Source organism: Eptesicus fuscus, chromosome 22 (genome assembly GCF_027574615.1).
Source record: "Eptesicus fuscus isolate TK198812 chromosome 22, DD_ASM_mEF_20220401, whole genome shotgun sequence".
Lineage (NCBI taxonomy): Eukaryota > Metazoa > Chordata > Mammalia > Chiroptera > Vespertilionidae > Eptesicus > Eptesicus fuscus.
In genome coordinates, this window is record NC_072494.1 from 41,784,503 (window position 1) to 41,854,747 (window position 70,245).

Below are 70,245 nucleotides of genomic sequence, written 5' to 3' on the forward strand. Positions count from 1 at the left end.
AGCAGAGTCCAGCAAGGAAAGACCAAGAAGAGATTTGCTTTTCCCAGGAATTACGACGAGGAGGCCTCCAAGGTGGGCGCTGCAGTCCATGGAGGGAAGAGAGTGGGACGTGCAGTCACCAGCAGGACCGGGAGGAGAGGAAGACCGACACGGGAGGGTGTCCGCCTGGAGGTGGAGAGATTTCTAGAGAACGGAACAACTGGACGGAACTCTTGCTGAAGCGATCAGAAGACAGCGCCGGAGGCTCAGTAGTGACAAGAATACCCACGAAGGGGCAAAATCGGGGTCCCCAGGTAACCGAGGGCAGCGGCCGCCCGCTCAGACGTCAGGTGGGAAACAGCGCCCAGTTCAGCACATCCTCACCACAGCCAGAGGGAGACCTGTCACAGTTGCTGGTTTAAATTATATTGTTAAAGCTCGAGCATGCTTTGCTTCTTCAAAATGGAACGTCTGAGTAACTTTTCCTTTTTAAAAGGACTCACTGCAGGCATAATTTGAACAGAAACCTCTCACCTTTGAAATAAAAACAAAATATTTCTCTTGGCAAAGCTCGATGAGTATCATTAAATCTCAACAGGAACGCAAGTGGTGAGTGTCAGGTGGTTACCTTAAAAACAAGTTTCTCAGGAAAGACGATTTTAGTATTTTCGCTGGCACATGATGGTAATAAAAGAGCAGACCAAGTTTCAGTTGGTTTTATCATTTAAAGCAGTTTAACTAATATGTGCCAATGATAATTGAAAATAAAATTTAAAAACCAACTTAAAGAATTCTCTACAGAAAATGCGCCCACTTACCACCTGCAGTGGGGCGTCCCATTCCCACGGTCCTGTCCCTGGTCTGCCCGGAGGGGCCCGAAGCCGACAAACAGCAGCATCGCAATGTGGCCTGAACTGCCTCAGTTTCCCCACTGTGACTGCCACAGGCCAGGATGGAGAGGCACAGATGGGGGCAAGCCTGTTTCTGCGTAGATGGCACGACCACGTGGGACTATTTGACCAGCAGAGAGATCTAAGAACTTGCCCGAGTACTGAGTGACTGAGTTGCTGCGTGGGACGGACCGCTGGGACTCACTAATGTCTGTCTTCTCTCCGTCCGCGGCCCACGGGTGGGCCACGTTCCCAGGCTCCTTGCAGCTCGGTGGGCAGGGACGGGTTCTGGCTAATGGAACGAGGGGAGAAATGATGGTTGCCACGTCCAGCCCTGGCCCTAAGCCCCAGCAGATGCTCCATGCCCCTCTCCCCCGTCTCCTGGTTGGATGCAGAGGCCCCTGGAGGGCTTGGAGGAGACGCTGGATGGTAAGAGCCTGGGCCCGGTGTCGCCATAGATACATACAAACTCGATCAAGAGCAAGCGCACCTGCTGGAGGACGGCCGCCACGGGAACAGACACGCCGTCCCACTGGGCCACTGTGGAACAGCCAGGCCAGCCAGCCCTGCAGGTGAGCACAGGCGGATGAGCCCCAAATCTGTAAGGTGTAGATGGGCTGTGACCTGGGAGAGAGGTACCCTCTGTGTACAGTGGGAAGCCACCGAGACTGGGGTGCTCTTATAGCACTTGCTCCTCACGGGCACAGTGTCAAGGTGGAAACCGAGGTCAGCTCGACCCCAAAGCCTGCGCTCCCAGAGGACACAGCGCACGATGGGTGAGAGATCCCAGCTCCTGGCCCAGGCAACCCAATGACACGGGCCAGACAGACAACTGTCCCTAGAACCAGCACACATGATCTCTCCAACGTAATAGACTCGAGAAGAACCCTCGAGGAAATAGCTGCGTCAGTTAGCTTTTGCTGCAAAAAATGCAAACCATTCAGCATCAAGTGGCTTATAGCAACAACAGCGAGAGCGAGAGAGAGAGAGAGCGAGAGAGAGCGAGAGAGAGAGAGAGAGAGAGAGAGAGAGAGAGAGAGAGAGAGAGAGAGAGATGATTTTAGCTCACAAGTTTGAGTCTGCCATCTGGGGCTCCCGCAGCCTGGGCCAGACAGGCACACACAGGCCTGGGGTCAGCAGAGCCGGCTGGCAGCTGGCTCGTGGAAGAGGGCTCAGCTGGGCGGCTGGTCCCTGCTCCACGTGGTGTCTCCTCCTCCAGCAGGCTCGCCCGAGCTGGATCACTTGGTGACAGCGGCAGAGGTTTCAAGAACAAGCCTGATGGACCAACACCTCCAGCTGCTCCCTTTGGCCAAATCAAGACACGTGGCTGTGCTGAGAGTCAGCACGGGGGGCTGGGGGGAAGTGGGGGGGGCTGCCCACTGTTTGGACACAGAAGGTAGGACCTCCTGTAGCCATTACTACAATCTCCCCCAGTGTCCAGGGGTCACTGTGTGGGCATCACAGCACAGAGCAAGGGGTCCCGGCCTTGAAGGCTCCTGAAGTCATTCCTTCCAGCCTCTGACCACGCCTCCAGCCATCTGATCTAAGGGCAACGGCAGAGCTGGCTTGTGGGAGTTTATTGGAAACCACGCTTGGGAGGAAATGGCCGAGCCGTTCCCGTGGCTGGCGAGGCAGAGCTGTGGAGGCAGAGAGCTGTCTCCATCTGACAGAGGGTGGCTCTGCTGGGTGTGAGAAATCTTCCCGCACGAGGTGAGTCATGGTAGGAACAGAGCGCCAGGCCTCCCTCTGCTCCTCAGGGTGGCGCGTGTGACCCAGTGCCCGGCAAGGCACTCCCCTCCCTGAGGGGCAGGCACCAATGAGGCAGGAAGAAGCCGCCCCTGGGGATGCTGCCCAGCCGCTCTCTGCTCCGTCCCCTCGGTCTTGATCTCTATGTCCCAGGTGGGCTCTCTGTGACTTGCTCTTGTTTCTATAAAAACGCCTCCCCCTTGGCAACATCTCAGCCAAGAAAAGCAAAACAGCTCGTGAGAAAAAGCACGGCGTGTCTGCCCTGCCGGTGACGGAAGGCCAGGGCAATAGTGAGTTGTTACGAGTGGAATCGTGTGCCCTCAAAATTCTGATGTTGAAGTTCTAGCCCGAGGACCTCGGAATGTGAGCTTATTGGGGAATATGGGGTCTTTGCAGCTGTAGTTAGTTAAGATGGGGTCATACTGGACACGCACACAGAAAGAGGGCCTTAGGATGGTCAAGGCAGAGACGGGCCGTGCTGCAGGAGCCGGGGAGCATCAAGGACTGCATCAAAGCGCCAGAGCCGGGAGGGAGGCAGGAGCCAGCCCGGCACCTGAGCCTGGCCTCCTGGCCTCCGGAGCCGCGAGACAGTGCTTTGCGGTTGTTTAAGCCACTCTGACTGTGGTCCTTGTTGTTACAGCAGCCACAGGAAGCTAGTACCTATGTCACGGGCCATCTCACACTCCTTTGCTTTTTCACTCCTGGCCCCTAAGACTGTTGGCCCCCGTTCCAGGTGAGAAGACTGAGGCTGAGCCAGCCTGGACCCAAAGCAGATGGAAGCCAGGCCGCTGCCCCACCCATGCATTTTCCTTTACACAGTGCTCCTGGCAGGGCGGTGCCAAGGTCACGGCAAGGCTGGAGCAGCAGTTCAATAAGTAGCTGCACCCTCACTGTGCAATAGATCGGCTTCTGTGAGAATTAGTTCTTCATCGATTCCTTATCGACCCGATGATGTTTTAGCTGCTGCCAGTGAGTTTCCTATTTAAAGGAGCCTCCTGGGAGACCCTGGGTGTAGCAGAGGGTCTTGTGGACTGTGAAAGATCTCCCTCAAAATTCATCTGCTTTGCAAGTTTAATTTGTTTTCGCATGAGCGGTTTCTGCAAGAGCAGCTGCCTGCCGTCCCGCCCGGGTGGAGCTCAGTTCCCGCTGTGGTTAATGACAGCAGTGAAGGGCGCCCACCGGCAGCACTGCCGTTAAATACACGTGGTGTCTGGGACGGCTTCCCCCATTTCAAGCCATTGAACATCTTAACTTAAAACCATTGCTTGGCCCTAGGTGGTTTGGCTCAGTGGATAGAGCGTCGGCCTGTGGACTGAAGGGTCCCAGGTTCGATTCCCAGTCAGGGCACATGCCTGAGTTGCAGGCTTGCTCCTCAGTGGGGGGCATGCAGGAGGCAGCCGATCAATGATTCTCTCTCATCATTGATGTTTCTATCCCTCCCTCCCTCTCCCTTCCTCTCTGAAATCAATAAAAAGTATATTAAAAAACAACACTATTGCTTGGATAGAAAAAAGAAAAACACATTTTGTTAAACGCCAATATTTAGCTATGATTACTCCCTCACTCTCAGTGGGCTTTGTGTTAATTAGCGCTCCAGGCACTTGGTGTGCGTGAATTAGCAGCTGCTTCATTTGCTGTTGAAGGGCTGCCTTTAGGCTGCCCCTTGGGCCATGCAGATGGCCCCCTCAGAGGGCGGGCTGTGGCCGCAGTGGCTGCAATCTTACTACTTTAACAGCAGCCTCTATTTGGGAATGCAAGCTGCCAATGTTTTAGGTTAGCTTCAAAGTTTTCTCCCGCATTGCTTTTGTTATTATTTAACTAGTTAATTTCACAAGCATCAACGGAGCATCTACTCAGCACACACACACACACACTCACACACACACACACACACACACACACACACACACACGGGCACTGTCCTTGGTCCTGAAATGCCGAGCTGAAGAGGATTTTGGCCCTACCCCGCATTCCGGGGTCTGGTGGGGAGGTACACGTGGGAGTCAGTAACAATACTGTGATAAGTGCTGTGTTAGAAGGACAGACAAAGGAACTTGGGAAGCGCAGAATAAGAAGTGTGACAATTTGCTGGAAGTGGCAGAAACCATTTCCCGAAGTTGGTGGCATTCTCACTAAATCTTGAAGGATGAGTAGGAGTGTGCCAAATGCATAATGTGACAAAGGACCTTTCGAGAAGAGAGAGAAGTGCACACTGAAGACACAGCGATGAGAGCCTGGTGTTTGGAGACTCGTGGGTGGCTAGACACAGGCGATGAGGGAATCGCAGGAAGTGAGCTTCAGACAGATTTCTGGGGCTAGATCAAGGCAGCTTGGGCATTCTGTACAAGCACTAGGAAGCACTGAGGGCTTACCCTGGAGGAAGGGGCCGATTGAACCTGGTGGCATGGGCAATGGAGGAAGGTTTAAGTGAGGGACGCAGCAGTGCGGTTGGAGAGCGGGCAATGACATGAGTAACAATAACAAGGTCCAATTCTAAACGTGTAGCACTGGGAGTTGAGAGAGAGGACAGGCCTAGGACGACTGCACACCCCTGGCTTATGCATCCAGGTAAACTAACCAAATCTGGTGATGCCGGCAGAAGAGCATTCGTTTAGAGAGCAGACATTGCAAGGAAGCTCCCAGAAGTGAGAAGAGTGCTCATTCCTTCAAGGGTGGTCTGGGGCCTGCTCACCATCCGGGTCCAGGAAGTCGACCTCAGTCACAGACCAATGATTTTCCTTTGCAGCCACACGGAGGGGAAGTGTGTGCCCTTCGCCGCTACCATGGCCAGGTTTTTCATCAGGTTTCAGTTACACACGGCAGAACTACCTCTGTCCACATTAAGCAGAAAAAGAATTTATTACAAAATATTGGATAACTCAGAAAACCTCCAGCGAGGCCAAAAGAACAGGCGAGAAGGCAACATGACCAGGGACAAACCTGGACCACACGGTGGGTGGCCTCTGCGGAGACCCCACTGCATGGAGTGACAGCACACAGCTCACACCCCTGGAGGCCCCAAACTCCACCCTCGCTGCCCCCAGTAGCCAAGTGCCCTGTAGCCTCCCTCATCGGAAAGAGGGGTATGGCCCCTGCTTCTGAGGCTGCCGGTTTCCTAATGGAAGTCTCCCCGCAGCATCTCCGATAGACCAGATCTGTGGGTACACCCACCTGCTAGGAAGGCTAGGAATGGGGGTACCTGGCCCTCCCCTTGGGGAGGGGAAGCTTGTAGTGAAGAAAATGCCTCAAACATGGGAAGGTTTTAGAACACGTGATGAGAAAACAGACATTAGCTTCGGAGGGTTGCTGATGAAGGAAGAAGCTAGAGCTACGTGACCGCCTCCTTCTGGGGCTGGTGAATCGCTGTTTTGTAGACATTACAGTATTTTACTTTGCGCGATGGCTCTTTCCCCAGACTGGAGAATGCCTGTGGCAGGTGAGGGGCCGTGTCCAGTTTTGTGCCATATAGTTGGTGCCATGGTCCTGGGAGAAGCTCGGTGAATGTGTCTGTCTCTAAGCCCACAGCAGCACAGCCCTCTCTCTCTGTCTATTCGCTCAGTGAGCACTTACTGTGTGCCTGCTGGGCGTCCCGACCTGAGCTGGGCATTGCAGCTGATTCAGGAGATGTGCTGGGCACACATGTGCTCACACCCTGCAGTCAGCAGGGCCTCCTATGCCAAGTGCCCAGAGATGATGCCTGGTGTTTGTCATCGCTGTGATCATCCACCGTCCCTGTAGGAGGATCACGCTTTGCCCTGATCTCAATCTACCCAGGGAGGCGAGAGCTTCCCTTGGCCAGGCCCCCTGGCTGACCTCTGTGGTGGTGGTATCTATAGGGTCTGCCTCAATAAAGAGAAACCAGGAGGGAAACGGTGGAGATTAGGAAGGGATCTTGTAGGCCGTTTCTGCAGACTCTTTGAAGTGAAGATTCTAGGCCTGAGGGGGAGGCTTAACCTCTCTTCCCATCTGTCTTTCCCCAGAGGGCGGTCATCCGGGATGCTGCCATTGAGGCCACTCGTTCCCCTGCAGCTCAGGGAGCTGCCGGCTCGTTCCTCCTCCCAGCAGAGATCCGGCTACTGCAGGAGAGAAAGTCATTTATCAGCACTGAGCCAAGGCACTCGTCTGATCCCAGAGGGCAGGAGTGAGGCCCTGGGTGATGCCTTCAGTTCTCAGGCTGAGTTCCTGTGTTGAAAGGTTAGGAGGCCCCAGGGGCTCAGGCCTGTTTCCCTGGAAACACAGGCAGAAATCATCTTCAAGGAAGCCAGGCAAATCCACTGTGACCAGGGGCCAGCCCAACCCTGCTGCTGACATCAGCACCTCTCAGTGGACGGGGCTGTAGCTTCCAAAAGGAAGGGTGAGGTCACTGCCCAGCACCCAGGGCCCGTGGGCCCATGACTTGCTCTGGCAGAGCTTCCGGGAAGGTCTGGGGTGGACAGACGTCTGCTCGGAGGCAGGGTGGAGCGGATGACACAGATTTGGGGCTCGTTGGGTTTAGTCTCTTGTTCCTACCCTGTCCAGGTGTCCTTCCTCGAGGGGTCGGGGCCATGGACCACACCATTCTTTTGGATTTGAAGTCTCTTCAAAAGCCAGGTCTTTAAGCAATCTCATCTTACGTCCTTTTGTGTCTGTATCTTCCAACCAGGATGGGGCAACAGTGGCTGAAGTTTCTCAAAACAGCTGAACCATTGAACAGTGTGTGGGACTGCAGGCTCAGACATTGGACAGCAGACAGTAAGGGAAGAGACAAACGTCATGGGTTACCTTACAGGACAACAGGGACTTTACAGATGTGATTAAACTCAGGATCTGAGGTGCAGAGATCATCTGGCAAGAGTCCTTCTCAGTGGGAGAGGGAGGCAGGAGCGTGGGAATGAGAGAGATTGGGGGAACCACACTGCTGGCTGAACGTGGAAGGAGGGGCCGTGAGCCAAGGAGTGCAGGCGGCTTCCAGCAGCCGGAAAAGGTAGGAAGTCAGCCTTGCTGACACCTGGATGTTCGCTCCGTAAGATTCACTTTGGACCTTTGACCTTCCGAACTGTAAGATCATAAATGTGTGCTATTTTAAGCCACTACATTGGTGTTCGTTTTTCAGCAGCAATAGGAAAGTAATACAGAGAGGAAACACGTCCAACTCATTCTGTGAAGCCCACGCTATCTTGATACCAAAAGCAGACCATGAATATAAACCCTACCTAGAAGATAAAAATCTACAAAGAGGCTAATTCATCATGACAAACAGGGCTTCACCGGAATATTACTGTGGTCTAACACGCCATGATTTTCCAGCCTGCCCCAGATTACTTTAATGGACCTGGGCTCCAGCCGCCAATTTTGTGTCATCTTCCATCGTCCTGTTCTACCTGTACCTCAGGACTTATCTGCACCAGCCTCCTCTCCACTCCCTGCACCAGCCTCCTCTCCTCTCCCTGCACCAGCCTTCTCTCCACTCCCTGCACCAGCCTTCTCTCCACTCCCTGCACCAGCCTTCTCTCCACTCCCTGCACCAGCCTTCTCTCCTCTCCCTGCACCAGCCTTCTCTCCTCTCCCTGCACCAGCCTTCTCTCCTCTCCCTGCATCAGCCTTCTCTCCACTCCCTGCACCAGCCTTCTCTCCTCTCCCTGCATCAGCCTTCTCTCCACTCCCTGCACCAGCCTTCTCTCCACTCCCTGCACCAGCCTTCTCTCCTCTCCCTGCACCAGCCTTCTCTCCTCTCCCTGCACCAGCCTTCTCTCCTCTCCCTGCATCAGCCTTCTCTCCTCTCCCTGCACCGGCCTTCTCTCCTCTCCCTGCACCGGCCTTCTCTCCTCTCCCTGCACCGGCCTTTTCTCTCCTCTCCCTGCACCGGCCTTCTCTCCTCTCCCTGCACCGGCCTTCTCTCCTCTCCCTGCACCGGCCTTCTCTCCTCTCCCTGCACCAGCCTTCTCTCCTCTCCCTGCACCAGCCTTCTCTCCTCTCCCTGCACCAGCCTTCTCTCCTCTCCCTGCACCAGCCTTCTCTCCTCTCCCTGCACCAGCCTTCTCTCCTCTCCCTGCACCAGCCTTCTGTCCACTCCCTGCTTGCATGAAGGGCCTCACATGCTCATGCGATTCCTCTGGGAGTCCTGTCCTCACGTGCCCCCTCGCTGGGATCACTCATTCATTCTTCACGTCTCATCTTCTGCCCCAAGCAGTTTATCAAGGTATTTCCCAAAACTAACCAGGAAGAAATACGGAGATAGCCAGGAAGGTAATCTTGTCAAATTACAAGCACAGACAAGGAAACTGAGGCTCAAAGGCTTGTGTGACCTGCCCACACTAGGGAGTTGGTATCAGTTCCCTTCCTGTTAACTAAAAGACAGGAAGTCTTTAAGACATAACTTTCCAGTAAAGCCCCCGAGGGCAGGTGTGGGCCTATTTTAAGATATAATCAATTGTGCTTCGAGCATTTTGGAGACGCAGACTGGCCTCCCCCACCCAGCTCCTGGCCTCCCCCACCCAGCTCCGTGGTGGCTTGTGAAATGAAACTGAGATGTGTGGCCTGCCGGATGCTGTCTCCTGTGGATGCAGGACTGTGGGTGCTGCCTCCTTGCCTCAGGAAGTGTAAACACTAATGCTTCCACTGTGTGCGAGGCTTACTGAGCAATACAGATAAAATTAGCTTCTCTTCCAGTAAACACAGCAGCCCATCTAAAGAGACGCCGGTTTTCTCCTTCCCTCTAGCATGGGTTTCTTCCGATACCGCTCACTCCTGTTATGACAATGAGATTTGGGCTTTCGTTCTATTCATAAATAATAGCGTCCAGTAGTAATAGAAATCAGTACTTATTCCCATGGTCAGTGCTCACGAAGACTTCTGCCCTCATGTGGTGTTTGCTCAGCCTGGACTGAGGCCCAGGTGGGATTTGGTGCGTGAACACAGCACACATAAAGTCCCTGGGACCCCCACAGCTCCTCACACCTCCAGTTGCACCTCCAGGCACAGTGTGGATGGCAGTCCAGGAAGGTGGGAGCCGGAGCTCACGTGCAGATCCCAGTGCTGGTGCTGAGAGATGCGTCTAGTCTAAGGTGACCAGATGTCCCGCTTTTGGCGGGACAGTCCCGATTTTTAACAATTTGTCCCGCGTCCCGTGGCGTTTTAAAAAAGTTCCGATTTTTGGAAAGAATGCATGACAAGCTAGGGAATGGCGGGAGAATGGGAAGGGAATATATGGTTTTCAGCGGCCATGTGGCTATTTAGCCAGGATATGAGTTTTATATTACTTTTGTTAATTTTATAATATTAAACTTTAATAATAACAAATAATTGTTGAGAACTGATTATCGAGAACTGCTTATCAAAGTTCGCATTGTTGATCAGTTGTTAGAATTCGACCACCATTGTTTGGACTTAATGAACAATGGCATTTTTTGGGATTGGCAACGACGAAAACATTTTGTAACTGTCTCTCAGACGACACACATCGTACTGCGTGCTAGTAAGCTAGTTAAACAAGTGATGTCATTACAAATCAGCAATTCAGATAATTTAGGTAGGTAATTTATTTATTTATTTCATAAATACATAAATTTTCTTGAATTTAGCAGACAGTACTCGTATTATTTATATTTTATAGTGGCGGCAAAAAGTCTAGCGCCAGCCTTGAAAGTGACACTTAACGACTTACGTTATGGCAAATTCAGAGGAAAAATAATACAAGTTAGTATTGTTATTATTTAGAAAGAAATATAGGATTAAAATAATTTTTAAAATATAGTTACTTTATAACAATCAAATTAATTTAATTTATAAACTAACAATAAAATATGTTCATGTAATTATGTACCTATTTACTGTGTTTTTAAGCAATATGTATATAATAATTTATAATATAATTTTAAATTATTTTTTTTAGATTTTTAACATAATGAGTAAGAAAAGAGGATGCAAATTCAACGATGATCTAAGAAGTGAATTTCCTTTTATTAAAAAAACCAAAAGCGATTACAATATAGACCAAATTTTTAATCAAGAACCACTCCCCCACCCCGGGCCGAAACCGGTTTGGCTCAGTGGATAGAGCGTCGGCCTGCGGACTCAAGGGTCCCAGGTTCGATTCCGGTCAAGGGCATGTACCTTGGTTTCGGGCACATCCCCAGTAGGGGGTGTGCAAGAGGCAGCTGATCGATGTTTCTCTCTCATCGATGTTTCTAACTCTCTATCCCTCTCTGTAAAAAATCAATAAAATACATTAAAAAAAAAAAAAAGAACTCCCCCCGCCCCCCAGGTCAATGGTGTCCCGCTTTACCAATGTTAAAATCTGGTCACCTTAGTCTGGTTCCATGGGCACAGCACCGTGTGGGGAAGGGAAGGCCTGGCCTGGGCGTCAGAGCCTCCGGTGGTGACGATGTGACCTGGCAGGGGGCAGAGCGGGCGGGCCCAGGAGCCGGGAAGGCAGGCAGCATCAGGGAAGCCTGTGCGCAGGCAGCAGGGACAGCCACCGCTGCGTGCGGGGCTCTCTCGCCCACCCAGGGTGCGATAGGGCCTCAGCTCTACAAGGACCGAGACCCTGGACAGGTTACCAAGCCGAGGTCCCCAACTCATCCCACGAGTATTTTGTGAATGACCGCTGTGAGCGAGGCATTATTTGATGGCTGGAGAAACAGCAATGAAAAAGACAAACCCAGCTCCTACCCCCACGGAGCTTATAATCCAGCAAGGAAGAGAGAGCATGATGAACTAATCACAGAAATGAAATGACTAATTCGTTACTAACACGGTGGGTGCTGTGGGGAGGAGGCACCAGGGGCTCCAAGAGTGCCCCTAGCGAGCCCCGCTGGGTCTGGGAGCCACAAGCATTGCTGACCGCACTGGCTGAGTTGGCTTATGGAAGACATCGGTGCTTCAGTGGCTGACGAGGTGATCACGTGCCTAGGCTGTTCCCGGGACTGTGCTGAGCATCCGGGACACACGAATGGACAAAAAGACAAGACCCTGCCCTGCGGAGCTTACGGGTTTGTCGACATGAACGTGAAGAGCACACGCGGTAACAGCCGGGCAATGCTAAGCTCCTCTCCCACACGTGAGGGCGAGGCCGGGGCGCGAGGCACAGGGAGGCAGGGGCTAGAGCACACGTCTTTTCCCCACACGGAGCACGAGACGACAGGAGCCCGTTTTCCTGGATTCGGGAAAGGCAAGGGCAGCATTACCTCCTCTGTCTCCACATGGCAGCTGCTCTGCCTGTGAATGAATGAACGAGTGAATGAATGAGTGGGTGTTGACCCGCCTGTGAACAATAAATGTGTTTGAGGAAGTTGATTCTCAGTTTGTTTATAAGGAAGAATTGGGACAAGGAGAAGGAATCGCAGCATCTAGCTCAGTGGTGGCCATGTAGGTTTGCGTGTTCATTTATTTACAGATTAGATACGTCGGTCCCACAATGCTGATCTGTCCATTAATAAAACATTCATACAGAGAGGCATTTTAACAGGAAGAGCTGAAAGTGGAAATTCCACTATTTCCTTCCTCTGCCCCAGTGAAGACCATTTTGGAAAGCAGTGCTCTGCCTCAACGTGTTGGATGGGAGTGCAAAGATGGAGGAGCCTTCGGCCAAAGGCAGGTGGCCAGGGGGGACCTGGCCTGCGGGCAGGAGGTGTCCACTCACTGAGATGGAGTGGATGACAGATATCCAGATGGAAACATCTAGTGGGCATGTGGACTGCGGGCCTGGAGTTGAGGGCAAATGTTGGGGCTAAAGGGACAAACTTAGAAGCCAGGACAGGAAATAATTGTTAACACCTATAACCCAGGGAAATGGCCTGAGGGAGGCCAGGTAGGAAGGAGAGGCCCCTGGGAACACTACCGTGGGGAGAGGGGGAGTGAGAGGGGCCCGGCAGCTGGGAGAACCGGGATTTACAGAATCGTAGGTGCAAACCCTACACCTAAGGACTGAGAAAAGGATTCAGTGTGTCAGACTGCCCAGGTGACCATCAGCAGGACAGGTGAGGGACCAGAGTGTGCTTCTTCAGGCTGCAGCCCAATGCGACGCGAGGCTGGAGGGAAAAGCTCGACAAAGACTGGCTGCTCGAAGCTGCCGTGTCTTGGGCCGAGATGCCTTTGGCAAAGCAGAAGTTGCCGGGGTGCACCCACACTGCCTTTCCTGGCCTGGCCTGGAAGAGAAAGGGTAACTCTGACTTGCAGTGGTGGTAGGAAAAGCTCACAACCAGAAAAAGAGTCATTTCCTTAGCCCTGAGCTCTTGGGCCAGAAAAGCTCATTTCACCTCCTGCCTGCCTTCAGACCATCTGAGCTGGATGGAACTCTGTCTCCATTCTTAACAGCTCTGCAGGCGACTCCTCAACAGCCTTTGTCATCTGCCCTGCAGTTTCCGAAAACCCTTGCCAAGGTCAACTGGAAAACAGGCCCTTGTGACCCAGAGTTTCTGAAAAGCTCACTTGATGAGTAATGAGCCAATCAACAGGAGAAATGAAGTCGGAGGTGGCCTGCTTCTGGAAAGACCAAGCGTGGGGTCGTGGGAGGCCGAACGAGTGGCCTGTGTGGGGCGAGCCTAGCCTCCGGGGTGCGCTCCGGGCGCTGGCTCGGGAACTGAGGGGCTCTGTCCTGCACGGAGACATCAAACGCATGAAGCACAAAGGAGCGCTTGTGCTGTGCCCCGAGAATAAACTCAGGCGAAGTTCCTCACAAGGAAGGATTGTCATCAAGATCTTGTCATTGAAGCGTTTCCATTTCTCGGTGCCCAGAACCGATAACCCTGGAGAGGGCGCAGCGGACTCCAAGACAAAGGGCATCACTTAACCGCAGGAGGCGCGTTAGGGAGAGGGAGGGGACGAGGAGGTACTGTGCCGAAAGCACTGGGGTCAAAACACAGGCTTGCTGTAGGTAACGAGACGGAGCTCAGAGTTAAGTTGTGGGTAATATTATTTTCTCATATTTTCAAAAAGTAATCAGAGTCATTCAAACATTTATTTATTTATTTATTTATTTATTTAATTCTCACCCAAGGATATTTTCCCATTGATTTTTAGAGAAAGCCAAAGCGAGGAGGAGAGACAGAGAGAAATACTGATGAGAGAGAAACACATTGATTGGTTGCCTCCTGCATGTGCCCCAACCAAGGTCCAGGCCGGGGAAGAGCCTGCCACCAAGGTACGTGTCCTTGACCGGAATCGAACCCAGGACCCTTCAGTCCTCAGGCCGACACTCTATCCCACTGAGCCAAACTGGCTAGGGCCAAACATTTATTGATTCACTCCTAGGCACCAGGCCCTAGGCTGGACAATAGGACCTCACGACACATATCCTTGGAGAGTGAACTGCCTACTGAGGGGGTCAAGTGTGACCCCACCACTGTGGACAGCACGGAAGGTGCTATAGAGGCAGGTCCAGGACGCTACGAGGGGGTGGGGAGACGTCCAGCCAAGAGAGGAAGACAAGCTACAGGAGCGGCGCCGAGACATGGCTGCACCTGGGAGTCCTCTCTGAGCTCTAGGCGGAGGCCCGCTGGCATTCGCAGAGCGAATATTCGTGAGTGAAAACAGCCCCCATGGAGTAACCCGAAAGGTCTCTGCCTTGGTTTAATGTGCTAAGACACAACTCTGAATGGCCTGCCAGGAGGCCAGAGTGCACGGCCAGCCACTGAGCTAGTGACGCCCACCGCCTGGCAGCCCTGTCCCAGCACAGCGCAGCTCCTCTCAGCGACGTCCGTGGAGTAATTCTCAGGCTGGTTTGACTTTTTCTTTGCAGAGTCAGGGAGCTACGGAGTTAATAAGGTACAGATGTCATAAAGTAAGGAGTTTATTTTAACAGCAACATTTATTTAAGTGGCTTTAGAAATTACCTTGGCCCCATAGGTTATAAAACCATTAAAGAGCCCCTTACATTTTTTTCAGTTACACTCTACTGCTTTTTATAGTGGAAATTATATGTCATGGTGACTTTCATGGTTTTGGAGACTTGTGAAGGTCAGGGGTGAAGCCTTTGAGAATGTCAAGGGTTCAAGTGCATGAATAATGAGTTACATTTTATTGGCACTCTACTGTTAGAGCATGGTCTCGATTTAAGTTTGAAAAAAAAAAGATTTCTTTTCCTTTATATGATTTTCCTGTAATTTGGGGAAGGAGGCCGTGGCTGCACCCTGTGTATGAAGGCTTAGCCTGTGCTACCAGACGACAAAGGTAACACTTATGCACAAAGTTGCACACTGACAAGTAACTCACATCAACAAAGATAACTAAATCCCCCCAATTGAATGCTTTTCTCTTGGTCTATTTCCTGGAATCTAATAACCACAGAAATGCAAACTCTGGCCCCGGCACAAAACACCCTCCAAGTTCCTCAAACTTAACACAATAGCACACCTCCTCGCCGGCTTCCCTCCCGTCTCCTGGTCTTGACCATCAGGATCGCATGAGTTTATCTGCTGAAGCTGGACAATTCAGAGTTGGCCAGACTCTTCCCCCAACATCTCCCATCAGTTACCAAATAAATAGATTTTACCTCTTAAATGCAGCCGGGCCTCTCCAGCCCAGGGCGCTGCCCTCGCTCAGGGCCAGGTCACCTGTCGTCACAACATCCCGACACACTGCCTGTAGCTCCCGTGGGTCTAGTCTCCACATTGACAAAGTACATTTTCTCAAAACGCAAACCTTGCATCCATTGGCTCCCACCGGTGATCAAGATGTGGGATCTGATGCCCGTGGCCTACACATCACACCGTGGCTGTGACCGTTTCTCTTCACACCTCCAGCATTTTGCATCTGCCCAACTCTTGCCCCCACCGTCCTCTCACCCTTCCCTTCTTTGTGAGCCTCTGTCAGTATCTTGAGGATCCGCTCTGAGTGTCACTACTTCAAGACAGCCTCGTGTGACTCCGTGGCTCCCCGGTCCGGGTCCCACAGGGTTGGGTACACACCACTATTAAAGCGCGTGTCACAATGCACAGGGACAGCTTGTTAACCGGGGTGTCTCCGGCGATCCCTGGGCTGTGGTCGCCTCTGAGCCTGGTGCTTTGCACATGCACGGCTCCCAGGCAGGCAGTGTTTGCTGGACTAACGGACCGCGACGGAGATCTAGGCTACCTCGTAAAGCGAGAGAAGCATGTTATCAAAGGGCCAAACTACTTTTTTTTGTTAATTATAAAGTGAATCAAGGTGCCAGCAAAGTTAAAACAAGGATGAAGAGTGCTTAGATCTCAACCAATTTTTAAATTACTCACCACAACGGTTCTAGCTACAGACGAACTTTAGGCAGCCTCCTGCGGCCTGTTAGAGTATTTCACACGTGGGCACCGGCGAATGCCCCATAATTATAGGAAATACAGAAAAGCTACTAGTTTTGAAAATATAAATGTAAAAAGATGCCCAGGAACAGCATTTGCTAAATATTTTTTTTTCTGCACATTTGACCGCAATATCAGACACAAGATGTGGTCATACTGAATGCAATGTCCAGTGGCGGGGAGGGGGCGGGGGCGGGGTACAGGGAGGCCCTTCTAGCTTCTCATTCATTCACACACACAACGGTGGCCACCATGTGCAGACAAGGCAGGGTCCCTGAGATTCCAGGCTTCCGAGGGGGAGATGGATACAAACCACACAGGGAATCCTGGGCAGTTACTGCTTAAATCCAGCCCTGTTCCAACATGTGCTGGCTCTCCTTGTCCTCAGCGGGTCACAGGTTACCTGGGGTGACCTCAGTCCAGCTAGGTGGTCGCGCGGGGCACAGCCGTCGCTAGGACGCAGCTAGGACGCAGCTAGGACGCCTCCACCTGCGGCGTTTGGGTCTGCGCGCTGCGGTTGCTGAAAGAGCAGGTTCTCAGAAGGAAAAGATTTGCGTGAAGGCAGGCAGGAAGTAGACGCTGAGCTCCGGCTCCAACCGAAACTGCTGGGATCTTGGTGACTGGGCGTCAGGTACCCTCCCTCCAGGCCCAGGTGGGAAGAAAACTCCCAGGGCAAATGCAGGGGAGACCCTCGGCGCGCTGCCCTTAGCACCTCTGCCGGAGCCTCGACCTCAGCGTCTGCAAGGAGGGGTACGGGGGCGCTCCATTACAAGAAAGAACCCCTCTCAGCTACAGCTGCTCTCCTAACCCGTCTCGGCCTCCAACGTGCACTGAGGGTTCCCACCCTGAATCCTGACAGCGCTGCGCCCCTCTCCGCCCCCACCCCCACCCAACCAATCCCGCCGGCCTGTTCCCCACGCCCCCTCCCACTTTGCCTGGGCCGGGTCCCCACCTCCACGACCACCACCGCCCAACCCCCACCCGGCCAAGTCGTCTAGCCGTCCCCAACCCCCCGCGCTCACCCAGCCCCCATCCAGCCGGGTCCCCAAACCCCCATTCAGCCGGGTCCCCACGCCCCGCCCACCCCGGGCACCGCCCACTGCAGCCCCGCCCTGCCAGGCCCGGCCCACGTGTCGGGCCTCGCCGGGCGCCCTAGGCCCTTTAAACACCCCACCCTACACAGCACCCCCCCACACCCGGACGGCAGCCGGAGAGGGACAAAACTCGTGGCGCACAGCCAGTTTCCTCCGCGATCACGTCCCGGCTGCCCGGCCCACCGGCCCTCCGCCCGGGTCACCGCCCCCTGGCGTCCCCAGCCCTGCGGGAGAGCTGACGCGGCCGCTGCGGGCGGGGCCGGGAGGAGCGCAAGTCCTCCGCCTCCTCCGCCGCCGCCGGCCGCCCGCCCGCCGCTGGGTGCGCTGCTCGCGGGGGGCGGCCGCGGTGCAGAGGTTCATGCAGCGGTGGCGGCGGCGGTGGCGGCAGAAGAACCGGGCTCCATGCGGCCGCCGCCGCCTCTCCGGCGAGGGGCGGCGGGCTCCGGCCCAAGGTGGGCGCCCCTCCTCGCAGCACCGCTCCCTTCCCTGCCCTCCGCGCGGGCGCTGGAGCCGGTGGGGGCGCCCATCCCCGCCTAGGAGCGCACGCTCCGCGCGCCCTGCCGGAGAGAGGGGCGGGCGTGGCGGGGGCGGGGGCGGGCCGCCGGGACCCCGCGCGGCGGCAGGAGGAGGGGGCTTCCCCGGAGGATGGCCGGCGGCGGCGCCCTGCTCCTAGGCGCGAGCTGAGCCGCCCTGGGCGCGGGAGGCGCGTTGCCAAGCCGGCGTAACGGGCGCCCCCGGCTGCCCGCGCGGCCCCCGTGCCCCGCGCCGCGCCGCGCAGGCCGGGCGGCAGGATGGGCTGCATCCAGAGCATCACCTGCAAGGCGCGGATCAGGCGCGAGAACATCGTGGTGTACGATGTGTGCGCCACCATCGACCAGTGCCCCACGCGCATCGAGGAGACCTCGCCCATCGTCCTGCGCTACAAGACCCCCTACTTCAAAGCCTCGGCCCGCGTGGTCATGCCCCCCATCCCCCGCCACGAGACCTGGGTGGTGGGCTGGATCCAGGCGTGCAACCAGATGGAGTTCTTCAACACCTACAGCGACCTGGGCATGTAAGCGACCGGCTGTGCGGGACGGGAGCGGGTCTCCCTCCGGCCCCGTCTCTGCTCCCACCCCGACCTCCTCCCAGCTCCTTCTCTCTGCTCTCCCCATCCTCTGTCTAAACCTTCCTCCCGCCTCCTCTCCCACCTCCCCCCTCCCTGCGCTTTTGTTTCAGTGACTGGGCGGGCGTAGGGAGGCTCCTCGCGAAGCAGTTTCTCGTGGTTTGCGTCTGACTCCCCGCGAGCGCGAGGAGACGGTGCGGGGCGGAGAGAACGCGGCAAGGAGTGTTCGAGAGATAGGTGGGGGTGGCTGGCCAGTGCCCTGGGAGTTTCGGGGCGTCGTCTGTGGTTTGGGGGCTTTCCAGGAAGAGTTTAGGGGGACCTGTGGAGAGAGAAGAGGAGTGGAGTGCGGGGGCGCATGGGCTGTGCCGCGCGTCCTTTGGCGAAGCAGGTCCCGGGCGTCCGAGCGGGAATGGGTGATTCTGCCCATGCTCCTTTGACTGTTGAAATCTAGCCCTTGTCCCCTGGGCCAGGAAGCCTGGAGGCATTTCCATCTGGAATCGCAAACCCGGCAGAACCGCCCGTCTGGCCGGGCGCCCTCCGGATGAGTTCTGGGCGGCGGGAGCAGAGGCACCGGGTGCGTCAGGCCGAGCAGGGCTGGTGGCCTGTGCGAGCGGCTCTGGCAGGTTCGCCCGCTGTGCGTTTTGTGCTCCATGGTCTTAACTTACTCCAGAACTTTCCTAATTGCGGCGCTGGGAGGGCTCCTAACGCCGAATCTGGGAGCTCTCCAACTCCTTTCAGCAGCGCCGCTCGGCGTGTGCCGGGTGCGGCGGCCAGGTGGAGACCCAGCCTCCCTGGCCACCAGGGGCGGAACCGCAGGCTGGTGCGGTGGCGTCTAGGGCTCTCTTATTTACTAAATTTTCATAATTCCCCGCCAGCCTCCTTTCAGAAGCAGACTCTGAGCGGATGGCAGCTACAGTGGCTGAAAGGGTTGGGCCTGCGTTTTTCCTGCTGTTCCAGGGCAGGTCCAGGGCACCCTAATTAGCTTGCAGCCTATAGGGAACCCCTTTTCTGGAAGTCAGCCTCATTTCGTTTATTAATCCAAAACTCTAGAATCCCCAGGTTCATCCAGTGAGTGTGGATATGGGTCAAGGCGCCTTCTGCAGCAGCCTGCAGGCTCCCTACCGCAGGGCAGCTCCCACGGTCGGTCGGAGGTGCTAAAAGGAATGCTGACAGGTCACTTCGTCCTCCCCTGAGAGAGTTTGCACTTTTCAAGCACAAAAGCTCAGGGCAGGAGAACGCTGTTTCTGCTGCAGGTGTGTGAGAGCGGCCCTCATGCCTCCACACCGTGTTCTCCTCCTTCCCAGGGGTGGCTGGGTCTGAGGAATGGGGGACATGTTATTTTGGGTGAATCACACATTTAAAAACAGACACACCCTCAAAAGAATAATTATATTTGAACATATGTGTCACTTCAAGCTGGCTTTTTTGTTTGTTTTTGTTTTATTTTGTTTTTTAGAAACCTGTTTTTTCCAACCAAGTCAGAGAAAGGCACAGACAGGGCAAGGGTGCCCTCCCTCCTGCCTCCCGGCCTGGCCCTGAGGGCGGTGTAACCTTGATGGGGGGGGGGGGGGCAGTGATCGAAACCTGGGTCCCCTGTAGAGGAGGCCAGAGGGACAGAACAGAAACAGCCTCGGGGTTCCCAAGACCACACAGCCAGGACTCTCAGTTACCTTGATCTCTTTTAATAAGCAAACCAAAAGCAAATACATAAAGATTTCTCCCAAAAAGAAAATGTATCCAAGCTCAGGAGAAGTGGAGGTGAGATGTAAACAGAGGTGGGAGTTGAACATCCTGGACTCCGTGGGAGGGTGTGTCGATGCTGGAACGGACGTTGATGGGCGTGGGTTGGTGCCATCGCTGAGGCTGAGGGGCCGGGACTCCCTGACCCGCCTTGCGGAGTTCTCCCCTTCGGGAGTGGGGAAAGCTTTTGCCTTTGAACTGCTACTTTCAGTATTTTAAGATGTTGGTTTTCAAGTTGTTGATGCAGGGGAGCAAGGACAGTCGCCAAGAAGTCATAAAGCCTATTATGACGGATCTGCGTCCAGATTCCGCCCCTTTGTGGCTGCAGTAATTGCTCTGTTTAAGGCCACTTTGGAGCCCAGATTTGATTGAACCAATTTCCACAAAATGCTGATGCCCGAAAACTTGGCCAGTGTCAACTTTTTAATGGGAGCTCATATGGCATGAGTCGCTGCAGTCTGCTGGGTTTTATGTCCACTTCAGCCGGCACCTCGAGTGGAAAAACCCCGGCACCCGTGTGCAATCAGTGCGCTTGTTATTACACGAAGCATGGCAGGATGAGAGGACTGGGGTTAGAAAGCTGCCTTTTCAATATTTGAAAAGCTGAGGAAATCCACAACTCAAAACGGCGAGAAAACTCTCTTTATGGCTTAATAGGAAACGTGAACTTTTGTGGTTCAAATTTTCAACATTTCCAAGAATAGGGTTCTGAAATAGCTGATGATCATGATGGTCGGAGCTTCACTTGAACTTGAAGTCAAGTGATGGCACTGGCTCAGCTGCTTCTGTGGAGGCGGGATGGGGAGCACTCGTGCGCCCAGTTGTCTCGTGAACCCTGCTGCCGCAGCCGTGGTGACGCGGGTCTCATCCGTCCGTGAGGAGGGGCCACTGCTTTTCTTAACCCACCCGTCAATGAGCCCCTGTTTCCGGGGGCCTCCGACGTTCTGGAACATGTGGGCAGCTTCCCTGCTCCTCGGTGTGAGAGGTGGGGGGGATGCTGGAGCGCCTGGGGCACCGGGCAGGGTTCTCTGGAGGTGTAAGGACTGGACTGGACTTGAATGGACGAGATTCCACTGGGCAAGGAAGACTGGTTCTGAAGGGAAAACAGCAAATGCAAGGGAGGGGGTGGGGCTGGAGTGGAGCTTTCAAGTGGAGACCGTGGGAGAGGGGGTCCTAACGGGGGGCTGGGGTGTGTTGGGGAAGTCCTCGGACAGTGTGGTCTGGAAAGACCAGGTCGAGGTCGGAGTATCCGGAGGGTCTCCATGCCTTCAGACCTCTCAGGCACACGGGGGCTTTTCAGTAAGACATGAGACCTTTATGATGGGAGTTTTGGATCATAGAGTCCAACCCAAGAGCTTCCCTGAGGGAGGTTTGAACCAGAAATGGGGTCCTATGTCAAGGATGGAGGAGGGGAAGCTGAGGCCGATGGGGAGCCCATGTGCACCGTCTTCTCAACTGGAAGGGAACGAACTCTCCGATCAGCCCAGGCTGATGGTGTGGAGGACGCTGGCCTGGGTGGAACGTTAGGAGTCAGGAGGTCCTAGCTCACTCCCCTCCTTCAGCTCTGCCTGTGTCTCTAGTCTTCCCTTAGAGCCAACGTCATTGAAGATTTATCTGTACCCGCTCCCTCTGTCACCTGCTCCTTCCACCCAGGCAGGTTTCCATTCATTCCAAAACGGCTCTCACTCAGTTCGTCTGTGATGTCCATGTTACGCTCACCTTCTCAGCATCATTCCCCGTGGCTGACGGCTTCCTTGCCTCGCTCACTGCCTTCGTCGAGCTGCCGTGATGTTTGTCCAGCTTCCCCTCTATCTCTCTTACCTGAAAAGGCAGTTCATCAGGACTCTGCTCACTCTACATGCTCCCTGGGAGATTTCTTTCTTTCTTTCTTTCTTTCTTTCTTTCTTTCTTTCTTTCTTTCTTCCTTTCTTTCTTCCTTCTTTCTTCTTCTTCTTCTTCTTCTTCTTCTTCTTCTTCTTCTTCTTCTTCTTCTTATTGATTTCAGAGAGGAAGGGAGAAGGAGAGATAGAAACATCAATGATGAGAGAGAATCATTGATCAGCTGCCTCCTGCACGCCCCCTACTGGGGATGGAGCCAGCAACCGGAGTATATGCCCTTGACCAGAATCAAACCCAGGACCCTTCAGTCCACAGGCTGACGCTGTATCCACTGAGCCAAACCAGCCAGGGGTACTCCCTGGGAGATTTCATCCATCCAGTGGCCGCCGATGCTCTCCACGGGAGGCAGTCACCTGCAGCTTAGGGGTGTGTGTATCTACCCCAAATTTCCCCTTGGCCGTCGGAGTGGCATCTCAAGCTTTGCAAATTCAAACCTGAACCCTTGACCTCCACTGCAGTGTCCACCCTGAATCCACATCAGTGTCAGCCTAGGTATTCCCCCACACATCAGGTTCATGCTCCAGTCCTGCTGTCGTCTCCAGGGCAGCTCTATCTGGCCACACTCCCTGTGGCCACCGGATAGCTCTGTCTGGCCACACTCCCTGTGGCCACCGGATAGCTCTATCCGGCCACACTCCCTGTGGCCACCGGATAGCTCCGTCCGGCCACACTCCCTGTGGCCACCGGATAGCTCTGTCCGGCCACACTCCCTGTGGCCACCGGATAGCTCTCTCCGGCCACACTCCCTGTGGCCACCGGATAGCTCTGTCCGGCCACACTCCCTGTGGCCACCGGATAGCTCTGTCCGGCCACACTCCCTGTGGCCACCGGATAGCTCTATCTGGCCACACTCCCTGTGGCCACCGGATAGCTCTGTCCGGCCACACTCCCTGTGGCCACCTCCATCTTAGGACACATCGCCATCACTGTCCTGGCTCCGACAGAGGCTTTCTAACCAAACTCCCCATCTCCAGGTCCTTCCCCACGCAGCAGCCTGAGTGATGTTTTGAAGATGTAAGTGCTACCACTTTTTTTGCTTACGCCCTTTAATGACTTCCATGCAATTAGGTAAACTTTGAGGATGTCTCCCACTCTGAATTTCTGTCCCCAAGCCAGGCCAGCCTTTTCCCATTCCTTCAAAGGGACCAGCTTGTTCCCAACCCAGAACCCTTCATGGGCTGCCCTGTCTGAAATGCTCTCCTTGCCCACCCTCTTCTAGCAAATCCCAGTTCCCCCTCCGGGTCTCAACGGCTCGCTCTGCAGAGAGCCCCTGCCTCCCCCTTTAGGGCGGTCCTTTCCCTACACCGTGTGCAGTCCACGCAGTGAGAGGATTGTGCGCTGGTTTCCGCTGCCTCGGCTCCTGCAACGTCAGTCCGTTTTATTCTCGACGAACGAACAGTGCTGGGCCCGCAGCACAGGGTCAAGAAGCATCTGGTGAAGATAAATAAATGAGCCGTTTGTCTGACCTCAGATGGTCTTTCTTCTCCCCCGAACCGTGTCTCTCCTCGTGGTAGCTTTTCATCTGAAACCTGAGGCCGACCCCACATGCGCTGGGGCTCTGGACACTCCGCTGCCGCTCAGCACGCAGACGGTTTTCGTCGCGGTGCTTCGTGCCGTTTTGTTCCGCGTTGCCTCCTCGGCACAGGCTTCCTCTGCCATGTCCTCTGTCCCTGTGGGCCCCTGTGCAGCAGGAGCCGGGGATAGTGTTCAGCAAGCACCGCGGCCACTCTAGGTCCCCGAGGAGACATGACACAGAGAGCCTGCCGTAGTCCTGCTCCAGCCGGATGACCCACTCGGGCCTGAGCCAGGACAGTGGACGTGAGACTGTGGCCATTGCTGAGATGCCCGCCCTGCCCAGCCATCAGTGCCCCAAAGCCAGCCTCCTGTGTTCCCAGCTGCCTGGGCATGCAGTGTGGCCATGGGCGGGTCCTTCGCTGCCCACCGAGATGCCTCCTGCGGGCATTTTGCTCTTGAGGCCCAGCTTGGCCTCTGTCCAGGGAGCCTGATGGGTATCCAGGCCACTTGTGCCCACACCCGTCCCCCCAGTCCTACTCCGTTCCCAGCCAGGGGTTCCTGATCAGGAAGTAGCCAGAGCTGCTCCTCACCAGAAACACTGGGGGCCCCTGGTCTAGAGCCACAGATGGGGGCACAGGGTCCTGTCCCCAAGGAAGTCCTGAGTGCCCTTGACAACTGGCCTGACGCTGGGCCTGTAATCTCTCCATCTCCCAGGAAGGAGGCGGGAGGGGTGCAGATCTTATCAGAGCATTAGCTGACTGCAGATAAAACACAACTCTGAGTCCTGAGGCGGGGATGGCGAGGGGGGGGGTGGTGGATGACAAATGATGGAGAAAGAACTCAGGGGTTCAGGGGAGAAATCAATGGGGAGTTAGAAAGGACACGGTTTGGAGAGCCTGGGATGCTAAGATCGCTGCTCAGTGCTGGTGGGACGTGGAAGCAGGGCCAGAGGCGTGTGGGCCGCAGGGTGTCTGTGACCTTCCCCGTCGCAGCGAGGTCATTGATGTCCAGGCCGATCTGCAAGTGCTTCACAAAGTTCCAGGTCAAGAAAGAGGGCACCTGAGTGAGGAAATGCAGGGCCTGGTGAGGAAGTCAGGGCCTCAGGACTCCCTCTCCCTTCCCCCCCTCGCCCCCTCCCTCCCGCTTGCATGGCCCATCTGGCCCTCCCTGCGGCCCTTCGAGCTGGATGCTGTGCTTCTGCCCCTGTTATTGATCGGAGACTGAGGCTGGGGAGGTCAGAGGATTTGCCGGAGGCCACATGTCCAGTGATGGGCTGAGCTGGGATGCCTCTGGCCCCTTGTCCTGCCTGGCCCAGCTGTGACGGGACAGGTTAGCATTCCGTTCGTGTCAGGACACAGACCTCCTGGTTAAGGTTCCTGCCATCACTGGCCCAGCTTTTCCTTGGCGTTTGGGGAGACGCTCAGCTTTGTCCTCAGATTTCAAGTAGGTGATCCTGCCACTCTCTCAGCCAGGCACTTAGGTCCCCTGGCGAGAAGAGTTGCCACAGACAACAGAGGGCACTAGTTCCGTCGTGCGAACACGAACCACAGGAAGTGGCTGTGATCTGTGACTGGCTGTGGTGAGACCAGAGGGAACCTGCAGTTAGCAGTCACAGAGCAGTGTGGTGGCCACGCAGAGGCAGGGCCCGCAGGTGCCAGGCCCCTGGGAGGGCTGGAGTCCCCACACCCACGCAGGGAGGCCCGCAGTGCGGATGTCCCCACCAGGACACAGCCGTGGGTGAATCCCGTCTTGCCCACCCAAATCATGAGCTGCTGGGGGTTGCGATGGGTTCGTAAAGAGGGGTGTGCGTGTGCAGGTGTAGGGACTGTGTTCAGAGTCTGGGAGGTCCCGCCACGGGAAGGGGAACAAATGACATTACCGGTGATGTGCGGGACGGCTCGTGGCGAGGTGGGGTGCCTCAGCTCAGGGACCCGCACTGGCCGCCTGGGCTCCTCCCGCAGCTGCCCGTGGCCTCCTGTCAGCACGAGGGGCAGCCCCGGGCCCCCCAGGCAGTCGCCCGGCCCCTCAGTGCGGCCTTGAGAGTTGTTCATCCCTCCGCTCACCACTGGGAAGAGAGAGGCCCCTGGGAGGACCTGGCTCTCCCCCCGGCTCCCGGGACACACCTGTGGCTCAGGATTCTCGCCCTGTGAGGCCTGATGGCGGCGGGACCCTGCCGCTCAGGCGCCGGGAAGCCAGCCAGCTGGTCGTGCTGACTGTCCGTTGAAGACACAGCCGCCGGCTCCCAGCTCGGGGACGTGAGTCCCAGTGCCAGCGCCGTGACCTTTGCGGGTCCCTGAACAAGTCAGTGCCTCGCGTGCCTGCACGTGAACGGGCAGTAAGGTCTGTGCTGCTTCCTTCAGGAACCGAGGGAGGTGCCGCTGGGAGGGCTCTGCTGACCCGAGTGCTGTGCACGTGCTAGAGGGCGGCGGTGCCACCAGGGGGCGACGCCGGGTCAGCCTGAGGGAACCGGCGGGTGTGGTCGGCACAGAAGGTCCAGACTGAGCCAGAGGGCACAGGGACGGCTGTCTTCTGTCTTCCGCGGACTCGCGTGGGTGGTGGCTCCGCGTCCCAGCAGAAGCCACCCTCCAGGCCGGCTCCGAGCCGTGGTTCTGGGCGCAGTGAGAGCATGGAAACCATGCGGTCCGTGCCCGGGAGTGTGGTGTGGGTTCCCAGCCTGGTGGACAGATGGGACCGGCACCACAAATAATGTGTGTCTGAAACTCTTTCTAATATATTCTTTATGATATATATTTTAATAATACATATATTCACAATTTTGTCCCTTTATAAGAGGACCTCCTCACAATAATCATGAAACCTATTTAAGGCAACTGTTTTTCCCGTTTTAAATGAAATAACATGCTCAAGGTCACTGGCAGGTACTGGTCGCATCAGACCTGGCGTCCAGGCCCCCCGCCTCCTGCCCTAGTGCCCTCCTGTGCCAAGTGCACGGTCAGCCAGCCAGGACAGGAGCCGTGTACACTGAGCCCCTCCGGGTGGGTCAGCGCCAGAGGCCTTGAAGACAAGAGAGGGTAGATGAGAACACGGAAATGTGTTCAACAAAAGCAAAGAGAAATTTCAGGCTGTCAGGTTAAAACAAAATAAATCAGGCCTGTGCCACTCGGTGGGGTGACTGGCAGCCTGCCCCGGCTCCCTCTCCCGGGGCCTGGCCTTTCCACGCTGGCTCGTGGGCCGAGCTGGGCAGCCGCGCAGAGGCTGTCAGGGCCTGACTAACGGGAGGCAGTAAATCAGCCTCGTCAGCACGCTGTGCAGGTCCTGGAGGGGGCGGCGGCTGGGCGGGCGGGGGACGCCTGGGCACGCATGGTGGTGGGAACACAGGGAACACCAGAAACAAGCCGTGAGGTGTTGCTTTGCCTTGAGGGGTGGGGAGGTGTCAGGATCCAGGATGTGGGGGCGTGAGGCTTGAAGGCATTCAGACGAGCTCTCCTGAGAGAAGGAGGCTGCCGCCTCATCTTCCTCCTCCTAAGAGACCAGGTGGAGCCTCCATTAAAGTGGCGCCCCCCGCCCCAGCCTTCGGGGCTCAAGACCAGATTCTCTGAGTGACTCCAATATTGGAGCGTCTGTTTCAAACTTGCATGAACAGCCTTTACGTTTTAAGGCAGGATGGCGGTGTGCGTGCCCCCAAAGGAAACCCCGACTCCTGTGGGAGACGGCTGCTTGGCCTTCGGGGTCCGGAGCCTCTTTTGCTAGAACCAGAGTCCACCTTAGGGAACGGGCAGAAATTTGCCGACTGTCTCCCCAAAGGCCACGGGCCCCTTGGTGACAGTCACGACAATCGCAGCAGCATTTGCTGGGCACCTGCTAGCGCTAACCGCTTCCCAGCCGCTGCCCGCGGAGCTGGTGTCCGTCCCGTCCCGAGTAACGGTGGCGAGACTGAGGCCGACGGAGGGGCAGCTTGCCCACGTTACCCAGCTAGTAAGTGACGGACCGGGGTTTGAAACCAGCATTGCGGGGACTCCGGTGAGGTTTCCCTGCCTGGTGGCAGGGGAGTGAATGAATGCGAGCGTGGATGTTGCCCTCACGCTTGCTTTGTCCTCGCGAGGAGGCCTGGGAAACGGGAGTGCAGTCCCCCTCACCTCCCAGCTGGTTCGCTGGGCTGGTCAGCACATGATGGCACTGAGCGAGGGTCATGGGTCAGACCCAGGGGACCATCCCAGCACCCGGATCAGCACTCTACCCTTCCAGTGACCTCGAAAGTGGCTGCTACCAGATCCCAGTCACCCCAGAATCTAGATTAGAGAGCAGCTGGAAAATGTACCTGGGGGCGGCAGACTCACCCCGACTTGGGGGTTTGGGGCGGTGCCGGAAGTCATCCAGCCCAACTGCTGGTTTTATAGATGGGGGCGCTGAAGCCCAGAGAGGGCGGTGACCTCCAGTGAGGAGCAGGACAGGGCGCTGGCCCAGGCCCCCCGACGTCATAGCCAGTGATCACTGCCGGCCGGCAACGGGGCCAGCCGGGAGCCAGCGGCCCGCTCCTGGGCCACGGCTGGGGGCCCTGGCTGTAAAGCAGTAAGCAGGCACCCCACCCTGTTGGGTGAGGGTGCAAATCTGTGGGCAGAGGTGGCTGCCTGCACAGGGCCCAGCCTCCAGCACCCCAAGGGATGTCTCCACAGTTGCCGGGAGCAACAAGACCAGCCTGTTCCCAGTGTCCGCAGGCCACAGGCCATGGTTTGCAAGTGAAAAAGGAGAGGGTCTCCCCAGAGAGGCCCGTCACTGATGCAGGAAGCGGGAGGGCTTCACAGCCGGAGGGAGGAGGATGTGTGGACAAACGGGCTCACTCTGGGTCCCCAACACCCAGAGTCTCTTTCCTCCCCCGCCGCCCCCCAGCCCAGGTGCTGTGCCGTACGTGGCCCCGGTTCCTGCCCACAGACGGGCCAGGCCGCTCCATGCCCCTGGCAGCTCGGGCAGAAACAGGAGCCAAGTGTGTCAAAGTGACAGATTGTGAGGGGCCAGCCCTCCCGGGCAGCAGGCTGAGCGGCGGCCCCGGGGACGGGACAGACGGGGCTTCTGGGAGGGGCAGCCTAGCAGCCGGGGATGGTTTCTGTCGTGGTGTTCAGTTAGGTTTCTCTCCGTTTTTTTCTTTTATTTTTTGTGAACTTGAGGCATTTTAGCAGAGAGTGGGACCTGACTGCCACGTCTGCTCCCCCTGCAGGAGGGGCGGGGGGACCCGGAGTGCGGGGGGCCGGCGCAGTCCGCTGTGCCCTGGCTGGATTGGGGGGAGGGGGTCCCCACCAACAGCTCATCGGCAGACCCGCTGGGATCTTCAAAGGACTGAGTTTATTTTAAAACAAGTCTGTGTGTAAATGACAACTCAGCTCAGTGAATTTGGGTTCTTTATGAGAGCCTCTCATGTTTCTGAGAAACACGCTTCGGAATGGAACAGCCTCCGGGAGCGGCCGGCCTGGCCGGCACGGTGTGGGGCAGGGAAGGTGGGAGCGGCGCTGTCGCTGTCGGCTGGGCCTCGAGCTGTCCCTCCCTCGTGTCCCGTCAGCTATCCAAGCTGCATCTCCCCCCTGAAGGTCAGGTGAGCCCCTGGGACAAACGTGAGCTGCTCGGCCTTCTACACAAATCCTCCCTCATTTAAAGCCCGCTGACATTCACATGGTCCCTGTCTCACTAAGGAAACAGGCTTTCGAAAGAGCGTGTGACTCGCCCAGACGCACAGCCCTAGGACCAGAATGTAACACCCGGGTCAAAGGACTCAACCTGCGCTTCCAGCCTCCACTGTTATAGGTCATCGCTTCGCCGGAAAGAGAAAAATTAGCCTCGGGGAAGGCTGAGACCAGCAAATAACTGGAACATCTGGTAACGATTGCAAGCATTCTTGCCAAACTGAGTGTCTGAAAGGCATTTCACAATTTATCTGGAAGCCCAGAAAACACCCTCTTTTTAAAAAACATTATCGAAGATTTGAGTGCTTGGTGTTAGCGCTTTCTGGACCCCTGGCCTCCTGCCTTTTGCGACCGTGTGCCTGGAAGGTCCATGTGGGTGGGCACGGGCTGGAGAGGCAGTGTCGTTGCTGCTGTCATTAAAAATGACCCCCAAACAGGAAGCATCCCACAGGGAAGGCCTGGGCTTCACAGCCACCAGTCCCCCAGAGCTCATCGCCCTTGCTCGGTTAAAAAGCCTGGCGTCCTCTGTCCATAGGTTCAAACCCTGCCTCCGCCACTGACTCCCTGTGGCGTCGGCAGCTTCCCCGTCCCAGGCTGCGGGGCAGATGAGACGAGCTAACATGTATGAAGCGCTCAGAGCAGTGCCTGGTGCGTGGTGGGCACTTCAGGTTCAGGTTAAATTTTTTTAACAACGGGGGAAGAAATAATGGCCAAATATTCATTGTGTGCCTGGTACACACCAGGAGAGAGGCTGGGAAAACTTGGATCCATGAAGGAAACCTCGTGGGCCTGTCAGAGCCCTTTGCACAGCTGACCGACCAGCTGGTGTTTATTCGGCACTTGGGTGCTGGGCGTTGTGCTGGGACACCATGGGTGGGGTGGCCTGGCAGCCCCATCCTGAGGAGGGGAGCCCCATCCCGAGGAGGGGAGCCCCAGAGACTCGTGAAGCACTCTGGAGGAGCCCATGTCGCCTTTGCATCCAGCCTGCTCCAGGCAGAATCGTGCCTGCGTGCTTAGGGGTTCTGTGTTGCTCGTGCTGGGACCCGGTTCCTAGGGAAGGTCTGGCCTGAGCTGGCAGCCACCACGAGATGTCCCATCCGTCCTGCTCCCTGTGTCTCAGCTCCCTTTACCGCCAAAGGAACAGCATCCAAGAAGAGACGGCTACTGTCACTGTCCACAGCCCGAGGGCTTTTCTGATCGCCCTCACCGCACACAGCCCGCCCTTCGCGTCCTGGTGCTGAGCACGCCTCCCGTCCCCGTGTCCGAACTGCACCCGCTGCGCTCACTGTGTTCCTCCGTGGCCTGGCCGCCTCTCCGGCAAGGTCCTCTCTGACCATCTCCTAGACCTGGCCCTGCCTGAGCCCCAGGCAGCTGAGCCCCGGGCCCGGAGCTCAGAGCCCAGGAATTCGGTTAGGAGCGCAGAATTTCGAGGAACTCGATGGCTTCGTGTGCGCTCGCGCTCGGTGGCTGAGGTGAGACCAGTGGAGGGATTGGCGGTCCTGGCCACAAAGTGGTAAGCGGAGCCTGAACACTGAGGACGGCAGAGGACCCAGAGCTTCTGGGAAGGAAGTCAGGGTCTCCCGGCTCCTGCGGCCAAAGGACGCGCGCTAATGCTCGGGGCGTTCCCCTGCGGAGAGGGGAGGGAGATGCCCGGGGCTCCTTCCTGCTGTCCGTCCACCTTGCCCTCCAATTGGCCTTCTGGGTTCTGAATTTGAGCATCGGCTTAATAAGCCAGCCCTGACCCAATGATCGAGCCTTTTAATTCAGAGGTAGAAGAAGCGACTCAGATAGGATCCTAAGTACTTATCGTCTTTGGGGTCCCAGGCGCCATCAAACCCTGAATGGAGAAGGTAGAAACTGGCCCTTGAGGTCAAAAGCCTTTTCAGCAAAATGGCGTGAGCAGTTACTCAGCCGTCAGGCGGAGACTGTCCTCGGGGAGGCCCTGGGCCTTCTGAGCCGGGTCAGTACCGCCTCCTCTGGGCGGACAGAAGCGGAGGGGCTTTGCTCCTCGCAGCAGCGGAGAGCAGGGCAGGGCCGCACTGTTTCTCTGGCAAACCAGGAAACCAGCTCGGGAGCCGTGACTGGCCCAGGCCAGAGGCGCAGACAGAGAAGCGTGTTCTGACCGTTCTCCACTCCGCCCTCTGCCCCATTCCCCAGTCTCTGGGTCCTGAGTTTGAGCTTCCGTTTCCTGTGCCGCCAGCCGAGAGTCAGCCCCCTTCATGTGGAAGCGGGGATGGCCCTCGGGTGCCGGCGCTGTGTCCGGCTTGAGCTTGTCTTTGGTCATGAACAGACACGGCTGGCCATTCTGCTGACCCCCTAAGATAAGGCTTGCGGCCTCTCGAAGTCGGGGAGCCGCTGGGAGGGAATTGGGGAAAATGCCTGGCTCAGCCCTCCCCCTCCACACAGCCCAGAGCAGGTGAGCATCCCCTGCCACATGGGCCCTTCCCCACACACCCCCCCCACCCCCCAGGGCCCAAGGAGAAGCCCTTTCCCTTGGTGAGCGCGGGCGACGTGCCAACCTGCAGGCGCCAGATGTGCTCGGACAGGCGGGGAGTGAGGCAGGCGGGAGAATTTCCAAGATGTGCTCGCCTGTCTTGGTTCCATGTTTAGAGACCTCTGACGCGGAAGGCGAACACGAAAGCAACAACCTGATGGGAAATGTAAGATGAGTCGGGAGTGGGGTTCTGCAGACCGTGCCCTCGCGGCGCTGTGGATGGCAGACGGGGGCTCGCTCTCTTGTCCCGGGGCCGTTCAGCTGGCGCATCCTCCATTCACTCTGACGAGAATGGACCCAGCCCAGCTTGAGGGCACCCGCCCCCTGTCCTCTCTGGAGAGTTTGAGAATCAAGGAAGCCAGGGCTGAAGTGTGCTTTTTAAATGGTATCAAGCATAGGAGGTGGTGTCAAGTCCCCCCACAGCCCACCACATCGCTGGCTTTTTCAAAGAAACCCAAAATTACTCTCTCACAGGCAGGAGCTGACGAGAGGGCCGCGTCGTTTGTGGAAAGATGAATGAATGGCCCTGGCTGGTTTGGCCCAGTGGGTAGAGCGTCGGCTGGCAGACCGAAGGGTCCTGGGTTCAATTCCGGTCAAGGGCACGTACCTTGGTTTCAGCCTCCATCACGGCCCAAGCCTAGAGCTCGAGCAGCAGGCAACCAATCGATGTGTTTCTCTCACATGGATGTTTCTGTCTTTCCCTCTCTCTTCCACTCTCCCTGAAAATCAGTGGAAATGCCTGTACATCCTCAGGTGAGGATTAACAAGACAAACAAAAACAGGAAGAGGAATGAATTGGTGGAGAAGGCTGGACCCGGTACCCGGTGGGAAGCCTCCGCAGGTCGCCTTCCACCGTGGGCTCTGTGCCGCGTGCTTTGTCCCCTTTGAGCTGGAGGTTTGCCCCGAGGGAGACCAGCTTCACCGAGTTCCTGAGACACTGGCTGGGGTTTGGGAGAGGAGCAGCCTCCCACGCCCTGTCTGTCAGGAGCCAGTGCTGCTGGGAGTGAATGGGGGGCCGCTCCGCCCCTCTCCGCTCCTGCGCTCTGGTTCTGCCCCGTCAGGGAGACGGCCAGCTCCTCCTCCGTCCCTGCCTCCCGCCGCCCTCGCCCTCGGGATGGAGCTCATCCTTCAGGAAATGCGTAATGTTCACGGGCCTCCCTTCCCCGGAGGCAGCTGAAGGGTGCCTGTGCTCCCCGAGCTCAATCTGTCTCTTCCTTTTTTCACAAATGCATCGCCATCTGTTGATTTTATTCCTGTGACACCCACATCAAGATCATTCATAAAGAGGATCGCCGTCCTGCCCCTCCTCCCTCGCAGCTTTTCCCACACCCGAATGCCGGAGCGCGTGGACCTGGGAAATAAATCTCGATCAGCCTCTCTCTGTCTCTGTCTGTCTGTCTCCCCTCTCTCTCTCACCCATGCACGTGCGTGGGATGGGCTGTCGGGCAGTTTTGACTCTGGTGTTTATTTCCCGAATAACCCGAAGTAGGCGGCCCACCCCTTGGTCCTTTCGGAACCCTGGCGGCGAGACTGACCATTTCGGGCCAGGATTTCGTTGGTGCCTTTGTCGGCTGTGGTGCCTCCTGTCATCGCGCCCTCCCTGATGAACTCGCCTTCCTTTTCATTTCCACCAAAGGTGAGCTAGCCGTCCCCTCTCACCGGCCCTGCAGCTCCCCAGGGCAGCCCTGTCCTCCCACCTCGCCCACCCACCCTTCGAGGTTTGTAGGGAAGGACTCAGCGGGACGCCGCATGCCCAGGCCAGGTTTGGCACAGGGCCTGGCAGGTGACGAAGGGCTCTCGCCATGGTTCTTGCCGGTGCCTTTAGCACTTGTGGCCCGTCCTCTCGCCTGCGGCTGTCCTCCTCCTCCAGCTCCTCCTCAGTGCAGCCTCCGCTTCTCATACCTGCACCACGGCCAGGGCCCCCCAACTGGCCTCCTGCCCCCCGAATCCACCCTCCCCTGATGCCTCAGTCAGAGAGGGCCTCTCAGAACCCACATCGATCACTCACCCCCCTGCTCAAAAGCCACCCGAGGCTCACACTCTTCACCGAGGAGCCAGGGGCATCCCTAACCCGTCTCATCTGCCAGTCCCCTCCGTGCTCAGCCGGGCAGCCCCGGCTGGGGTCACCCTCCCTTCTCCCCAGAGAGCCTCCTCGGCGCCTCCTCCATCTGGGCCACGGGTCCCAGCCTCTACCACATACAGTACCTGACGCTTCTGTGTGCCAAATGTGTCCTGTCTGAGCGCATTTGATCCTCACAACGGCCCCATGCGCCAGGTACTTTCCTGTGATGGCCGCTTGCAGGTGACGGAATTGAGACAGTGAACTTGTTCAACTAGAGTGGAACCCAAGTGACCTGGCCCAGAGACAACAGTCAGACCCCAGGCTCTGCGGCCTCGTGTGCTGTTCCCGGACCACAGCCCTCCCTGGACGGAGCCCCTGGACCGAGGGCCCTGGGCCGTGGCGCCTGATCCTGGGCTGTCGGGGCCGCTGGGCGGGCACAGAGCCTCCCCTGGCCTTCCCGTTGGTCCCGTGCTGACCTGTGCACTCGGCAGACCTCACTCACTGGCCCTGTGCTGACGCCACAGAAGCAGGCCCGGAGCGCTTCTCCGAGCTGGAGCCCAGGGTCAGGGGCTGCCGCCTGGGAAACTTGTCCCTCCAGCTTAGACACAAACCTAAAGTAATGACAGTGGCCTCTCAAGTCACAAACCAAGCCAGTTTCTGTGTTTTATGGAGCGTCCTGATATGAAAAGCCCCCCCTCTTTTTGCAGCTGGACCCCAGCCCTTGAACAGAGGGACCCAGTGCCCCCCACTCAGCGAGGGCCTCCCTGGAGTTTCAGGCTCCACCAGCAGCTCTTGGGTGAGACGCTCAGCCCTCCGTTCCCCATGGCGCAGCCGGGAGGCGCTGGGCGCGGGCGTGGCAGAAACCCGCTCTCAAAGGGAAGAGGTGAGGGAGAGGGCCACCTTGTCCTTTCCGGAGCCAGCAGTGCTCCTCGTCCCAGCAAGATCCCGACTTGATAAAGAGCCCACGCCATCCCTCAGGGCTGCCACCAAGTTCCCAGCTCTGCCGGTGACCTCAGCCTGGCCCTAAAGACTGTCCCTGCCCCAAGGGCACAGACGGGACAGTGGGCAGCCCTGCAAACTGCCCCGACTGCTCCATCCTGGGTCACCGGGTCACCGAGGGAAGCCAGCAGATTCCAGGGGCCTGTTCCATCACACCCGGGAGTGGCGTGCGGCTCAGGCCGCTGCCTATCTGACAACCTGTGGGCGGTAGCGCCCGGACCGGCTCACATAGCTGATTTCATAGCGGCTCCTTCGCAGAAAACGGCAAGCAGATGGCTTTGGAACATGGCACCTTCGTCCCCGCACAAGGGGCTTTGGGTAGAACGAAGTGCAGAGTCATGGGTGGGAGGGACACGCCTCACCCGCCACCTCACCTTACGGTGGGACGAGGGGAAGGGCGGTGCCTTGTGGGAAGGCCACTCCCTGTGCACACACCTGTTTCATGCAGACATCTCACTTAATCCTCAGCGGTTCCCCTAAAAGTGGCCGTGTGCTCCCCCTTGGACCGATGAGGAGCTGCAGCAGAAGTTCAGTGACGTGGCCACAGTCACAGGTATGGGCCGGGCCGGTGGGCGGCTCTGTGTGTCACAGTCCTCACACCGAGTGCTGGGGGAGGAACACTGAGAGCAGGAACGCCGTCACGGCCAGTTATCCGTGCAAACTGCGCAATCCCTGTGTCACACGACAGGAACGACGTCACTGAACGTGTCACGTTTAATTGTAGGATTTGCACGGATACTGCGTGCCAGTCTTCATAGCCGGTTGCTCTTACAGTACAGGCATCTGTGAGCAAATGTTAACAATTGGACAGAATTGTTAACAGGTGAGCGGGCGTGGCCTTCCTGGTTCCCAGCCTCAGTGGAAGCAGGCGTCTTTCTCGGGTGGAGTCAGAGCGAGAGCGACGCGCGTGAGCCTGTCACCGAGGCGTAGGCCCAGGTCCCTGCTGCGGGTGACCTCGTCGGCTCTGGGGCAGAGGGCTTTTCCAGGTGGCATCTCCCATCCCAGACAGCCCTGTGCCGAGGCCGGAAGCCCAGGCCCTGCGTCAGCACAGCTCACAGCCTGGTTCTCATCACAGACTCTGCACGATCCACTTAGGAGCTCACTCAGCGTCGCCAGGTCACCCAGCCTCCCGGGCCCCAGGGAACTCTTGCACTTTATTCAGTTGTCCCTGTTCTTCCTCACTGAGCCCCAGTCTGTCCGGTGCCCATCTCTCCGTGGACCACAAGAGCCCCCAGGCTGCCCCTCAGGTACCAGAAGTGCCCGGCCCTCCAGGCCCCCTTCCTCGCCTCTGGCTTCCTCAGCGCTCACTAGCCAGCCTCTCCGGCAGAGGGTGGGTCTAGGGACGGGCCCAAATGCTCAAGAAGAAGGGCATCGAGTCTGCCAAGCCCCGCCCCTCCTCCTCGGTGCGGCCCCTCTGCTCTGGGGAGTTCAGGGACTGAGGCCTGGGGTGGACTGCCCAGCATGGCGTTCCCAGCTCGGTGTTCCTGTCAGCGGATGGCGCTCTCCTGGGGCCCCTTCCTGGCCTCAGCACAGCGCTGTGAGCAAGGAGACCGACCTTGACACTGGTTGGTGTCAGCCAAGCCACCTTCCTGCTGGAGGGTTCCATTACCCAGTGGGGGGGCGGGGAGAGGGGGCAGTTCCTGTCCAGACGTCCTTCCCAGCGTGGCGGGAGGGCTGCCCTCCTGCAGCATCTGCCTGCCCCCGGCTCCAGGCATCGCCTCCCACTGTTCTGTTGAGTTTGGAGGGGAAGCACCCTGGCCCAGCACGGGGGTGGTCGTCCTACCTGGACCCACATCCTTGTCACCTGGGCATCTGCCAGGTTTCGTAACAGCACCGCCGGTCGGGTCTGTCGGGTTTCTGAGCTGCGAGGCGGCGGCTGCGCAGAGGGACACAGAGTCCGAGAGGAAGAGCACGGGCCTCAGGGAACCTGGGGTTTGGGCCCATTTCTGCCACTTAAACGGCCACCTGCCTTGTTTGAGCCTCAGTTTCTTCATCGGAGTCTTGGGGTTAATAGTGGCTTTGACATTCATTCGGGGCTTCTCAGCAGTCGCACTATTAGCATCTTGGCCCAGATCGTTAATTCTTTGCTGGAAGGGGTGGCGGGGCTGGCCTGGGCATTGCAGCACATTTAGGAGCATGCCAGGCTCTGCCCACTAGATGCCAGTAACATGTCCCGGTGTGACCACCAGAAGTGTCCCAGACGTCGCCCAGTGTCTCCTGGGGCAGAATTGTGCCTCCGCCCCCGCTCCCCCTTCCCCCTCTGCCCCCCTCCCCCCGCATTGAGAACCACCGCATGACTCACAGGGTTGTTAAACGACAGTGTGTGCAAATATCGGACGTCACGGTCGTCCTCACCATCCTGTTTAGCCTTGCGGTCTTTTCTGATCGGACTGTGATTACGTAGAAGCAGGAAAGAAACCGTGCATTCTGTACCTGACCCGGCAGGCGGCCTGCCGTCTGTGCTCGCTGCCTGCAAGTCAAGTGAGTTCCTCCTCCTGGCGTGCTTCGCCTGCTGTGCGAAGTGAGAGCCAGAAAGGTGCATAGCAGAGCCCGTTTTCATGGGGGTAAGTTGTGGTGGGAGGGACATTTAAGCACAGAAACTACTGGAATGCAGCGTGTACATACCCAGACTAGGAAGAGGTGCTCAGGTTGAGCAAGTGCTTCCCGGCAGGGCGATGTTTGGGCTGGGCCCGAGGGTGACTAAGATCTCGGTGGCAGACACTGGACAGCATCGCCTCCAGGTGGTCCAAGCAGAGGGCGCAGTGTGATCAGTAGGATTCGAGGACGAGGTAGCAGGAGGCGACTGACTGTCAGGTTGGTGAGTTGTCCTTACCGTCGACGGCAGTGGGGAGCCATGGAGGCTGCTGAGCAGTGGGTGCCATGGTCGGGGCTGTGTTTAAGGGACTGTTTGGCGGGAGTTTCTGGAATGGATTGGAGTAAGGAGAGGCCCCGTGCTTGATGACAGGGACCTGAACTGTTGTGGTGTGTGTGTGTGTGTGTGTGTGTGTGTGTGTGGTAGTGCAGGAGAAAGGGCAGAGGGAGGAGCAACAGGACTTGTGGGGGGTGGAGGCGGGAGGACTAAAGTTGTCCATCTGTATCCCCAAGAAAGAGGTTTCCATTAGAACAGGAAGAGACAAGCCGGGAGCCGGGACTGTGGGCACGGGCGAGGGGCCAGGGAAAAGCATTACATTGGGGGCTTTCCAGATGCGCCCACATCCGTGCCTGCAGCGGTCCCACGCGCTTCCTGTGGGAAAAGGCGCTCGATGGTTTGCTCGGTGCATTGTGTGTTCAGCGGAGCTGGCTTCTCAAGCCCACTTATCCTTTCTCCGCGATGGGTTACGTCGCCCTCAAAGATAGGGTGCGTCGGAAAAAAGAAGGGCCACTCGGCCCGAGGCCTTCACCCGTGCCACGTACCTCCTCTGAGTTTGGAATTGGCGGCGTCGACAGCAGGAGAACTGCAGAGCTTATGCCGTGTGCTGTTTTCCTGACGGTCTAACAGTAACGGGCGCTCTGGGTCCGTAGACCCAGGAGTGATCCAGGCAGGGACCCTGAGCCCCACTGCTGCAGCTCCCCCCGCCCCCAACGCCCCGCTCATATCCCGGGGGGCGGGGGGGAGCAGAGCCTGGACTTGCCTGGCTGAGCAGGTGTCCCATGTTCGTGCTCCCACGAAAGCCGGTGCCCCACCAGTCTTCACAGCATGTCCCCCCCGCAGGCTTTGGTTTATTTTCCTCCCATGAAACTGCTCCCCCCGCCATTACTTCCTTCCAGCTCCGCCTGCAGTTCTGATGTTGAGATCTTTACATGCGTCTGAGAGAGGACCATCCGTGATGGCTCCCAGGACACCCATCATCCCCCACCACATAGACTTAGTCATGTCTGTCTGTCGGCTAAGCAGCCAGAGGATGCTCGCCGCATCTGTGGGTCTGCCACGGGAGTGGTCCCGCCTCGGCCACGGCCCTCAGCCCGAGCCCGTTTGCCTTCAGGGCAGTGGCTGGACAGTCCCAGGACCAGGCCTCCTGGCTCACAGGCTGGTGGCAGGAGTCAGCAGAGACTCCCCTCCTGCTGTTACCGACGGAGGTCCGCGTGTGCGTAGCTTTTCACAACTGAGCAAGCGTTTTCCTTCCATCGGCCCTGCGAGCTGTCGCGATGGACACGAGCTCAAGTACTGACCCCTGTTCTCCGCACCGGGTGCAGAGAGGTGTGGCGCGTCCAAGGCAGCACAGCTCCTGGGTGCCCGTGCAGGACCACCCCCCGCTGTCGGACGGTCATCCGGGCTCCGGCCCCTGGCGACTCTGTCACGGCCCTTTGCTTCCTTCCTCTGCTCCGGTCCCCACTCCTGGAGTGAGGGAGAGGGGAGAGAGGAGCACCGTAAGAGAAGGACGCACAGATAAAGTGATGAGAAACAGATCGATGCGTAACGGATAAATAACTGAAAGGGAGGACAGGAGGGAGTTGAAACGCAGAGAAGAAAGGCGTGGCTCCCGTTAGCAGGTATAATTAGGGTGACAAGATGAGGCACACCTGTGTTTCAGTGTCCACGTGTCCTTCAGTTCTGTGTCCAAGGCTTTTGTTTTCTACTAGTGCCCCGGTGCACGGATTCGTGCACATTGCAAGGACGTTCATTAGGTGGCCGGCGGGGTGGGACTGGGCGAGACGGGCTGGACACACCCTGGAGCCAACCTCCTGCGGTCCCTCCCCAGCCAGCCGCACCAGGGGCGACACCATGGCTCGAAGGCCGTCTCCGGCAGGTGGGGTCCCTCGGCTTGGCCTGTGGAGATTGGGCTGAAACTGGCTCTCCGACATCCCCAAAGGGGTCCCAGATTGCGAGAGGGTGGTTCTCAGGTGACGCACCCCAGAATCGGGCTCCCTCCTCTCTGGTTCCGGGGTGCATCACCCGAGAACCACCGCTGTCAAGTCACTGCAGCTTGGCCGCTCCTGTGTTGAGCATCTGCCCCCTGGTGGTCAGTGCGTGTCATAGCTACCAGCCGGTCAGCTGGTCGGACAGTTGCTTAGCCTTTTACGTATAAAGATGCATCCTCGGATGCTAAAGCTTCCACTAGTGAAGCCTGTTCCACAGGTGGTTTTTATCAATTGACAGGAGGCCGGCGTGATGGCTCCGCACAGGAACGCTAGTCTGTGACAACCACGGGTGTGTGCTGCCAGCCGGCTGCCTCCCTCTCCTGCCGCTCTGCTCGCAAGGTGGGGGCAGGGATGTTGTGGAGATGAAATGAGAGTGTGGCTGCTGGCTGCCTCCGTTTCCCCCATGCGAGCAGAAGGCACAGTTTGAAGGAGGTAAAAACTCACTTTTCTACCTTTGACACCTCCCTCTGTGTCCTGAGGGGACCACAGCAATGACATAGACCCTGGGACCTTCTGGCCTCAACATCCAGTCTTTTCCAAAGGTGGCAGTTGCTATAGTCTCCGTTTTTAATTAGAAAACGTTTTGTTTTTACCTCTCATCTCTCTAACTTAAGCCAGAGACACACCCTGGAGCCAACTTCCTGCGGTCCCTCCCCAGCCAGCCGCACCAGGGGCGGCGCCATGGCTCGAAGGCTGTCTCCGGCAGGTGGGGACCCTCGGCTTGGCCTGTGGAGATTGGGCTGAAAGTGGGTTTTCTAAGAATACAGTCTTTAGAGGCTACTACCTGGGGCTCATATCCCAGCTCTGGCATTTACTAGTGATATGACTTTGGGTCAGCTATATCACCTCTCTGGGACTCAGTTTCCACATCTGTGAAATGGGGATTGCCCTAGTATGTACTTCCTGGGATGGCTTCGAAGATGAAATGAGGTGACTAGAGAGGGCTTGGTCTGGGGCCCGGCATGTGGGGAGCACTCAGGGAAGCGGGGGTGGTTAGGCCCCTGGTACCCGGCCGTGCAGGTGTGAGGGCAGGAGCCTGGGCAGCGCCTGCCTCCTGGGTAACAGCACCCAGTGTCTCCTGGCCACTCCTGGACTGTGGGGCATCTGCGGGAAGCAGAGGCTGGATGGGGAGCAAGTGTGTACTCTGTGCTTCGCCAGTGAGACCCCAGAATGCACATTCCCTCCAGGCCTTTGCTCGATGCCTGTCTCATCGGAGCTGGTCCAGAAGTGTTGGAGGGCGGCTCTCAGGGAAGGCGCCCTCCCAGGCTCCAGAGCGAGAGTGTCAAACTCGCGGCCTGCGGGCTGCATGCCTTGTTTATTTGGCCTGTGTTAGCCTTTGAGTTTGACATGCTTGCTCCAGAGCAGGCGTCCTCAAACTACGGCCCGCGGGCCACATGCGGGTGTTTTTGCTGTTTTGTTTTTTTTACTTCAAAATAAGATATGTGCAGTGTGCATAGGAATTTGTTCATCGTTTTTTTTAAACTATAGTCCGGCCCTCCAACGGTCTGAGGGACAGTGAACTGGCCCCCTGTTTAAAAAGTTTGAGGACCCCTGCTCCAGAGGGTTCTTCCCTGGGCTTTTTCAGACTGTTGGCCTAAAAGCCTGAGTTTAGGAGTTTAGTGCTTGTTTATCAGTTGGAGGAAGAGGTGAAGATCAGAAGAGAAGGAGTGGCTGGGTTTGTAGAGCCCTGCTATGGGCTTGCACCGACTGATTACTCTCGGCCTCTCTGACGCGTGTCCGGGGTTGTGAGAACGAATAGAACAGAAATGTGATAAGTGAATCAAAGCTCATCCCCATAAATCCAGGCGGAAGGTGGGGCCGACCAGGCCGAAGGGAAGGGCAGGCCGTGGCAAGCTGCCCCCAGGAACTGACAGAAGCAGCAGCACCGACGAGACCCGGCTGCTTCCGGAGGCGAGATTGCAGGACAGCCGGGCAGGCCCGCTGAGTCATGGATCCTGGCATTAATCAGGCCTCTGAGAACCCGGATTGTGCAACCTACTGGACGCAATTTATATTCTCTTGGGCCAAATCACAGTGACCCGGAGGGAATTTAGCCAGAGGGCAACAGAGATGGGAACGCACGGAATGAACTAGCCTTCGGGAAGATGCCCCCGGCGCTTAGACTTCAAATATTGCTGGAAATGAGACAGCACTGCGCGTGATGGAGGCCTGTTCTGCACCAGGAACTGGGCTGTAGACGTTGATGTCGCCTTCATCGCGCCCCTCGGAAGTCCTGTGCAGAGGCATTCTGGGTCAGGAACTCCCCCCACCGCCCCCACTTCAGTTGGCCAAAAGGAACGATATTCCCAGTTACTTGGAACCAAAGCGAGAGACGTGTTACATTTCCGGACAGACCATGGGTGTAGCAGGGGTGTCCGCCAGGGTGTCCTTACTGGTGACAGCTGCCCGGCCCCGGACAAGCAGCCTTGGGCATGTCTGAGAGGCTAGCTTTCTCTCTGCATTGGGGACACTCTTCATATCACGCGTCTTGACCTGACCAGACAGCCAGGCCCTGAAAGCGAAGGCTCGTTTGTTGGGGTGCAGAGAACAAACGCGAGACCCGGTGTGTCCCACCCTTCCTATTCCTGCCCGCTGGTTTGGAGAGCATCCCTATTTCTAGCCAAGTCCCTAAGTCGGGGGTCTCCTGATTACAGAAAACAGCAGGGGCACAGCCAGGCACAGCCCGTGGGCAGAGCCGGACACCTGGACCTCACGGTGGCTCGATCCGGGGACATGTGACAGAGAAGGTCAGGCCTGAGCCAGCGTTTCCGGGGTCAGGACACCCTGTCTGCAGGCCGCAGTGTCCGCATGCAGAGGCCTCCGCCCTCTGGGTTCGCTCGTCAGGAGGGCTGACCGCTCACGCTGCTCCTCACAGCGGTACCCCCAGGGCACGGGCCCGCCCCAGCCTGACTGTGTGCCAGTCCGTGCCCTCCCGGCAGCTTCCTGATTCCCAGGCTCACAGGCAGAGGGGACTGGCTCTGCCGTCCCGAACCCCTCGGTCCCATTCCAGCTTCTGCCTGCGTCCTCCCAGGCCCGATGTGCTCAGCCACCACAGCTCTGCCCCACGAGGGACCCCAGCCTGGGGTCTATGTGGGGCCGCCTGCTCCAACCCCCCTCACTGGGGACCCCACAGCTTTCTCTGGGAGGCTTGGTTCCAAGCCTCATGGCGTCCGAAGTGACCGATTCCGGCCGAGTCCCCAGCCAGTGTGCACTGGCGATGGGCTCGCCGCATTGGTGGCGGAAAGCAGGCAGGGAGGGCCCTGTGAGCCGGCCCGGCCCAGCGCAGGGAGAAGTCGATGGCCGCTCCCCACATGTGTCAGCTCAGCTGCGGGGAGAAGCCGACCGCTCCCCGCATGTGTCAGCTCAGCTGCGGGGAGAGATGATGGCTAGTGCCCGAAGTCAGAGTGAGCGAGACCACCGTCTCCGACTGCCGGACTCAAGGCGCCCGCTGTGCGGAGGGGGCTGCGCAGCCAGGACTTCGTGCCCGGGTCAGGGCCAGTGACAAGGCCTCTGAGGACAGCTCTTCAGCTTCTCCTGGTCTCCCCGGCAACCAGGCTGGCTTCCTGAGGCACAGCCGAGGTGCGGTGGGTGCAGACGGGACTATCACAGTGGGTGTTCCAGAAGGAAGGCCACCTGGGTGAGGAGAGGCAGGTGAGATGTTGGGGCGTCTCCAACGGCTTCAGGACAGTGGGGTGTTCCTGTCCTTATTCCCAGCTTAGGCGAGGAAACGGAGGCACAACGTGGCTAGGTCGCCCTAGGTCACGTGTCTGGCTCGTGGAGGGACCAGGAAGGGCCTCTATGGGACGAGTTTCCTTCACGTCGTCTCCGAGGGGAGAGAGGTACGCAGGGATCCCCAGGGGCCGCCAGACTGGCACCGCCCGTCCCAGCAGTGGCTCCGGGTAATGGCAGCTCAAAGGCCCCTCGGGGAGTTGGAGACCCAACCTTGCGTTTCCCACGCGTCACAGCCCGGGATGAACCTCGCTGGCAGTTTGGGTTTCTCAGAGGCAGACAATATGCTCGTACCAGATGTCATTTCAAGCTGAAAACCTGTGGTTATGTTGCTTAGACGATCGCCGCATTGGGCTGACCCACAATCCAGGAGCGGCTCCAGAGGGACCGTGGGCCGGAGACTCCTGTGCAGACGGCTCAGGGCCCAGGGCTGGCTCTTCCCGGCGAGGATCGCATCGAGGTCTGCAGCCGCTGCCTTTGCTGTCCCGTCGTCTCTGTGTCTCCTGTCGCTGGGCCTGGGGACCCTGCACCTGACCCCGCTCTGCCTGCTGGGGGAGCATCACCCCCAAAATAGTTCCTGGTCTGCTCACCTCCAGCCCCAGGGGCGAGGAGAGGGATGCTGCCTCGTGGCCCGCCGTCCCCGCTGCTCCCAGGGCTCCCTCCGAGTGCGGGACCATTGGGATCCCCGCAGGCCATCCTGTCCCCGCACCAAGGACCCTCCTGCATGCCTGCCTCTAAGTCAAGCACAGATGGGACATCTGAGTCCACAGCTCACGTCAGCTCAGGGCAGAGTGGCCCGGGACAGTGCGGGTCCGACTGGGGGTGCCCACTGCAGCCCTCTGCCGGTGGTAAGGCCCCGGGTGTGAAGACAGGGTCCGGGAGGGACCACAGGACACCTTCTGTCCCATCGCCCCGCTCCCCGGACCCACTTGACTTACTGGCCCCACCCCTGTCCCTGCTTTTTATTTGCCCCTCTTTCCTCGTGGCTGTGGGCACGGGTGCTGTGGGCACGGGTGCTGTGGGCACCGGTGATGTCCTAGGCACAGTCACCCCTCGATGGCTTCTGCTTGGGATCGCATTCAGTGCTTCCCACCCCCCGCTTCCCGGACCATTGGCTCTGTGCAACATGGACTCAACACACACAGGTGCACACGCACACACATGCAGACATACACACACGCACACGCATTCCTTCACAGTCCCCATGTGTCCTGTCCCCTGTGCCCCTGTGCACAGTGCTGGCCCTGGGACTAGGCTGTTCCCCCAGAAGCAACTCTGACTATGAGGCATCCCAGCCGCTAGGTCGCTGGCCCTGCCTCCCGTGCCCAATCCACATCTGCCTGTTTTGTTGTTTGTTTGTTTTTTAAAAAAATAAGGAGCACTTTGCATGTGGCCTGCCAGCCTGCCTTCAGTTCGGGCCCAGAAACCCATCCGCTGATCAGGCTCTCCGTTCTGCAAGGAATCGCCTGGACACGCCCTCCTCTGCGAGCTTGTCCTCCATGAAGGCGCACAGGCTCCGTCTCTTAGGCCTTTACCCGTGGACGAGGCAGCCTGTGGAGAAGGGAGCCGCCGCTTTAACGGGGGTCTGTGAGCTCTGGGTCGTACAGGGCTGGCAGGTTAGGGCACTAAAAGGCACTAACAGGTGACAATGCCCCCTCAGCCCTGTTCTCGTGGGAAGAGTAGTGGGCGGGGAGCGGCTTGGAATGGCTGCCTGAAAACCAGAATCTACGGTCCTCGGCATTTCTCCCACTGCCCGTGACCGCCGTGCACCCGGGCCTGCCTCAGCGTGTCTTCCTGCCGCCTTTCTGGGCCATACATATCTCACAAGCTGACTTGTCCCCCATCAAGAACCTGGATGTACGTTTTAAAGAAACTTACAAACCAGGGAAAACTAATGGTGCTTGTTCACATGTTACATAAAGACTTTCCCGTTTCGAGGCTCCTTCCGGGAGCAGCGGCCCCTTCCGCACACGTAATTGTTTCTTCGCATCCTTCATTCCCAGAGTCTCGGGGGGTCTGAAAGAGCGCAGCGCTGGGGCTCCGATACGCCCCGTTCATTCTAGCCTGGCCAGGGGCGAGATAGGGCTCTGCGGTCCAGCGTGCGGTCTGTACGACGGGCGTTCTTGGAGAGTTCAAGTTTCTCACGCCTTCATTCATCAAACCTGTGCTTCAGGATGGCGTTCCTGAGGCCTCTTTTCCTGTCACTATGTCACCCAAACTGATTGGATGGCCCCACGTTTCAGGGACTGTGTTTGGAGCGCTCGGACTTAAAGTCAGAGCTGGGTTCATGCCCAGAATTCATCTGCGGGTCCTGAGGGTCAGGACGGGATTTCGGGGGGGGGGCGGGCAAGGCTGCGAGGAGCACAGAGCAGGGGAGAGCCTAGGTCTGCCTCGGCGGCAAGAACAGGCTCGAGGAAGCCGATGGCCAGCGGCAGAGCGAGGCTGAGCACCAGGACTGAGTCCCAGGTGAGAGGTCCCGGGAGAGACGAGGCCACAGGACTAACTCGGCAGGGGGAGGCGGAGGGAGGGAGAGCACCGACCACCTGGAGGGGGCCCTTTGAACCGCACCCAGGCAGGCCGGCCTGGCTCCCTGCGGGGTGGGGGAGCGGGGTGGGCCCCACCGCCGGGGGCACTTCCCGGCTTTTACTCTCCCCTCCATGTGCCCCGTCGGCAGGGGTGATTGCGCTGACGGTAACTCATTGGCTAACTGTTCCTGGCTCGCGTTTACCAAATCAGTCACAGGCAGTTTGGATAGATCATGTCCCCAGAGAGCCGAGTTCTGGAAAATTCTTGAGAAAAGTAGACTCTGGATACAGAAAAATGCTAGCTCAGCCGGGTTAACCACTGAGTTTCCGCGCTCCTCCGCCATCCGCTAACAGGGTCGGGAGCTTGTGGCGGGAAACAAACAGGATGTGGAGGGAGGTTCCTGCCCAACCAGCTTCCAGAAACTTCGTGCCTTGAGAAACTCACTCAGGCCTGTCTGAGCATCGGCCGCCTTGTCTAAAAAAAGAGCCCAGCATCTTTCTCTATCGGTGATAGTGAGGGTGAAGAGAGCGTTTCGATGAAATGTGAAGGCTGAGCCGGAATTTGGCCGCTGCTATTTTCCCGTCCATTGTCACCATTGGTGAGTATCTCCATGGCAACGGGAGGAGCCAGGACCCACAAAGGATTACACCTGAGACCTACCTCCCTGCACCAACCCAGCCACACAGCCAGGGGGAGTCGCCGAGGCCCCCACCTCCCCTTCTGCCTCCTCACCCCTGGATCTTGGCCCGACTTCACGTCCAGCTGACACGAGACAACTTCCTCTTCCTCTGTGCCCACCCCACACCTGGAGGCCGTCAGCCATGCCGCTTCCGCCCCGCTCCTCATTCTTCGCCCAGAATTCTGCTCAGGAGCCTGCGCCTATGATCAGACCCCGCAAAACCCTCCCCTCATTTACACCGGTGCTTGTGAGGGTTCCTGAGTGAATACGCGTGAAGAAGATGCCAGTCAGCGTCGCTGTGGTCCCCACCCTCCTCCCTCGAGCTGGCCAGGAGTTTGCCTGCGGGCCCACGATGACGTGTATCTGTCCCCAAACCCACGTCACGTTGGAGTGATCTGCCTCTCAGTCTGTGCTCCCGAATCATGTCACCATTTCCCCACGGCAAGGCCCTGAGCTTATGAGCCGGGTGTCCCCTGAACCGGGGGCTGTGCCAGGCACATGGCTCAACAAACCATGGAACTGATTGCAAATGAGCCATGTCCCCGAGGTGGCTTTTCTTCACTATGGATTTTGTTGGGACTGCATTGCCTTCAGTAGGCAAGTCACAGCCATGACAAGCTAACCATGACCTTGGGTGGTCTAAGCCCATTGTCCTCAGAGAAGTGGCCTCCTCCTTGGCCGCCTCCTCCCCCGCAATGTGGCCTTTTTCAGCCCCGTCTTCCTGTGGAGTGCGGGGTCAGGGTCCAGGCTGGCATCGGTCTGCCTGTCCAGGGTGGGCAGGTTCATGTGGGTGGGTGGGCAGGTGGGTGGGGTCCTGCCTTAGAAAGTGGAGTCTTCCCCGCGGCCGTGAGCAGTGAACAGTGGCGCATGCGGAGAGGGCTTTCTGATTCCCAGTTTCCCTGTGGACGTCGTTCAACCCACACAGAGCACAGGGCCAGAAAGGGGACGCTGGGAGGAAGGTTGTAGGGCCTGGGAGGGGCAGGAGGGGTTGCTACTTCTGCAGGAGGCTGTCATTGCCGGCTTTGGGGCTGGCTTTCCGTGGGCCTCCCCGGTTGAACCTGGCAGGGATGGAGTGCTGAGAGCACAGGGGAGTGTAGTGTGGGGTGAAGCTGGGGGAATCAGAGGCCAGAGGAGGACGCGCCAGGGAAGCAAGTTAGGGGTTTGGGTTTTATTCTGCTGATGGTGGGAAGGCCACCAACCCAGATTAACCCAGCGCCTTCTCTACCCCCACACCCGGTGGCTCAGTACACTGGGAAAGCCCCACGCTGTGCAAGTCGGCGGCAGGAATGGCCAGGCGCCCCTCACCGAGACTGCTGGAGACTGCTTGGCCGCTGGATGAAGCCTGGAAGTTGCAATGGGCCGAACACCTGACATGGCACGTGCTTCTCAGGAGCCTCCACAGCCCCGCTCCACGGGGCCTCCACCTCACGGCCTGGGACAGCCGTGCCGCTGCCTGGCGCCCACCACGTGGACCTGGGGCTTCAGCCCAGTGCCCTCTGCCCCGCCCAGTGGGGTCTGCGGAGGAGAGGACGTCCGTGGGAAGGGAGTGGGAGGCCTGGGGCCCAGCGCAGGGGACGGGCGTGCGGGAGCGCTGCTGCGGCTCCTCTGAATCTACGTCAGTGCCCACACAGCTTCGACGGCCCGGGCCGCGGGAGAGTCATAAGCGCCTGATTCCACCCAACATCTAAGGAGCACGAGGTGCCAGAGGCCTCTGCTGCAGGCCAGCTCCCCGATGGCTCTCAGACCAACGCCAGAGTCGCCTGAGCAGAGGCGACCCATCCAGGGACCAGAGCCAGTCCCCGGGCATTGGATGGAGTCGACTGACAGCGGCCGCGGAATCCGCTCAAAGCGTCCCCGCCCGACGGCTCGCTGAGGGCTGAGTCCTGACCCAGGCTCTCTGAGGAGGTGGGAGAGCATCCCATGGACAACACCCTCAAAAACATAAAACACGTGGGAGCAAGTGCCTCCGCCGCCCCAGCGCCCGGAGCATCCTCTGGCTGAGGCCACTCCTCACCTCGCCTGCCCCAGTCATGACCCCGCCACGCAGCTGTGTGTCCCCTCAGCCTCAGTGCCTCGGACCCAGGACTTCAAAAATTATGTTTTAAAGGAATTAATCAAGTGTCAGAAGTGCAGATAATGAAACTCTAAAATGGCCCTGGGGGAGGCACCCAGTTTAGGGGAAGGTTGTGGGTTTCTCCTGGGCTGATTCCCACCCTCACCACTCACCAGCCGGGAGGTACAGACAAGCGACTTAACCCCTCTCAGCCTAGAGGCTCCGCCCGTCTGCCTCCTGGTTTGGCTGCACCGGGCGACCTCCTCTGTGTGCACCTCCACCCCTGCAGGCAGCACCCCGCTGTGCACGGAGCTGGACCGGCCCAGGACACGAACACACGCCGCGCTGCCCAGCTTAGCTGCTGCTGTGCTGCGTGCAGGGCCTGTGGCCTGTGAGCATGCACTGGGAAGTCAACGAAAACAGCGAACTCCGCGTGTGCGCACACGGCTGTGCGCTGGGCCACACCAGCCCGCCTCAGCCTCTCGGTGCCCGCGTCTGCCCCTCTGCCTGGCGTCTTGGACCTGACCCTCCCCCACCCTTTGCCCTCCTCCCAGGTGTTATTTGGTGGAAACCGTGAGTTCCTGGAAGAGAAGGCGGAAGCGCGGGCCGCGGGAGCAGGGGCCTGTTGCGTCCATGTGCACATCCGTCGTCGCCGTGGGTGCAGTGGATTCAGCCCCCGAAAAGCAGCTGTGTCTGGATCAACAGCTGAGCCGCAAGGACCTGTGCAGCGCAGGCGGGGACTGGAGAGGGGAGGACCCCGACGTCCTGCAGGGACCCACCAGAGGTGGAAGGCGCTTGTCCTGCTCTAGGATGAGAAGGTCGGGGTGCACCCTGGCGCTGACAGTGCTCAGAGGCCAGCGTGGGGTTCTCAGAGAGATGCCTCATGATCTGATTTACGTTCTTAAAGATCACTTTCCTGGCTTGTGGGGCCAGGCAGGGCAGCGTGGACGGAGGCCCAGCAAGACCATTCGGTGGCCTGGAGAGGAGGCGTGCCTGGGGCCAGGGCAGCCACGTGGATGGAGAAGACAAATGCTGGAGCCCGACCCCTCGGAGGCCCTCTGACCCGGCACCTCGGCAGGCTGTGGACTTGAGGGGTGCCCAGCACAGGCCCCTGTGGTCGGCACAGCGGCCACAGGCCTGTGTGAGGACGTGTTGGGGCTCCCGGCCCGCAGCTCTGTGCGGGGAGCTGCTTTGTTCCAGGAGGCTCAGATATCACCCACCCGAGACCTCAGGGCTGTCCGTGGGAGCCAGCCAGCCCACCGTGGGGGCCTCTGACAGCCCACCGGGACGGTGGAGAGGCCCTGAGCTCTGGGTCCTGAAGGCAGAGCCCCTAACGAGAAGTGTCGCTAGGGGACCAGTCCAAGCAGAACAGGAGGCCCTGACGAGGGAGCCCAGCCTGGGCCTCCACACACGGAGGCTCTAAAAACCCTGAACGGGCCTTTCTGCCGTGGGAAAACGCCGCGCCACGCAGTCAGGAGAGGATGTGGTCGGAACGGAGGGGCGGAGGGATGGTGGGAGGTGGGAGTCACAGGCCTCCGAGTCTGACACACACAGTGCAGAGGAGGGAAACCTAATTTTAAACTTACTCTGTAATTTCGGCGCAAACCATCTGAGAATCAGGCCCCGGGCCAGTGCGGGGCTGGGGTTGATGTCTGCGTGGGTGGACAGGCCACCCAGAGGCTGTGGCTTCGTGACTCGTCAGGTGACACACGCCCCTGCCCCCCCCCACCTCCCAGCACAGCCCTCTCCCCGCACCTGCCCTTGAGGGGTCTCCACCCGCTCCCCTCTCTTACCTCCCACCCGGGCTCTTACTTCCAGCTCCTTCCTGGAGGGCTTGGGGTGGGGCGCTGTTTGGACAGAACGGTGTGGGGCGCTGGGTTTGCCACGTCGAGTGGCACCGGCTGGCACATGGGCACACTGCTCTCCTCAGCCTGGGAGGAGAACAGCCGACCCTCAGTGTGGTGTCCCCGTAGCCTAACTTTCCACGTTCCCAAGTGGGGACTCCGTCAGGGTGAGCGTGGGGCCACTCGGGTAGGAATACTGAGGTCCCAGGTCCCCAGAGTGTGGTCTAGAAGGAGGGGCTCTGGTCCTCAGCCCGAGGTCCTCTCTCTCAGTGTGGAGGGGGAGGGACACAGCCAGAAGTCACCCGAGTGGGTGTCCCAGTCCCTCTAGCGTGTGGGACGAGGCAGGGACTCCTGTCACCTGGGCCCGGGGGAGCTCCATCACGAATCTCCAAGCCTCCCCTGGGAGGTCTGTGGCACCCTCTGTGTGTGAGCCCCCTACGGCCGTCCCACACCTGCCCAGGCCCTGCCTTCCAGAATGCCGGCTCCCATCTCCTCGGTGACCACAGGGCTTCAGGGAGCCACGTGGGCTCTTCAGAGAGGGGGCTGTGCCGGTGGGCACTGGGGACCTGGCTGGTCTGGTGGCACCTGGACCTTCACGCAGGATCCACTTATTTGAATGAAATGCTTCACACGAGCTTGTTTGATTGAGATTTGCCTCTTTCTTTTAAAAAAGAGACGCAGGAAGCGTGAAGGTTGCAGTAATCGATGTTTTCATTATTAGCTCCATTGGCGAGTCCATTAGCTGTGAGTGCTGGGTCAATGGCTGATTGTCTAGAACGCAAACACTGTGCTTATCACAGCGCGGAGAAGAGGTTGTGGGTGAAGGAGGGATGAGATAATAACTAACGTTGGCCCAGCGCGTTGGAGCTTCCGAGCACCGGCACACACCACCGGCCCCTGTCATAGCTCAGAGACGTAAGGAGGTCCCAGGTGCTTCTCAGCCCATTTCACTCAGAGGAGCCTTTCCTTGTGTGAACAGCGTACGCTGGTCCCTGCCTCCAGCAGGTGCTGCCGGTGCCTGCACAGAGAAGGCCCAGGGCTGCTGGCTTCCTTCTCTCCCTCCACTCCCCCGACTCTGTTCCTTACTAAACGTCTGTGTCACTTGCTTTGTGCCACACTCTGTGCTAAGTGCTTCCCCTTCGTTGTCTTACTTAATGCTCACCTCAAGCCCATCGTAACCAGTTCATTCATTTTTATTTGTGTGTGGCTTCTCCCCCTCCCCCTTAAGCATACATAACTTTCAGTGTTAGGCATGGAGCTGTTCTAATAATAGACCCTAAATGAATAGTAGATGCCAGTGTGCTGTTGTTTTTTAAGGTGAGTGAATATATAAAGTGTAAACCTGTGGTAAAGTGCTTTGTTGTATACAAGTTCTACCAAGCTACAGGCATAGAGGCATGAAAATGATTCCAATCAAATATTTGCTTATTCCTTTGATGGAGATTTATTAAGATCTACTAGAGGCCTGGTGCATGAAAATTCATGCACTGGAGGGGGCGTCCCTCAGCCTCGCCTGCCCCCTCTCACAGTCCAGGAGCCCTCAGGGGCGGGAGGCAACCCGGTGATCAGGGGAAGGCAACGCCCCCATCACACCTCTGCTGCTGCCACTGCTGGCAGTGCAAGCCTCGGCCGGCCCTGGTTACCTGAGCCTCCAGTGGCCCTGGGCAGCTGAGCAGCTGCCATCTGAGGTTTGCCTGCACCTCAGGCTGGACCTGGGGGGCTGAGGGGCTGAGGGGACTGGGGGACTCCGGAGGCAGGTGCACGGCCCCGGCAGGGCTGAGGGGACTGGGCGCCGCCATCTTGTGGCTGTGGGTGCTGCCATCTCTGAGAGTGTGGTAGTCAATTAGCATATTCCTTCCTTATTGGCTGTGAGTGCTGCCATCTTTAAGGGCGTGGCAGTCAATTAGCATATTCCCTCCTTATTGACTGTGGGCACCACCATCTTTGAGGGCGTGGCAGTCAATTAGCATATTCCCTCCTTATTGACTGTAGGCGCTGCCATATTTGAGGTGGGGCAGTCAATTAGCATATTCCCTCCTTATTGGCTGTGGGCGCCACCATCTTTGTGATAGCGTGAGGGTCAATTAGCATATTCCCTCTTTATTAGATAGGTTTATTATCAGTAATGTGCTAGAAACCAATGATTCAAAAATAAGTCACAATCCCAAGCCTGAAGGCAGTCATAACCTAAAGGGAAAGACAGACATAAAAACAAATAATTCTAATCGGGGCCTGTGAAGGTCTGAATACATCCCTAGGAGCATGGAAGAGAGAGCTTCCTGGTGGAGGTGACACATTCAATGATTCTCAGAGGAAGAGTAGTTAGGTACAATGAGACTAAGAAGGGAGAAAATAGTGTGGGCAGAAGGCAGGGCATGAGCAAAGGGGAAGAGGTGAGAAACAGAATAGTGTGTGGGGCTGAGGAGGCCAGACCTTGAGAGCCACATTGAACTTGAATTTTGTGCTGTGGGTGAAGCCAGTGGTGTCCATGTAGAGAACCCTTTGGAGGGTTTCAGACATGGAAAGGACACAATCAGACCTGCATCTCTGAGAGACCAGTTATAGACCATTACAGTAGACCAGGTCAGAGATGCTGAGGGCAGTGAGAGTTGGATGCAGAAAAGGAGATAAATTCAAGCATCATTTATGGAGCAAAATTCACAGGATGTGGTGATGCAGTAGGTGTGGCAGTCCAGGGGAGGGCATAGGAGCAGCCGAAGATGACCCTCACTTCTGACCTGGAAGACAGCACTGGGCCACCCCTGCAGCAGAAATGGGGAAAGGGCCAGCTTTGCCATGAACAAGGTGCGTTCCAGGCCCATCTGGAACTTGAAGTGCCTCCATCCTCTTACATGTAAAATGGAAATAAAAATTCATTTATCTTGCCGTATATTTTGAGCATTGACTAAGAAAACATAAAGCACCTAGCACAGTGGTTGGAACAGAGCAAGTGCTCAATAAGTATCAGCTATGATGATGGTGATGATGTTGGTGATATGATGGTGATGATGATCGCGATGGTGATGCTGCTGCTGATGACAGTAATGATGATGGTGATGATGAGCATGATAATGATGGTGATGATGATGGTGGTGGTGGTGATTATAATAATGGTGTTGATAATGGTGATGATGGTGATAATGGTAGTGGTGGTGGTGGTGATGGTGATGATGGTGGTGGTGATGGTGATGGTGATGATGGTGTTGGTAATGAGTCCATGGCACGCGAGAGAGACATGGGCTAAGAGTTGGGCACATGTCCTCTTCCCTCCTTCGGTACAAGGTTGGGGACAGCCGGGAATAGTAGCAAAATGCCCAGATGGCAAATTTGCTAAACTAAGCAATTAGACTTGCAGGCTGGACTTGAAGTCAGTGAGAGAATGGCTATGAGAGACTTTGTCTGCCAGCCTTCACATAGCTTTCACATCGAGGCGGTTCCAGAGGTGACCATTATCTCCTTATGTTACCAGTTTCTATGTCTGTATTTTCTAAGTTGGGTTGGCCAATGACTGGGGTTTAAACAACCTTCTTTGTTAAGTAGAAATTCTACTACTGGGATTTCCTACGAATTGATGTAATCTTTCACTTTGCCTTCTTTTGCCCTCTTACAACCTAATAGTTCCTTCCAGGTACATCAAACCTTAACCAGCACCTCTTCCCAACAAACAAACCTCACACACACTCATAATTCCCAAGAAAATGGGTTTTGCAATGAATGCCTTAAACACTTGATTATAATTCCATCATCCCAAATAGTCACTGCCTCCTTGTGGGTCCCACAAATGCCTATGTGAGTTTTCTGCTTCCAGTTGGACCAGTTGTGACTGTATTTAACTTGTCTTGGTATTGCTTTTTAATTTTTGTTTGTTTTCGTTTGTTCCTATTTAATCATGAAGCAGCACAGCATAGAACTCTTTTATCTGAATTCCCCTCTGAACTTCCCATTTTGCCCAAGTTGACTGTGTTAGGAAGTGGTGGGCACCTCTACAGCTTTTGAAAAATTCATTCAGACTCTTCCTTTCTGTGCATCTCTTCTGCTTTGCCAGGTCGAGCTGGGAGCTGCCTGACTTGAGGGAAGGGAGAGTAAAAGCCATCAGTGACTCAGATGGGGTGAGCTACCCTTGGTACGGGAACACCACCGAAACTGTGACCCTGGTCGGCCCCACCAACAAGATGTCCAGGTTCTCCGTCAGCATGAATGACAATTTCTACCCTAGTGTGACATGGGCAGTGCCAGTGAGCGACAGCAACATACCACTGCTCACCAGGATCAAGAGGGACCAAAGTTTCACCACCTGGCTGGTAGCCATGAACACAACCACAAAGGAGAAGATCATTCTGCAGACCATTAAGTGGAGGATGAGGGTGGACATTGAGGTGGACCCCCTTCAGCTCTTGGGGCAACGGGCCCGGCTGGTGGGCAGGACTCAGCAGGAGCAGCCCCGGATCCTGAGCCGGATGGAACCCATCCCCCCCAATGCACTAGTGAAACCCAATGCCAATGATGCCCAGGTCCTCATGTGGAGGCCCAAGCGGGGGCCACCTCTGGTTGTGATCCCTCCTAAGTAGAAACCAACTGGCCTGAAAGTATGTGGAGCACCTGTCGTGGAGACACGCCGTGGGGCTGCCAGGGATGGCAGGAGCCAAACTGAATTTCTGAGCCAAAGCAGACCTCCTGGTTTGCCAGCCTTTGCAGCCACCTGTGAAGAGCAGAGCTGCTCCTTGGGTGGTAGAACCATAATCCTTAGGGAAAATCTCTTCCTCTTAGGAACAAAGAAATCACTGCTTCAACAGACTTGCTGAGAACACCATGCAAGGAGCCATATTTTATTTGGAGCTGACCAGGATGATTCTTTTATCCAAACTATTGACCATTTTCCTGTGAGATGCAGGGAATGGAAACGAAACTAAACAGTGCCTGTGGCAAATGCTGCTGCCCAACCAGTTAGAAGTGGAAGTGAAACATCCACACCAGGCGTTTGTAAGACAGACAGTCCGCTGTCTGATGGGAGGGTGCTGGGGAAGGGGGTGGAATGAAGGGAGGTGTGAGGAGAATGGGCGTTGGGGAGAGGAAGGAATAAGTTATCACAAATGAATCATTGTGCATTTATTAGTTGATTATCTGATCATCCGTAGACTCACTGGAATGAAAGGAACACTTAGAAACTGCAGGTATATTGACATTTGTTCTATTCTGAGAGGGAGTCCTGGGAGCTATCCAAGGTGCTGATGTGAACTAACCGATGGTGACTCTCGATGGTTCCATCTACCTACCTCCTTCCAAAAAGTGATTATTCAGAGCATCCTTAATCACAGTGTTTGGATAGGCCGTTTCTGTGCTCTGCAGTCACTATGATATTCGGGGCCTTCACTATGTTTTCAGTGAAACCTGAATTGTGATTTTTGTTTACAGCTGCTTGTTCTGTTCCCGTTACTAGTCCTAAATTTACAAAAAGATCATGTGTATAAGCCAAGAATCCATGGAGGGCTTCAAGAACATTTCAGCAAATAAGAATAGCATTTTCACTTTTTGATTGCTTGTGGTTTTAGTTTCTGAATGATTTGGACGTATAGAATGCACACACGCAGGCCTGTGTGCCAGGGGCCAGAAGTTCCTGACGAGTGCGTGGAGCACAAAGCACGCACTGTGCTTCCATATTCGATTCTTTCCACTCGATTTCACTGAAGCTCAACTTTAACTGCTGGGCCTTTGTGAGACCTTCTTCCTAAGCCTTAACCCCGAGCTCGTTAATGAAAATCTGAGCTACTCACATGAAGCAATAAATATGAGAAACTGTATTTCCTTTGGTCAGGCCAATATCAAGCTTTTTAAAGAGTTTCTAATTTTTATAGTAAGGATTTCCCCAGCTCTTCTAACTTATGTCACCCTCCAAAAAGAGCTTTTCCCTTTATTCCCAGTCATGAACTGTGATATATAAATATGGTGCCTTTTTCAAGCCCCTCCCCATGCAACGTGATTCTGAAAGTCCCACAATGCCGCTGTGGGCCTGATGGGTGGACTTGCGGGCCTGGTGAGAGAGTTGAGGTTCAGAGCAATTCTGACAGCCCTGTGGTTGGCTCCAGGGAGGTGTCTTCGGCCAGAGTTTGAGGATGGAGCAGGAAAGTCAGGAGGGCCTTTTTATTACTCTTATTAAAAGTGCAATTTAGCTGAACTTCTTTCAGGGTCTAGTCCCAGGGATGGTGCTCATTTACAGGAGATCCATTTCGAATGACACTGTGTGAACCCCACACCTCGGTCCTGAGCTGCCCCCTAGCTTAGTTACTGATGGCACGCTGAGCCATTTATAACACACAGACGACACGCCAGCGACTCACAGGAGACCGGAGACAGTTCACTTAGAAATAGCTCCGCTGTTCCATTTGTGTTCCTCCATCCCTTTCCACGCTTCCCTGGGTGTGTTTTGTTTTGTTTAAGGGAGGAAGCCCCGAAGAGCTCCGTGGCTGAGAATCGGAAACAGCAGTGTGTCCCTCTGGTGGGATTAGATGCCACCCATGTGGGACGCTGGAGAGTGGACACTGATCCCAGAACCTAGTCCATGTGATCTTACTTTAAGAAAACCTGATCTTTAAAAATCAAAAATTGTAAAAAAAAAAAAAAAAAAAATAGAAGAAGAAAGGATTATGTATTTTACACAATCTTATACGAGATTTCTGTTTTCAAATACCCATTGCCCACTCAAATAAGATGTGACTTACACAGTCATATTCACATATAACTTTTCCAAGGGTGCACTATCTTTATAAAGCGAGGTACCGCACACTTAGCAAGACTGGTTCCTGCTGAAAACGCACACTTTTTCAGAATTTTAAAAGAAATGACCCCAGGCCAGTTTTCTCAAAAATTATGTGATGACAAAATGAGAAAAAAATAGATAGGAAAGTCCTTAAAGAGAGAAAGCCCTGTATCATAACCAGATATGCACTGTGATCGTTCTCAGCGATGCTGTGAACTCTGCAGCGGTGTCTCTCCATTCTGAAATCTCCTGGCGGATGTCGTAGGGCCCTGCAGCCGATTGTTTTAAAGTGATCGCTGTTTTACAGGAAGACAACCCTTTTCTGTCTGTGAGCCTCGATCATGCCCCTCAGCGCAGTCAGGATATTGCAAAGTGAAAGGCTCTCCAGAGGGAGTCACCTCCAGGTCCCCTCCCTGCTCCCATCAGGCGTGTCCCCAAGAGTCCCCAGGTCTGACAGCAGATGCCATCAGTTTAGAGGGACTCATTCAGTGCCTTGATTAGTTGGCTGGCCTTAGGATTACATTTGGATTCTACACACACACACACACACACAGACTGGAAAATAGCATTTCATTAAGTCATAGCTTCTTCACTGTAGTCACCTTTGAGAGCTTTTATTCCATGATCCCGAGGAAATTGAGGTCCAATTAAGTTAGCTCATCTCAGGGCCACATACCTACTTGGCAGCAGAGCCCAGAGGAGGGCCTGGGCCTCCCACTCCTCAGATCACAGCACAGTCACACTTACCTGAGCCCCACCGTCCTCTCCTTGTCTCCAGCCATAACACTGTCACCACCCTGAGCCGTCACCCTCTTAGCTCTGGAGACGATTGGATCTATCCCTTAAAGGACAGGGGAGGTCCTTGTTACAATTATGTCAGAAAATGAATGTTCCAGATTCCCTTTGATGGGTCTGATCTGTGACCTCTGTTTTGAAATTGAGCTCTTCACTCGGGCCCTTTGCAGCGCACGTCTTACCTCCTGGGTCATGGCTGTGGTCCACAGCATGTGGGAGGTTGGAGGCTGGTCCCTCTCCAGTCCCATCCAAGGGCGTTCCCCGACGCCCTCTGTCCAGGAGCTAGGGGTGTTATCTCACAGGTCAAGTCGTGATCTGAGCAGCAAAATAAAAGAACTGTGATTTACATTTTACAAAAGCTTCCATATGCCTTTTCTCATCCCCAGACCATCTTGGAGGAATGTACCGTAATGTCATTATTATCATCCCCGTTTTAGAAACACTGATTGAGAAACACAGAGGTTAAGTGACTTATTCATTGACACAAACAGAAAATGTCAGGAGCAGGTTCAAGCTGGGCCGTTTGCTCCAAATCCCCTGTTCGCCCAGGTCCTGAGCTGCCTCCCCGGTGCTCCCTGCCAGGAGGGCACAAAAGAGAGGGAAGCGAAAGAAGAAGCCAGTCATTTGCTCCTACGCAGCCATGCAGCCTCGCCCGATCTACTAAGTGAATGTGTTAAAAATAAGCGAACCCTGTTTTCTATGCCGAGAACCGGGTAACCCAGGGAGACTGGCCGGAGATGCCCACTGGGCGCAGAGTGGGGCACCTGTCCCGGCAGCTCTCAGCAGCTGGCAATTAGTGAGGAGCAACCTGCTCTCGGGGGTCTCAGGATCCCTGAAGCACCGTAAGCGCAGGAGGAGGAGAGAGCAAGCAACGCAGCTGAGGCCCCAGCTGAGCGAGGCCCTGCCCTGCCCTGCCCTCCCCCATCCCGGCAGGAGCAGCCCACGGGGCGGAGGCAGCGTGAACAATGGCCTCCCCAGCTCTGCTTGGCACATCGAACAGCCGAGGACACAATTAAACACCGCCAGAGCCAGCTCCCAACTGAGTTGCAAAGAAAGATGTAAACACGCACGCACGCACAGACCCACTACACTCACACTCTTCAGGCTGAAAAGAAAATTAATCAAAAGCCCAATGAACGCCTGAGCTCTATAATTAAGCCTCAACGATCCTGAGATAGAAAGGAGCTGAGCGAGCGAGCTCAGAGCACACAGATATTTTTACCCCTGTCGTTGCCATTCATTTCTTTGGGATCTTGAGGACAGCTGGCTCCGGTCTCCCTGCCGAGGCAGCTGCCATGGAGGCCCTGCAGGAGAGTTGCCGCTCAGTGGCCAGAGGACAGCCAAGGTCACTTGGCCATTCTCAAACACTGTACGGGAACCCACCTGGGGAGACGGCGCTCGCCCCGCCCAGTGATGGATCCATCGCTCACGTCAGGCCTCCTAACAGTTCCCTGGCCGTGGGCAGTAGTTTACAGTTTACCAAGGGTTTTGCTTTTCAAGTAGAGAAGCAAACGTCCCTGTTCAAGATGGAAATGTTGTGGGGCCTCCTCTCTCGGTCCCCGTTATTAATGGCGAAGACTCCCCTTGGTTAGTGTGCCACAGCTTGCATAGCACAGGCACAAACATTTGTCATGCTCTTCTCAACAGCCCTAGAGGATCCCCTCTGTAGCCCGTTTCACAGGTGAGGGGTCTGAGGAGTCAGGTGCGGTGACCTGTCCAAGGTCACACCAATATTAGTGGTGCTCCGAGGACTCGAGCTTCCGTCTCCTGTCTCCACACGGTCACCCACTCTCACGGGACCTTCTCCCCGAGTTCCATGCACACGCCCCTCTGTGCTTGTCCAGCCACTGCCACTCCTCAGGCAGGCTGACTGGCCGGGACAAGGACGAGGTGGTCTTGGTGGGGTCTGCCCTAATGGGTCCCTGGTGTGGCTGGACAACACAGACCCGCTCTCTGCAGTCCCAGGCTCTGTGCCTTCAGATTTCTCTCCTGACCCACATCAGGAGGGAGGCCCATTCAGGTGCCCTGGGGCCAGAGGCCAGCGTCCTGGGGTTACCTGGACCAGCTGGTGAACCTGACCTTGAATGAGTCACTTTATTCCTCTGGGCCTCGGCTCCTCTGTTAACTGAGCCACTAATACAGCCCAGCCCTCACCACAGTCAGGAGGACACAGTGCGATGATGTCTAGAAACAACCCCGATGGCTACGTGCTGCCTGCGTGCGGTATGGTCACATCCGTGGACTCAGTCCACGGCGAGTGGCAGGCCCTCCAGCCCCATCTCCTTGGGAGCCCAGAGCCACCTCAGGGAAACCCACTTTCCCTGCCAGTGAACCTGGCCTCGTGGGGGAGGGGTCTTTGAGCTCCTGCCACCTCAGACTCCTTGCTGGAGAGGCCTGGACCCTGGCAGTCAGAAAAGGAAGGGACCGCTGCGTGGCCCTATAGCAATCCGCTTGGGGCTGCATTTGCCGCTGCAACTCTGGGAGGTCTTTTGGAAAGGAAAGGAGGCCAGACCCGAAGTACCAGCCCCATTCGCCTAAACTGGCTGAAGCCAGCCAGGGACAGCGCCTGCCGTGGGCTCGGGCAAGAGAAACAGAGGGGAAAGTAAGATAAGAGAGATGGTGGATGGATGGATAGGTAGGTAGATAGATGATAGATAGATGATGGATAGATAGATACATAGATACATAGATGATAGATAGATAGATAGATAGATGGATAGATAGATACATAGATAGATAGATGATAGATAGATAGATAGATACATAGATGATAGGTAGATGATAGATGGATAGATGGTAGATGGATACATACATACATACATACATACATACACCTATCTACCTACCTACCTTTCTGTGGCTCTCCCCTGGCATGTCTGTCCCTACAGGTTCCCCGATGCCACAGGCCTTGGCTGGGAGGCCTCAGTTTGGAGGGAGCATTACCGACTTGATTGTGTGGTGCATACACCTGTGCTGCACCCCCAGGCTGGACCCTCTCTACCGCCCTGCCTGCTATGGCTCCACGGAACCCGCCACACAGCCACAGCCTTGCCTCCAGGCTGCTTCCCAAGCCCCTCCCAGTTCCCACAGCCCAACCAGTCCTCTCCCCGAGGTGGGCCTCCCCCGCCCCCAGCTCTCTGAGGGGAGAGGTATTTTGTCCAACTGGGGAGTGGTCCCGAAGAGACCCTCCCAGCTCTTCTCGCCAGGACCGACTTGAGCCAGGCCTCGGGCGGCAAGCCCTGCACAGGAGCCTCGCCTCTGCCCCCGGCGCCCACTCTCCTCGCCCACCCAAAAGTGTGGCGTGACCCTCACAACAGCTGTGTGCTGGGTCAGGACGCCTAGAGCGGGAAGCAGACCTTGGAATGGGAGCACTTGGCCCTGGGGCATCGGAGGGTTCGGACAGCTCAAGCAAAGCACTGCTGACCGTGGGCTGGTCTCAGCTGGCCGACCCCGCATCTTGGAGGAGACAGGAAGCAGGGTGATGCGTGCTCCAGGTCGAGCCCCAGGGTGCACAGCTTAAGGGGGTACCCACTCAGTTTGTACAGACACATACTCTGCACTTGCTGAGTGAGTCCCAAGTGTCCACCCTGGACCCCAGACTCGTCTTACCCTGCCCTGCTTCCTGCCAACTTCTACCCACTGTTTTCTTCTCAAGGAGAATGGATGAGATCCCTCTGCACACCCATCCTCTCAAACAGTGTTCATACAGTGTCTGCTATGTGTCAGGCTAGGCAGAGTCCCTGCCCACAGGCCACAATGCCACAGGCCACGATTCCCACAGGCCACAATGCCCGCAGGCCACGATGCCCGCAGGCCATGATGCCCGCAAGCCACGATGCCCACAGGCCATGATACTACAGGCCACGATGCCCACAGGCCATGATACCACAGGCCACGATGCCCACAGGCCACGATGCTCACAGGCCACGATGCCCGCAGGCCACGATACCACAGGCCATGATGCCCACAGGCCACATGCTCACAGGCCATGATGCCCACAGGCCATGATACCACAGGCCACGATGCCCACAGGCCACGATGCCCACAGGCCATGATACCACAGGCCACGATGCCCACAGGCCACGATGCTCACAGGCCATGATGCCCACAGGCCACGATGTCCACAGGAAGCTTTGCAAGCACACAGCACAGGACCTGCCCCCAGGCACGTGCTCCCTGAGCCCTCTCTGTCCAGAGCACTGGCTGTGGTGAGGGGACTCTGGGAGGGAGGGGCGGTGACAGGAGCACTATCAAGGGCTGAGCTCCTCCGAGGAAAGGCACCGGGAAAACCTGTAGCCGCATCCACACACAGGCACTGGGCCACCTCCCCATCGGCTCTCACCCCATCACCCCACCCTCCAATCCAGCTGGAGGCCCACACAGACGCGCCCTGGAGAAACAACAGGAAGGTGGTCATGCGCCTCCCGTTGAGAACTGTCCCACTGCGGGGGCTTTGAAAGCAAGAGGCCAATGATTCCCCAGCCACTCCCTCCCGTGCCGGCACTGAGGCAGCCGTTACTTCCAATTAATCGGGGCAGAAAGGAGGACCTGCATGTGCATTAATAATGAGGGTGAGGCTCTCCCCCAGCCCATACTCACACATGTACATATGTTCACACACACACACATGCTCACACACATATGCTTACATGTGCGCGCACACATATGCTCACACGCATGAACGTTCACACACAATGCACACTTCCGCGCGCGTGCGCGCACACACACACACACACACAGGCGCATGCACCAGGGAGTAAAGACCCCGGCAACTGTCTGACCTGAAGCATTTCTTCCGACCCTGCCATCAAACACCTGCTCCTGGAAAGCACTCACAAAATCAAAGGCCAAGGCCGTCTCCGGGCACCTTCCTCGGAAAAGAAAGCAGATTTGTTGTGAGAGAATAAGCAGCTGTAAACTCCTCCGATTCAAAAATATCTGCAGCCAAACACGACCTGTCTCACGCAGGAGCCCTCCCGTTCCCACCTGTCGGGTGGGAAGGAGGCCCGTTCACAGCGCTTTCACCCCCCTTCAAGGTTTTCGGCTTTGCCTCGCCTTGGGGGAAACTGATGCACAGACCCCACCTGCAGCTAAACGAGTTTCTGTGCAAAAATTAGGCTAAGCCAAGGCACCCTATAGAGTCGTAAATCTGTTACATACTATCATAGGGATGGCCCGGCAGAGAAGGTAACGGTTACGTTGAGCCCGTTACGATGCTGCGATTCTGCACACGGGCATCTCTCCCGGTCCATGAGCAGCAGGCAGACTCTGAGGTCGTCGCAGGCCTCCACTCACCTGTGCCACATCGCACCTGTCACCCAGCATTCTGCCATCCTGGGCCAGGCAAGATCCCACTGGCTGGCAGAGCCAGGCAGTCGGTGCATCTGACCCGTCGCTGAGGGAGGAGGGAGAACTGGCATTCGCCGACCCGGAGCGTGGCAGCCATTCCCCTGCAGTCTCCAGAGCGGCTTCGAGGCTCCTAAGTCCCCGTTGGCATGGTAATGGGTGGTCTGCAAACTGCCAACAATTGCCACAAGTTGAGTGGCCACCTACCTACGAACCCGGGCATGTTCTTCCTAAAGCTGAAACCACGCGTGAAACCTGAAAGCGCAACAGGTTCACTTGCAATCCCAGACCCTGCTGTGCCGGCAGCACCCTGTGAGCAGCCCATGTATCAGAAACCCAAAGACACAAGCACAAAAGCCGATCGGGGAGACAGAGGGGGAGCCGATGGCCCGGCTGACCTCGGAGCAGCTCCCTTCAGGCTCTCAGAGCCACTGTTTGTGTTTTTAGACGCCAGTGGCCCACTGCTTCGGGACCACAGCTGTTACACAAAGCCATGCGGACAAGCGCCCACAGAAAAGACAGTGGGGACAGGTTTTCTTTTTAAAGACAGCCTGACTGACAGCTTCAGGTTAAACAGTGTAGCCTCACACCAAGCAGCCAGCCTGTGGCAGGTGCGCCCATGCGCAGAAATCCCGGCCAAGCCCTGGTCCTCCTAATCCCGCCGTTCCTGCACATCTCCTCGTGCCTTAGATGCTGAGAACGGGCCGTGGGTCTGAAACGCCCACCATTTCTGTCGATCCTTTGCGCCTGGCTGCTGGGTTGTACCTACAGACAACCTGCAATCCCTTAATATCACTTTAGTTTTTCATCATTTTCTAAAGAGCCACATAAATGCTACAGACCGCCTTTACTGATGGGTGTGTAAATAATTACCCATAGTTTCGCATAAAACTCCAGGGTCATTGTCCCCTTGAAATCTTTTCATGGTGCTCAGATCTGCTTTTAAGGAATGATGTTCTTTAGTCGCTGTCTTAATGCCCGTTCTACTCACATGTTTCCATGTCCGTATGCAGGTCACCTCGGAGGACGAGGCACACCCAGCCAGCAGAGCCACGTAGCAGACTGAGGAGGGAATGAGCGTGGCTGGTGGCTCCCAAGCTGAAGCCCTGGACAGCTGGTTTCCCATAAACCACATGCCATCCTGCTTGTCTCCTCACCACCCTCCCATCCAGTGGCCCGTCCCCTCCCACCCACCACGTGCTGGGCACCTCCCCACTGGCAGGGCTGCGGGTTGGCTCCTGGGGAGGCGTGTTGAGGGGGGCTGTGCCTGCTGTATGTGTCTGTGTGTCAAGGTTGGGTCCGTCAGGTCTCAAGTTCATGCCCAACCCCCCTATGAAGCTGCCCAGGGGTGAAGGCTGCTCAGCCTGGCCTTCATTTACCTGGGGTAACCCAGCCCTGGTCCCCAAGCCCTGCCTTCCCTCCTACCCTCCTGGGTGGGAAACAGGGATGGTGTGCCTCCCCTCTTTCTCCCTTCTCCGTGTGGGTGGCCAATGTCAATACTCTGGAGATGTCTCTGACCTTGGGGAGCCGGGGTCAAAGCGTCCTGCTTCCCCGCGCAGCCAGGCTGGACGCCTGCAGTAGCCAAGGGCACCATGCTTGCCGCCAGGACCAAGGGGCAGGGGAGGACCACCCTAAGAGGGCCAAGGGGTGTGCAATGCCTTCCTCCCTGGCTTACTCACTGGCTAGCTCACTGCGTTATTTATGGGCTGTGTATTCATTACACAGCAGAAAGTCCAGTCCCATCTTTGAAGTCTCCAGCCCCAGAATTTGCCTTCTTGGCCCCAGAGAGCACAGTAAGTTATTCCACTTTGAAGCCACAGGACATGGGGGGAAATTCTCTCCCTGAATCCGAACACCCACACCCCAACCAGACTTTCAACCAGAAAAGGGTTAGAAACCACCAGCTCGAGAGCCTGTGAAGCCACACCATCCGCGGAAGCCTGGCTGTCTGAACAGCAGCCCCAGGACTGCCCCCACCTGGCACCTGGCCTCCCCTCCTGCCCACGTGCCCGGGGGCTGGCACCCAGCTCCCCTCGCCCGGCTCAGAACTGAGCTGCTCCTGCCCCGCTGCCGTCCTCTGACGCCACCTGCACGTCAGAGACCCGAGAGCCGGTCCCCTCCCGCACCCGTGGTCTCGGCGGTGGAGCCTGGCACCGGTGTTTTAAGGAGACCCTGATGGGTCTGCAGGGGGCTGGGCTGAGCGGGCCTCTGGCGTCTGCTCTCCCCCCTCGCCTCCCACATCCTTCATTCCCCAGCTTTCTCAGCTCCAAGAATGGGAGAGGCCACTGAGAAATGACAGCGGTCTCCTCCCGTTCCTCAGCCTCCCCCCTAACCTCCCCCAGCAGGTCAGCCACCCTGAACGCTGCCCCCCCACCCCCCGCAGCAGATCAGCCGGTCCCTGAGCAGTGGCAGGTCCCAGCACCGTCCCCTGAGCCTGGTGCCGGTGCCCAGCCTGGGACGGCTCTCGGACAAAGGCTGCCAGCCTTGCTGGGAGCGCAGGCTGCCCTCTGCCAGATTCTCTTTCCACCTGCAGCTCCCTGGCTCCCAAAGGCCATTTCGGTGACATCCGTGTCTCCAAATCCTCATCCTGGTGAGAAGGCCCCTCCAGAGCTTTTTATTTATTTGTTTATTATTTATTTATTTGTTTATTTATTTATTTATTATTGATGTCAGAGAGGAAGGGAGAGGGAGAGAGAAATAGAAACATCAATGATGAGATTCACTGATCGGCCCTTCTGCACACCCCCTCTGGAGACTGAGCCCACAACCCGGGTATGTGCCCTGACCGGGAATGGAACAATGACTTCCTAGTTCATAGGTCGGTGCTCAACCACTGAGCAACACTGGCCGGGCCCCGTCCAGCTTGTACAACCCAAGCCTTGCCCACTTCTGCAGAGCCACCTGAACTGAATGAGGGCCTCCTGGTGACGGAGGAAGGAGTCACACTGCCCCAAGCCAGGCCTTCCCCAACAAGCGGGCAGCATCCGAACCCGATGGCCGAGAAGAGCTCTCCCACTTCACACCAGATCGCCACTGCTGTGAGTGTGTGTGTGACGTGTGTGAGTGTGAGTGTGTGTGTGATGTGTGTGAGTGTGATGTGTGTGAGTGTGTGTGAGTGTGAGAGTGTGTGAGTGTGTGTGAGTGTGATGTGTGTGAGTGTGATGTGTGTGAGTGTGTGTGAGTGTGAGTGTGAGTGTGTGTGAGTGTGTGTGATGTGTGTGAGTGTGATGTGTGTGAGTGTGTGATGTGTGTGAGTGTGTGTGAGTGTGAGTGTGTGTGAGTGTGTGTGTGTGAGTGTGTGTGAGTGTGAGTGTGATGTGTGTGTGTGAGTGTGATGTGTGTGAGTGTGTGTGATGTGTGTGAGTGTGAGTGTGAGAGTGTGTGAGTGTGTGTGTGAGTGTGATGTGTGTGAGTGTCTATGTGTGCACGTGCAGATGCCATGTTCAAACCATCACCATCACAGGGGTGTGCAAGCGATTCCGTATTATGTGTACACACAGAATGTTGTGATCTATACACTTTTACACACACACATACACACACACCCTAGGGGACTGTGATGTGGGACAAGTTGCTCTGCTACCCGACCTCCCCATCTGAGTAACTCCCGGCCAGTAGCACTATTTCCCACCACCACCAGCTGCCCGGCCGCCCCGCCGTGTCCGTACGCCAGGCCTTCTTCCCCAGGGTCGGCACGTCCTGCCCTGTGTTCCCTCGCGCAGGGTCCTGCTCTGACAGGTGACGGACAGTTCAGTCCGTGCGTGGGAAGAGTTGAGGGCCCCTCCCCCAGGTGACAGTTATGTTTTAATAGCGATCACAGACGATGCCTTACCCAGAGGAGTGGCTCTCACGGTGGGTTCCGGGCACTGTCGTGGGCCAGGAAGGGGGCCCTTTTTATCAGGGGCCTTTGAGAGCCCCCAAGTCACGCCTGTCTCTGCGACCAGCCTGGGCCTGAGCACAAGCCAGCCACCTGCCACACACCTTCCCTCGGGGCGACACCGCCCTGATCGAGGCCCATCGTTCAACGAGAGGAAAAATCAAAGGAACCAGCTGGTACGGAAACCTCCCCGCCGGCAGCGGGTCCACGCCCTTCCCGTCCCTCCTGCTCCCTCTCTCGCTGTCACCTCGTCCTGAACTTACTCCTGTGTCCCCTCTGCGGTCTCCTCCCCACAAAGGTACCACCTTCCTCTGTCTTCCAATGGGAACTGGGCTGGTTTTCGGTGTCGGGACAAAGGGAGGGAGAAGCAGGCACGGGTGTGTGGCCTGGCGGGCGGAGCCGGGCGGCTCCGGTTTGGAGAAAGCCCTCGGGGGAAGAGCCGGGCTGGGCCTGCGAGTGCCTTACAATGACTTCCATTCGGAAACGCTGAATCGTCAGTCTTCGGATGTCACATCAACTCAAACAGATGTTGCATTTCAGTTCTCTGGGATTATAAAGTTAAATACAGTGTGTATTCAACAACAACGTATCTTTCCTGTTTACTTTGGCCCTTAAAGTCGCAGTGCCTGGTTTCCTACGAAGCCGTGGGGATGCAGGGGCGGATGCAGGGACCTCGCCAGCCTCCTCTGTGCCTTAGCCTGTGCTCTAGGGGAAGGAGAACATTCTAGAGAGGCAGAGAGTAAACTCTGCCCTTCCACCCCTCCCCGCCATCCCACGCACCAGTTGATGGTTCTCCTTCCCCTTTGTGAATGGCTGTCCTCTGCTTCACGCTTGCCACGGGACCAAAACAAGGTGTCTGGGGGAGTCTGAGCCCCGAAGGCAGTTAAGGGTTCTAGGGTGCTGCCCTCTCTCCCTCAGAGCTGCATTTTGTTGTTGTTCATCTTCACCCGCGGATATGTTTCCATTGATTTTTAGGGAGAGTGGAAAAGAGAGGGAAAGACAGAGAGAAACACATCCATTGGGGGCCAGTCCTACACGCCCCCGACCAGGGCTGGGCTGGGGAGGAGCCTGCAACCGAGGTACATGCCCTTGACTGGAACCCGGGACCCTTCGGTCCACAGGCCGACGTCAGAGCTGCATTTTTAAATGGTTGGTGAGGAGTGGAAGTGGAGTCGGGACGGACTTGGTTCTGAAGCTGAGCTCCTGGGAAGGGGCTGACGACGTGGCCCCGCAGAGCCCCGCCCGCTCCATCCTCACCTCCCCTCCCACTGGCCGTGCCCGCCTGGGGCGTGTCTGTGTCGCCGAGGTAGCAGGCGTTCTCTCTCCCGGACTTTCATTCAAACCTGTCTCGGCTGTTTTCACAAGACCCTTCGGTGGGGTCAGTTTTTAGAGGGTTGAGGGTCAGTAATTCATATTCTCTCTCTCAAGTCAATAAAGAAATAAAAATTTTAAAAAATAACTTGTACATCCCACGTTAAACTGGCATGGCTTGGAAAATGAACCAAGGGTGTGATTCATTTGAAAAAGCAAACTGTCCTATATTTAGACATATCTGCTGCATATCCACATTGCACCTAAAGAAGAACTCTGGGGAAACAAAGACAGAATGTTCAAACAAAAACGATACGCTGTGTGTGTGAAGAAACGATATGCTGTGTGTGTGAAGAAACGATACGCTGTGTGTATGAAGAAACGATACGCTGTGTGTGTGAAGAAACGATACGCTGTGTGTGTGAATAAATGATATGCTGTGTGTGTGAAGAAATGATACGCTGTGTGTGTGAAGAAACGATACGCTGTGTGTGTGAAGAAACGATATGCTGTCTGTGTGAAGAAACGATATGCTGTGTGTGTGAAGAAACGATATACTGTGTGTGTGAAGAAACGATATACTGTGTGTGTGTGAAGAAACGATATGCTGTGTGTGTGTGAAGAAATGATATGCTGTGTGTATGAAGAAACGATACGCTGTGTGTGTGAAGAAACGGTATACTGTGTGTGTGAAGAAACGATATAGTGTGTGTGTGAAGAAACGATATGCTGTGTGTGTGTGAAGAAACGATACGCGGTGTGTGTGAAGAAACGATATGCTGTGTGTGTGAAGAAACGATATGCTGTGTGTGTGAAGAAACGATATGCTGTGTGTGTGAAGAAACGATATACTGTGTGTGTGAAGAAACGATATACTGTGTGTGTGTGAAGAAACGATACGCTGTGTGTGTGAAGAAACGGTATACTGTGTGTGTGTGAAGAAATGGTATACTGTGTGTGTGAAGAAACGATATACTGTGTGTGTGTGAAGAAATGATATGCTGTGTGTATGAAGAAACGATACGCTGTGTGTGTGAAGAAACGATACGCTGTGTGTGTGAAGAAACGATATACTGTGTGTGTGAAGAAACGATATACTGTGTGTGTGTGAAGAAACGATATACTGTGTGTGTGAAGAAACGGTATACTGTGTGTGTGAAGAAACGATATAGTGTGTGTGTGAAGAAACGATATGCTGTGTGTGTGAAGAAACGATACGCTGTGTGTGTGAAGAAACGATATGCTGTGTGTGTGAAGAAACGATACGCTGTGTGTGTGAAGAAACGATATGCTGTGTGTGTGAAGAAACGATACGCTGTGTGTGTGAAGAAACGATACGCTGTGTGTGTGAAGAAACGATATGCTGTGTGTGTGAAGAAACGATATGCTGTGTGTGTGAATAAATGATATGCTGTGTGTGTGAAGAAACGATACGCTGTGTGTGTGAAGAAACGATACGCTGTGTGTGTGAAGAAACGATATACTGTGTGTGTGAAGAAACGGTATACTGTGTGTGTGTGAAGAAACGGTATACTGTGTGTGTGAAGAAATGATATACTGTGTGTGTGTGAAGAAACGATACGCTGTGTGTGTGAAGAAACGATATACTGTGTGTGTGTGAAGAAACGATACGCGGTGTGTGTGAAGAAACGATACGCTGTGTGTGTGAAGAAACGATACGCTGTGTGTGTGAAGAAACGATATGCTGTGTGTGTGAAGAAACGATACGCTGTGTGTGTGAAGAAACGATACGCGGTGTGTGTGAAGAAACGATACGCGGTGTGTATGAAGAAACGATACGCTGTGTGTGTGAAGAAACGATATGCTGTGTGTGTGTGAAGAAACGATATGCTGTGTGTGTGTGAAGAAACGATACGCGGTGTGTGTGAAGAAACGATATGCTGTGTGTGTGAAGAAACGATATACTGTGTGTGTGAAGAAACGATACGCTGTGTGTGTGAAGAAACGATATACTGTGTGTGTGTGAAGAAATGATATGCTGTGTGTATGAAGAAACGATACGCTGTGTGTGTGAAGAAACGATACGCTGTGTGTGTGAAGAAAC

The 70,245-nt window shown here is 56.4% G+C and overlaps 1 protein-coding gene across 1 annotated transcript; it reads left to right on the plus strand.

The window, feature by feature from the left end:
• Window positions 1–17,717: 17,717 nt before the first annotated feature.
• FAM78B (family with sequence similarity 78 member B) lies at window positions 17,718–54,766 on the plus strand. The gene is made up of 2 exons (XM_008153105.3): window positions 17,718–18,013; window positions 54,143–54,766. Exons 1-2 carry the CDS (start codon window positions 17,751–17,753, stop codon window positions 54,663–54,665), a joined length of 786 nt encoding a protein of 261 aa, XP_008151327.1. The 5' UTR covers window positions 17,718–17,750; the 3' UTR covers window positions 54,666–54,766.
• The last annotated feature ends 15,479 nt before the right edge of the window (window positions 54,767–70,245 follow it).

Coding starts and splice junctions, on each gene's coding strand:
- FAM78B (XM_008153105.3), top strand. CDS start 17,751: ATGGGCTGCATCCAGAGCATCACCTGCAAGGCGCGGATCAGGCGCGAG. Junction 18,014..54,142: donor ACCTACAGCGACCTGGGCAT/GTAAGCGACCGG, acceptor CTGCTTTGCCAG/GTCGAGCTGGGAGCTGCCTG.